This window comes from Solea senegalensis, linkage group LG14 (genome assembly GCF_019176455.1).
Source record: "Solea senegalensis isolate Sse05_10M linkage group LG14, IFAPA_SoseM_1, whole genome shotgun sequence".
Lineage (NCBI taxonomy): Eukaryota > Metazoa > Chordata > Actinopteri > Pleuronectiformes > Soleidae > Solea > Solea senegalensis.
This window is the reverse complement of record NC_058034.1, coordinates 18,836,355-18,908,443: the sequence shown is the minus strand read 5'-3', so window position 1 is coordinate 18,908,443 and position 72,089 is coordinate 18,836,355. Positions and strand designations below refer to the sequence as shown.

At 40.6% G+C, this 72,089-nt stretch overlaps 4 protein-coding genes across 5 annotated transcripts; all 4 read left to right on the top strand.

Annotated features, from left to right (window-relative positions):
- Nucleotides 1–13,780: 13,780 nt before the first annotated feature.
- LOC122780361 (regulator of G-protein signaling 8-like) lies at nt 13,781–35,157 on the top strand. The gene is made up of 5 exons (XM_044043243.1): nt 13,781–13,985; nt 26,764–26,874; nt 27,867–27,928; nt 32,698–32,864; nt 33,200–35,157. The coding sequence occupies exons 2-5, from the start codon at nt 26,774–26,776 to the stop codon at nt 33,392–33,394; spliced, it is 525 nt and encodes a 174-aa protein (XP_043899178.1). The 5' UTR covers nt 13,781–13,985; nt 26,764–26,773; the 3' UTR covers nt 33,395–35,157.
- A 9,101-nt stretch (nt 35,158–44,258) lies between these two features.
- Nucleotides 44,259–47,156, top strand: si:ch211-117l17.6 (regulator of G-protein signaling 21). The gene is made up of 5 exons (XM_044043496.1): nt 44,259–44,440; nt 44,517–44,612; nt 44,694–44,749; nt 45,542–45,708; nt 46,638–47,156. The coding sequence occupies exons 1-5, from the start codon at nt 44,364–44,366 to the stop codon at nt 46,821–46,823; spliced, it is 582 nt and encodes a 193-aa protein (XP_043899431.1). The 5' UTR covers nt 44,259–44,363; the 3' UTR covers nt 46,824–47,156.
- Nucleotides 47,157–50,801: 3,645 nt separating this feature from the next.
- On the top strand, nt 50,802–53,963 carry LOC122780396 (regulator of G-protein signaling 13-like). Of its 2 annotated transcripts, none has more exons than XM_044043304.1 (5): nt 50,802–51,378; nt 51,725–51,784; nt 52,104–52,165; nt 52,281–52,447; nt 52,632–53,963. In XM_044043304.1, the coding sequence occupies exons 1-5, from the start codon at nt 51,299–51,301 to the stop codon at nt 52,818–52,820; spliced, it is 558 nt and encodes a 185-aa protein (XP_043899239.1). In that variant the 5' UTR covers nt 50,802–51,298; the 3' UTR covers nt 52,821–53,963. The 2 variants fall into 2 exon arrangements, with proteins under 2 accessions (XP_043899239.1, XP_043899238.1); XM_044043303.1 differs by having other exon boundaries at nt 50,805–51,378; nt 52,101–52,165.
- Nucleotides 53,964–66,060: 12,097 nt separating this feature from the next.
- On the top strand, nt 66,061–68,202 carry rgs2 (regulator of G protein signaling 2). Its single transcript, XM_044044185.1, has 5 exons — nt 66,061–66,207; nt 66,331–66,420; nt 66,746–66,807; nt 66,965–67,131; nt 67,245–68,202. Exons 1-5 carry the CDS (start codon nt 66,113–66,115, stop codon nt 67,437–67,439), a joined length of 609 nt encoding a protein of 202 aa, XP_043900120.1. The 5' UTR covers nt 66,061–66,112; the 3' UTR covers nt 67,440–68,202.
- The last annotated feature ends 3,887 nt before the right edge of the window (nt 68,203–72,089 follow it).

The window sequence follows — 72,089 nt, the reverse complement described above, 5'->3', positions numbered from 1 at the left end:
GGGACTGATTGAGCACATCTTAAATACACACTGAGGGGCTTGTGTGTATGAACGATGGACTGTTTGTGCTGATTGACCACAAATGGACGGGGGGAAAAAAGTACACACGTACTACTCAGTATATTTTTATGCAGTGGATTAAGAGGTTTGGATGAACTGATCCATGTCCTCAGGGCATTAAGCGTTTTCCTTATTTACACTCACTTATCTGTGTGATTCTGGTTCAGGTTTTGTTTAACCTTTAGCTGCATGCCAGCTGCCATAAAACAGCAACAACAAAAAACTATTTTTCCAACTTTAATCTCTCATTAGCACCATCATTAGGTGAAAAAATTTACTTGTTTTTTGTCATGTCTGCACTTGAACCGACTTGTGCTAATTAGCAAATGTTAGCACCCTAAAATAAGGAAGGTTTGCTTCAACCTTTAGCAGCTATAGGAGGTTTGACAATGCAGTAGTTGAATATGCAGCAAGGTTGTTTAAGAGACCTTAGATAGTCGGGGGATTGAGACAAAGTCACAAGATGGAAAGAGGATGAGATGAGAGGGACGAGTGTCCCAAATAATCAATGCACCAAAGATTCTCTGTCTGCAGTCCACAGTTTTATCTTCCACCCGTAGGGACAAAGATCTCATATCTGCCACTGAAAGTGATGAAGAAGCTTTACACTGTGCCATCTTGTGGCTGGAATGAAAACATCCCTTCCAAATGATGTGAACCTTAAACTGTAGTGGAAGATGTATTGTTGTCCGAATACATATTTTTGCCATGGTTTCATGTATAAATATAAAATGGTGCTAAATATAATGATTCATTTGTATTGCATTGATCAACTGGTTCAAAACATTTGAGGAAGTCACCATGTTGAGGTCTAACACATGTTTTTCACCATTTTCTTAAAAGTAATATGATAATAAAAATCACTAATGAAAATAAACTTTGAATATGTCATTTGTCACGTGTTGATGTTTGAGTTTATGTATTATTTCTTTCCATTTTCCACTCTTTTCCATAACAAATAATAGAAGGCGCAGGATGGGATAGTTTATTAATAAACCTGACCCACAATCGATTCTCGATTAATTGAGTACTCATTTATCATAAAATGACAGAAACTGTTGAAAAAGCTTTGTTTTCATGATTGAAAAAACACTCTGATTACCAAAATAGGTGACGATTAATTTAGTAATCAGTTATTAATGAAATGATCATTGCAACCCTAATTTCTTTATCATGTTTTTCCCTTCCACGTGTCTGTGGACTTTTCTGTGTGGGAGGAACTGAACCTGGGGGTTTTCACACTCCTAATTGCCTGATGGATCTGACTGACAACATCTGGATCAGCTACACACGCTACATCCTCCTCAAAACTCTTCACATGCAGCTCGCCACCATCCGCACGTAAGAGTACAGTGTGTACACGACATGAGCTGCACATTACATAATGTCACCATCACCACAAGGTGTTTCAAAACTCATTGGTTAATGGAAAGTATTTTAAAAGTTAAAAAAAATCCCAACCACAATTAAAGTTGCTGTCACACAGTTATGAAGATAAATTGCTTTAGTGACCTTTTAACCACGTGAGTCTGACATTTCACTGGGACTTTTACAGGGTGAAATCTGGAGATAAGGAATTAATTACATTCGTTGCAAACACCAAGATTTAACACACGAGGAAACTTAGTGCAGATGTGTCATCCTCATGATGAATTGTCATAATATCTCCCCCTCACAGGTACAGTAGGTGGGATAATAACCTTTCAGCATAACGTAATTCAGGCGATCCGAGAGAGAGAGAGAGAACAAAATGAGCAAATGCACTTCCTCTGGGTTCTGTTTTAAATCTGTAGCTTGATGAGTAGTTGAGAGAGCAAACATTCTCCTTTTGGTGGATGTTCCAGAACATTTACTCTGCACACAAGGTCCTTCCTGCTGCTGCAGCGCAGATGAAACCAAAATGGAAACAGGAACTAAAAGAAAAGAAAAAGAAAATAGTCTTGAACAGTTTCCCGCATGTCGTTATCAGCAAAGGATGTTTCGAGGATGGCGACGTCTTCGTCTGATGAAAGGAGCAATGAACAGAGAAGCGACTATTTTGTTATTCAGAGGCAGAAGAAGAGGCAAACAAAAGAAGAAGAAGGCAGTGATTTAACTTCAGATGCCAGCTGCCGTAAAACAGCAAGAACAAAAAACTATTTTCCCAGCTTTAATCTGTCATTAGCACCATCATTAGGTCAAAATATTGACTTGTCATGTGTTTCTTGTCAAACTACTGCATTTGAACCGACTCGTGCTAATTAGCAAATGTTAAAACCGTAAAATAAGGAAGTAAACAGCTTGGATGGAAGTCACAGGAATATGACTCGTCTTTTATTCCTATATCGTCGTCCCTTGTAAGTCAATAACGCGTACTTATTTTCAGCTTACGCAGAAGCATCTCGTGTATCTGTATGTCAGGTTTCAGATCGCCAAGGCCCTGAACAGGAAGTGCTACGTATTGGTATTTGGCATCAACAGTTTTGTGGGCACAATTCTCCAGAGCGTCCTCACTGCCGTCGGCGTCAGCACCGCATTTCTCCAGCCCACCGTCATCAAACTCTTTACATTTATTTACCACACTTCCAACCAATTTATATATTCCACCATGCAAATCTAATTTAATTCCACTAATTTAATTCACTAACAGGAAAAATCACCAGATATTTTCATCAAATATTCCATGTGGCTCACGGTGACTGTGGTTAAATTCGATTAAATGCAATGTCCTGTCTGTATTCAGCTTGATTTGTTAATGAATTTTAATTTACAGTAACACACACAGAAGCTGTGCAGTCCCTACATGTGGTCACCAGAGGGCAGTACATGTACAACATAAAAGATCAGCAAAGACAATGCAGCATCTCTGAGGTGCTTTAATCCCATCACAGTGATGGTACACGTCTAAATGTGTTACATGGGATAAAAAACATTTTTAAACATAATAATGTATGCAAATACTCCATTACTGATTCGGTTTCCATGGAAACGTTGTTCACTTATTCATGTAAAACTACTGGGAGTATAGCTTTTTAATTGTTTGTTTGTCGATTGATAAAAAACGCATTATCAAAGTGCAGTCGTTTCCTTTTAAACTGTAACTCATTAACATAAAGAACGACTTATTTTCTCCGTTACTGACATTAAAGAACCTGCTTACTATCATTTCAAGTTTTAAAAAAGAACACTTTCTGTTTTTTGGTAGGAGCCGGAAAGTCTGTACGTGCAGTGTATGTATTTCTCACGTTGCATGGGAACACATGCATTTGTTTTTAGTGCAGTCTGTTTCTGCAGCTGCCGATGTCTTGTGTTTATGTTGATACGACCATTTTCTGTATGCGTGCGCGCACACATTCATTTACTCTACATTTCGAGGAGGCAAAAAGTAGGTCATCGTAATCATCGCCCTACTTAGTAAACCAACCTCCTTAAAAATCAATGTAGTACTGTGAATTTCAGCAGGTGGTGTAAAAAAACCTGATGCCCTAACTCTGCATATTTATGATATAGACCAATTAGCGATTCCTGTCCTCATTCATAACACTATGCACAAGAGGACAGTGGGGGAGGGAAAAAAAAATGGAACTGGCCCTACAGTGGTGGTCAGATGATGCATACGTAGTCATGTCTGACCTATAATTTACAGTTATAATGGCACGGTAATTAGGACGCCCCCATGGATAACAAGGCGGCCATTAGCAGGAATTTGCACGTTGCACATAATTAATCATATGCAGACGAAGACACGTCCCTTGGTTATTGTGGTGTCGTAAAATAAAAATTAAATGTATAATGAGGTGGATGATTCTCTGCCACTCATAGGGATTGACAATTAAACGTGTTTAATTGTAATTTCTGGCTGGGCCCTGTGACGTGATTGCAGGGGAAAGTCAGTGCAGCATTATTGTTTATATTACCTTCAGTCGAAGATGTAAACATTCATTCATTCCTTCCGATAATCCCATAGGAAAGACTGGTTTGGCCTGTTGAAGAAGTTCAACATGCATTTTATGGAGTTCATTTGTATGGGTGCATTGTCCTGTGTATGTGCAGACGGACAATAAAGTCTTATCTTATCTTTATTTAATCCAGGAGAAACCAATTTAGAATAAGGTTCCCATTCACAGTGGTGCCCCACAAATACAATCTCCCCGTCTCTGCACTGCAAAATATGAGATTTTTTTACACAAAACACAAAACAAATACAATATAGGCACAGGACCAGACTGAACAGAGGGAGAGCAGGACATCACAAGAACACCCAGCGCTTATTATACAAAATGCAGTGTAAAAATTGGATAAAACTGCATCTAACGTAGTCGTCTCCTGCATTTTATTCCACTTCATAAAAGGGAGCACAGTGAATGAACACACTTTCCCCCAGTTCTGTATGAGCAACTGGGATGTTAGACGCAATGTGTTCTCGAGAGCGAGTCCAGTACATTTTGTGTCCATGATTTGTGAGCGATGACAGATACAAGTAAACTGGCCATTTATTTCAGGAGAGCTTTGTAAATAAATAGAAGATTTTGTTCTTTTCGGGGTTGGAAGTGAAGGCCTTGTAGTGCAGTATGATTACAGAGCATCGAGGGGCAGCATTGTTTGTGTAGAGATACAGATGTGATTTACATCTGCATCATTTAAGCAATGATTGCATTTAAAAAAAAACAAAAAACAAAAAACATTGCTTGTACAATCTGCGAGAAAATAAACTGGAGTTTTCACATTTCTATTTTTATTCAGCTTCCCGGGTTTTTGAATGATGTCATTTTCATTATTTGAGTCCCAATTACTGATGTACTGACACTGCTTAAAAACAAACTTATGCCCGAGACAAATAATCCGAATTTATATTAGACAAGGCTTTATCAATAGATGGGACTGATGAATTATTAAACTGTGTCATCAGCATATTGATAGATGGAGCCGTTTTGGATAAAATTAAGTCATTAAAGTAAACAAGCTTGAACCCAGGACTGAACCTGGTGGTACCCCCTTTTTACATTTTTGTACATTTTTATTTGTTTGTTTTGTCTGCAGTTATTGCCTAAAACTGCCAGTAAGACCATGAATGAGTTGCTTTGTCAATTCTGTCATTTGCCTCCTGGTAAAATCCACTGCACGTCACAGATTAGAATTATGAAGAACAGTCTTTACTCTTTCGAAGAAACAGTCGATGCCTCCTCGAGTTAATGTGAATTCCAACACTGTGCAGGTTTTGTCAGTCATAGAACGAGGATATGGGTTCATCATAATATTCACTGAATACACTGAATATTGCATTATTAGCACAGTGCAGCAACCATTATTGCATTTGGCTGAGGTCATTCAGTCATCATTCAGTCTGTGAGGAAAGCACCATCAGCACTTGACGTCACTGAAAGGCTAAATATATTATCTCCTCATCAGATCGTCAGCTAATGCTTATGTATCGTAATGTTTTGGGCAACACAGTTGTTATAGCAACCGTACACAAAAGCTGGAATAAATATACTGTATAAACATCTTTTTTGAATCATTTCTGAGTCCTGTATTGTCATTTTATCAACAATCATACCTTTAAAATGTCAGCATGATTTAATTATGTCTCTTTAAATTGATTTTAATTTTCCACTAGTGCAGTTTTATCAGGTTTTATAAATCAGGTTTTATCGACTTACAGATCACTTCCTTTTCTCTATGTGCACTTGTATGGTCAGTAATGTCAACGAGGGCATTTCCCTTAATAGAGCTATTAGTCAACCTTAACTCCACAGACGCAGCCTCTGCCATTTATGATTTTATTGTTGTAGCTTCCTGTGTGTGTCACTCCCTCCGACTGCTGAGAAGAGAATATTTTAAACCAGGGAACTGACTTCCTTCCGTTTCCTCTGACATATCCATGTCCGATCCACCAGTTGATTTATTTTCCATCTTAAATGAATAAAAATAAAGAAATTACAAAATTGCAATCTATTTTTAATTGCTACAAACCTACAGACCAAATCTGTAGTATACATGAGAATATGAAACCCCATTTGGTCAGAATCAAAATTTACAGTTCAAGGAACAAAAGCAAAACAAAAATGAGGACAATTAATGTTTACTGTACATATAAACGCAGAAAAAGTGGATAAATATTCCAATAAAAGGCAGGTGCAAACAGAAAAGCCCCGATTCAAAAAGAACACCCTACCTATTTATTCATACAAGTAACATTAGTGAGTTTTTTGTTTTTTTCTCATTGTGAAGGGGCAACATTAGCATCACACAGCTGCAGAATAAAAATGTCCAGAGGAGTGTCCGGGAGTGCTTTTTCCATAGAACTAATGAGCTCACTGTTAATTGCTCCAATTGGAAATCTCGAGACAAAGAGTGGAGAGGAGGGAGGTTTTGGAAACAATCATCGCCGCCCAATTTTCTGCTACACAGGTCGGTTTTAGTTTCTCTCATCAGATAGGAGGCACAAAAGATACATGTTTTATTTTGTTCCAAGTCCAATTAATGGACTTAATCAATCAGCTGAATCCTCCGTTACACTTTAAGCAGCACCTTATCATTTTGCTTTTTAACCACTGCTGCAAATCAAACCCCCCCTTAAGGGACAATAAACGGTCTGAACTGAACTGAACTGTACTGAACACAAAGTCAGGCTACAAACTCTTACTGTCATGTTGTAATATTTCTCCTAATGTGCCAAGAATACGCACCACGTAACTAGCAAAATTGAAGTTGGACCATCGTACCACCAGCCCGAGCATGTCAGCTATTTTGACAGTGACTGCTGATGCATGAAATGAATGCCTGCGTGTTTAAGGCTATTCATCAGAGAAATTGTTCAACACAGTAAGAAATATTGCATTTAGAATTGAATGTAGGTGTGCCCAAGCGACAGTGATGTGGAAAAATGTGTAAAGATGAACGCCAGATTACACACTGAGAGCCCTTCTGGTTTTGTGGGCGAAGTTCTCACTCCTTCATCAAGCAGTGATCAAAGACTGTGTCGACACTCTTTACTTGCATTGCTTCTCCATTAACTTGGCCCCTCCCGCCTCTCACGACATCATGTTGACACATGACATGACACTACTCAACTCAACTCAACTCAAAAAAACTTATTTCGAGAGCACATTTAAAACCTGAAGTCCACTTAAACTTGGTTAAAAGCCAGGGAGAAAAGTTGTGTCTTTAATGAGGATTTAAAAACCATAAAGCAGGAAAAGAATCGGCCCAAGGATGGAGCCTTGGGGGACCCCAGAGGAGAGAGGGGCTGAGGATGAGCTGCACCAACTGAAACGTACATATAGGTCGTTTTCTGAAAACGTGACTGTGGGTCGTTTTTTTCAAACCCCTGAATGCGACGTACAAGTATGTTTTTACGAGTGTTTTCCAACTCGAATATCCACAGATGTTACTGAGGGTAGGGTTAGGGCAAAAAAGACAGGGGAGGACAGAAAAGGGCGCTGGCTTTGAAAACGTAAACATAGGTCGTAATTCCTGCATATGACCTGTATGTACGTTTCATTGGAGGACAGTCTGGCTGCACGGAAAAATTCCAATCAGTCAGGTAGGACTGGAACCATGAGAGAGCAGAGCCTGTAATACCCACCCACTGCTCCAGTCGTGCCAAGAGGATCCCATGATCCACAGTATCAATAGCAGCAGTCAAATCAAGGAGCACTAGCATGGCTGGGCTTCCTGAGTCAATAGTTACCATCAGGTCATTGAAACCTCTCAGCAATGCTGTCTCAGTGCTGTGATGGTTTAAAGCCAGACTGAAACTGTTCATAGATATCATTGGCCCCCAGGAATGATCTGATCTGAATAAAAAGCACTTTTTCTAAGACTTTGGACAGAAATGGCAGTTTTGAGGTTGGCCTGAATTTCGAGAGCACAGAGGGATCCAGATTTTTCTTTTTGATAAGTGGCTGCACAACGGTGTGTTTGAGAGCGGCTGGGACACATCCAGTGCTATGGCAGAAATAAATGAATAAAAGAATAAAAGAGCCCACTGTACTGAATACCTCTTTAAAAAGACAAGAGGGGATACTGTCTGAGGGACAGTTCGTAGGTCGCAGATGTTTAACTACATTGGCTGATTCAAACTGATTAAAAACAGCATATAAAGGGGGACCGGTGGGATCGAAGCTAGGGCAAGCAGGAGATAAGGCACATGGCCTACGCCCCTACAGTGCCAGAGAATCACTAGAACGTGGAATTACACACGTGAGAACTGAGAAGGGAGCTGGGACTCTGCTGTTTCTGCTTCACATGTAATCCATCTGTGCCATCCCTCCACACAAAGCCTCACAGAGCTGCTGGTTGTTTTTTTTGTTTTTTTCCTTCTTTCACCTTCTGCCCTCTTTCCTGTGCCCCATCTGTTTGGATATGTGCTGCATGTAGCCCACATCTCCAAGTCACATGTCAGTGTTGCTTTGCATAGCATGTGACATTTCCAGAATTGACATCCTCAAATGCCACCGGCACTGCACCGTCAAAGGTTTCAGGCACTGTACAGGTGTTTATTAAAATAAAACATACAGACAGACAGAAATGTCTGTCTGAAGTGACACAGGGATTAAATACACAAGGGAGGCGGTGCTAATCAAACACAGGTATAACTAAGACACAGGTGAATGACGTTAGGGTGGAGCAGGACACTAAACACAACTAAACAAGTTACACACACTAGCAAGACAGAAAAAAAAACTGAATTAGGGACAACTAAAGAAAAAAGCATTGCAAAAAGCAAAGCAAAATGCAATGATGAATTAACCAAGCTTTAGTAGTTAGCTTGTGCCGTATATTATTGTGAACTATATATCGTTTCATATAATGCAGACACTTTTATTTTTGAAGTTCTGCGAACTATCTCTCATCACCAACACTTTAACTGAGATATCATGATGGAATTGGATATAAGTTTCAGCTCATGTTGCCCACCCTGACTAAACAAGTCATTTTTTTCCAGAAATGGCACAAATGTTCAAGTCATATGTGTAGATGTGTAGTTCGGAGAGAAATATGTTTAAACCTCAAGATGCTTTTGAACAGGAGTAGGCCTGAATTGAGCATTAAATGCTCAATTTATGTCAATTCTACTTTGTGTGATTTTTACTATTCAACATCAATTGTTCACAAACTTCACCACAAGGATAAAATACTGTTATTAATATCAGTTTAATTTTGCGATGGATATGTTCATTTTAATCAATTTCATTTGGAGGTTGCTGTAGATTTTTGAAAATGTAAATTCTGATCTGGGACATGAAGAAAAATGTGTAAAGATGAACGCCAGATTACACACTGAGAGCCCTTCTGGTTTTGTGGGCGAAGTTCTCACTCCTTCTTCAAGCAGTGATTAAAGACTGTGTGGGCACTCTTTACCATTAGCTCGGCTCCTCCCGCCTCTCACGATATATGATGCAGTGCAACAGCTTTGCACTGCATTATATTCATAGTGTTGCCCAACACACCATTAATCGATTCGCATATTGTGTTTCATGTTGGAAAAAAGAAAAAAAAAACACCGCACTGAGGCTAGAGTTGGTCGACATGACACATGTCAGTGTGACCGCCTTAATATGCAGCATGACACGAGGGCAGAAACACTGTTTCACGGTCAACAACTGTTTAACCGTATTCCAAGTGTCATATACCGTCGCTCCGCCACGTCACAGGCGGATAGGGTAACGAAAGAGACGCAGTGGGCACTGAACATATATCAATGATTTATTATTGGTCATGGAAATGCTGATGAAATTAGTCAAATAGGATGCATTCCTGCCAAAGAAGGCTCACAGCTGAAAGGTCCGTCGGGCAGGGGAGTCGGTCGGTTCGAGGGTCGCCAGGTAGAGACTATCTTCAGTGACCACTTCTTCTCCACTTTTTTTTCTGCTTGGTTAGCAGGACTTCATACTCCACCTACCGATGGGGCAGAGTTTCAGTTTGTCCACGCGCACCCAACGCGCTTTTTGCTTTGCTGTGCGCGGAAGTAGACCAGAGCCTTTAGCCTCAAATCTGGATATTTAGCCGAACCCTAACCCTCAGTCCTGTCCTTCCCGTCCCCAATGACAGGTCGGAACAGCGAGGACTCAGACGCAGAGGTCTTTTAATAGTCTTTATTGACACTCTTAACAATTCTCAAGGCAGGTCCTCTTTGCTGAGGAAAAAACAACAGCGTGGCTATGAAAACCTAAAGCAATTTGCGAGCGCAACGCTCTACAAGAGAGACGTTGCGGAACTATAAACGTGGAACCAAAAATCACTCCGAAGAGGAAACAAACTTAGACTATGGTTATCCTAAATAACTTAAACAGAAAACTCTCCAAACGGAGGAAAAACAAGGCTCTAAGCACTTCAAAAAGAAAACAATCTCTAAGCACAATCCTAATGATTGGCGATCCTTAACTAACTAAGAATGAAATCAAAACGCAATCTAAATGATTGGATCTAAAAAGTTAAAGGTAAGTCACAATCCTAATGATTGGAATTCCTAAAGAGGCTGTGAAAATTAACCAACAAAAAATCTCTCCCAAGGAGGAAAAATAAAAGGGCTATAAATCTGAACTAAGGAGTCAGCTATCAGGCTATGATAAGAAAAACTTACAAATAAAACGTCGTTCACAAAGAGGGTCAGAAACTTGAGAATTCTGTGGCTGTGACAAGGAGCTCTGGTGATCAGGCATTGGCGATGACACACTGGCACTGAAACAAAGAAGCAGAGAGTTTTTAAGGTGCACATGGCTTGATTGTCTGCAGGTGTGTGTAATCAGGCCGGCAGGCCGGCAGAGGAGGGGGCGGGGCAAGCTGCCGGAGTGACACCCAACACTAACCTCATGCGTTGTTGTAATCCTTAATCATTTCCACTTTGATCAGGGGAAAAAGTAGTTCACACTACATATTTATAAGTGTGTCACACAGGGTTCCCACACTTTAGTTGACATCAAATTCAAGGATTTGTCAATGACTTACAAGGATCAATTTCCTCATATTCAAGGACTGAATGTGCTGACACAGCTTGAGATGGGAGGGCAACTTGTAAGAGCCACCTCGCCCATGACATCCACTCTTATTGATTTGCAGCACGCTCTGCATCTGGACAAATGATTGTCCTTAGGATCTTGGAGAAGCTGGTCCTGACATTTTGATTTCAACATAACTTCTTTCTTCTTAATGCAAGCACATTCAATGACCCTTATCTATTTACGTAGCATTTTCCAAAAGCTTTCAAGGGCTTTGAATTGTTTTCAAGGATTTCATGGACCCGTAGGAACCAGCATGCAGTCAAGCTTTGTCTTCTGTTGAGGACTTAACAGCAGTAGTGTTTCTTGTATAACATGGCACCATGGGATTAGGGATTACAAGATGTGGCACTGTTGCATAATATGAAGGTTGCGTCATTTAATGACTGCTGTACCAGATTCATAGATAGATAGATAGGCAGATAGCTATATAGATAGATAGATAGATAGATAGATAGATAATATGGTACAATCATTTAAAGTTACTTTGAATAATGTTACTGTAAAGTTGTGGGTTAGGGTTAAGTAAGTGCTGCATTATGAACTTTTCGTGAAGTATACAGATGTCGGAGAGTTGAAAGTGACTAACTCGGAAACATATGTGATACAGGCAGCTCTTAAGCGGCAGCGTCATGAAGGTCGCACACCAGCTACGTGGGCGATCATTCATCACATTCCCTTTGTGACCTACTTTGTCGTCGGTATGACATTAAAAGGAAAGAAAAGGGAGAAAAAAAATTGAGTGATAAAGCTGCACTTCTGAGCAAACTTTCCTTTTTTACACAAATGCGAAGGCTGACGATCGTAGGCATTTGCATAATACACGCCGCTTGGTTCTGCATCATACGTGGGTGTTTAAGTTCTGTACAATTGTCATCACTGACAAATGGTATGCAAAAAAACTTTTTCACTGCAGCGACCGCACCGAACCCCATGTCAGTGTGACCCTCTTTTCCATGATACAGTTCAGTGTCAACAGACTGGTGGCCACCGATTGGTCAGGGAGTATCGTCGTTTCATCCCCAAAACATGCGTTAATCTCCAACACCAAAATCTCAATAGTTCACTATAGAGTCTGGTGTATTTAGTGACAGCACTGCCGAAAGCCGGTGATCATGAGCCGAATCACAACCCGTTCAGATATAGTTCAGTTCAGTTGACACCCTGGCCCACGTTGAGGAGGTACACAATGCCTGTGAATCTTCCTTTACTTCCTAAACACTGCCTGTGGAACGGTGCATTTGATTTATTATGCTGGGACTCTCTTCTTTTTCCCACAACCAGACCGTTAATACATTTAAACAAAATGACAGGTATTACCTTCGTATTACTTCTTTCATTACACTGAAATGTGAAACACAAGAATTTAAATCTACTTAAATTGTACAACTTGCTGCTCAGATATAAACCGCTACTGTGGGAATACACACGTACTGGTCGATCCCATCCCACGGATTGAGCGTGTGCTTCATATTATGAACATCCATATGCATGAGAGTGCAGATTCTGTGGGAGGTGGGTGCAATGTAAATGTCAATTCTTTAGCAAAAAAAAAAAGTTTTGCTCTCAACATTTAATCAGTGTGTATGTAGAGAAAGAGACAAATGGGAGGATAGAGACAGTTTCATGGAACTGGTTAATTTTAGGGCTAAGATTTGAATTTGCGGTTAGGTTATGGTTATGTTTAAAGTTAGTGATGATGCTTTGTTTTTGATGTCCAAATGAATGGAAGCTAACGAAGTGACATCAAAAGAATATCAACACAAACGTGTGTGTGTGTGTGTGTGTGTGTTATAACACTTGGATGTCTTTTTAGTGGGAAGTATAATCTGTCCTCAGCCAGGCTGCCTCCTCCTCCACACTCTCCATGCATATATCCTCCTCTTCAGATTGTAATGAGATACAGAATACACTAAGGCTAGGCTAAGTGTTCTTCACTCTATTCCCTTTATATGACGATAAATCAAAAACAATAATAAAAAAACAACCACAGTGGCAAATTCACATATGTGTATGCAATTGACTTTATATACTTATTTAAGTCTGACACTAAGATGAATTAGACATGTTGTGAGAAAATCTAGGTCACAGTATATATAAAATAACATTTATTTTATGTCTCCATCATGTGTCCATACAGTTTCAATTTATCTTGTGTTTTTTACATTATGGATTTTTCATTTTCTGAAACCAGAAAATCAGCTTCCACCATGCATACATGCGTAATAACTCATGTGCTTTCTTCTGACACTTGTCTTGTTGCAAGTCACGTATATTTATCAACAATTTCGGATGAGATGATGCAGGCTCTTGCATATGGTGTATTTATACCGATAATACTACAGCTTGTTACCTTGGAATTACACAAGTGGATCACAAACCTACAGTCATTTTTATTCCTGCCGGCAAAATGATGCAATCCCTGCCGTTTTCTGTTGAAGGTGTAAAGTGGAATCTTTCTCCAGGAGCTTCAGTCAACTAATTCAGACCTGTGCACACACACACACACACACACACACCCCCCAACGACTCTGCTCATTACCGCCTCCATATCTTCAACCGCAACATCGCTGAGCAGCACTTCTCCACTTCACAGATGTGCTGGGGTTGTCCTTGGAGATTTCCCTGCACAAACAAAAGAATGCTTCCCCCCCCCTCCCACATATCCTTGAATCCACCCCTCCCTCTCTGCCTTTCCCCTCTCTATCCATCTCAGCTGCTCTCTCCCCCACGTTTTCACACCAATGGGCATGCCGCGTGTAGCTCCCACTCACTGGCATCAGAAACACGAGACATCTCCAGTCCCGCACAGGTTCACACATATACACACCAGCGTTGCGTAGACCGAGGCTGCATTTCTGCCAAATACACGCTGGAGATAGCAAATCATTAAAACAGGAGGGGACAAAGAGTCCTGCAGCTGTCAAACACACCGGACTCAAGGTAAAGGATCCATATTTATTTATCGGGCGACAGGTTGTTATGTAATGTTGTTGTAGAGCAGCGGCGTTGTGTGGATCTCTGTGCTTCAATGGACTGATCACTCACTCAGCTTTGAGTGAAGGCGTAGTATTCCATTTGTGGAAGCGATTGTGATGTCAGTGAGGTGAATATTGAATGCATATAGTGACACAAATGCAAGCTGCATGAAATAAATCTACTATTTTCCAGCTAGTTTTGTGGAAAAAAATGCGTTTGTGCACAGGCTGTGTATCTGGGCTGCACGCTACAAGGGAATGCCTATTCATGCATGCGTTCAGTAACAGGGTCCACACACTCCCACTTCCCCGCGACGCTTGCAGCTCTCAGGGCTGGAAAGTCGAGTAAATGTCAACCCCGCAGAACTGTCAAAGATGGATCTCTTTGAAGGCCACGCAGTATAGTCATGTCGGGGTGAGGTCAGCGTATCCAGACCTTTCCTTCACTCTTATTTCACTTTTAAACTCTGGCCCTCACTAACCACGTCCAAAATGAGCCTCAGTTTGCCCAAATGTCAAAAAAAGGTATTTGTCTTCCTTTTGTGACAATCTTGACGATGTAGTGATGTCACCACACACCACAACTAAAACAAAATAAAGGTATTCAGTCAATGCTTCGTTGGGTTAAATTGGAACATTTATATACCGATTTCATTCAGTTCAGAGGCGTCAAAACGCTAGTGGTTTAAAGCCCACATAGACCGGAGGCTCCAATTAACGCTGCGTTTGTGTGTGTATCTGCGTCATTACCTCGTTTATGAAACCCTAACGTTTCAGAACAAACAGTTCAGCCACTGCTGAGAAAATAGTGTTGTATTGTTTTCCTGGGCTCTAGATGCAGAGCATCCACCGTGCCAGAGGGGGAGCTGTGTATCTGAGAGCTGGCCTATCTATTACGTCACTTCCAGGTACCTGGCCAATCACAGGACAGTGGGAAAGCTCTCGTTGGCTGGCCAATCACAACACAGTCCACATTCTGGGGGTGTGGTTTTGGTCTGAAACAGCGCGGCTGACGAGAGTGTCAGTGTGGAGATATTTTGATCGGCTCGTTTGCAGTGATTAGGAGGTTTTTAACCATGAAAACAAGTTCATATATGTAAATAGACCTTCATAACTAACATATATGTGTGATACAAGCATTCTATGTCACCTTTAAGGTGCGTGTATGCATTTCATATATGCATGTCATATACATATCCTATAATCACTATTTTCACGTGTCAATGCACCTAGAAACCTCTAATCCTCTAAAGCCTGTCCCACACGAGAGGACTTTCAAACATGACTTGATTTTTAAAAACATGGGACACCACAGACACAACAAGCTTTGTAACTGACTTTCACACAGGACCACACACTTGTGTGGTATATGGGAGCTGTGTTGTATGTCAATCATTTTATGGGATTGTGTTAATCTGCATGCTGACAGTTGTGTTTTCACTAGGATTTGGTTTGGCTGTTACACTGTCTTTAAATGCACTTTCTACAGTATAGTAATATAAACTGTATTATACCATACTAACGCCACGACTAACCCAGTCACCAGTAATATTGGCACCACACATTACTGCAAATCAAATTGGGGAACTAGCGTAAACGTTACGTCCATGTCTACAGTTGTGTGTTTGGACATGATCGTGTTTCAACTGCTTGTGGTTCAGGTTCAAGTTTCACTTTATTTATTTATTAAAAGGTAATTTAGTGTGTGTCTAAGACCACCGGATGCCAACAACATTGTTGACACAATAGAGACACTCCTTCCCCCCCAAACCAATGACAGAATCCAATTGGACAGTACACGGGTAAATCTGTCATAATGAACATGTACAGGAATAGATAAATAATAACATACTGTATAAAAGACTCAACAGATGTTAGTCAATTGAAGTCAGGTTCCTAATAGCCACAGGAATTATGCTTTTGCTTAAAATGAGGTTCTGGTAATAAATGTGGTGAATGCTACTTCTACACTTCTACATCTTTAGTTTAAAATAACCTAAATTCTGCTGCAGATAGGCTTTGCATCCACATAACCTCAGGGATTTATAGGCCAAAAGTTAAAGGTGACATAGAATGCTTGTATCACACATATATGTCAGTTATGGAGGTCTACTTACATATATTAACTTGTTTTCATGATTAAAAACCTCCTAGTCGCTGCAAACGAGTCGATCAAAATATCTCCTCACTGACACTCTAGTCAGCCACGCTGTTTCAGACCAAAATCACACCCCCAGAATGTGGACTGTGTTGTGATTGGCCAGCCAACAAGAGCTTTCCCACTGTCCTGTGATTGGCCAGGTACCTGGAAGTGACGTAATAGATAGGCCAGCTCTCAGATACACAGCTCCCCCTCTGGCACGGTGGATGCTCTGCATCTCAGCAGCTACAACGAGAGTAGTTCTTCTTCTTCTGCGGTTGAATGTACGCAACCGGATGTGCCCGGACTAGTGCCCACACCAGGAGGCGCTACGGTGATGAGAGGAGTGGTGAGGTTTACTGATGACATCATCAAATTAAGGAAGTGCCGATCCGCTTCGCAGAGCCCAGGAAAACAATACAACACTATTGTCTCAGCAGTGGCTGAACTGTTTGTTCTGAAACGTTAGGGTTTCATAAACGAGGTAATGACGCAGATACACACACAAACGCAGCGTTAATTGGAGCTTCCGGTCTATGTCGCCTTGAAAGAAACACTCGACAACATCCAATTTTACTATGGCAAAAAAAAAAGTACATAATATACCAGGCTCTCTTGGTTGCAGATTAATGTAGTTCTGGCAGGTGATTCGAAGTGATAAAACAGACACGAGTAAGTTTTATTAAAAGAGGCACACCAACAAATAAAGGTTGTGTGGTCCATCAGTCTGCAGACAGATGCGCTGCTATGTTATTACTGCTGATTTACTCGAAAAATACACCATCAATTGACTTTCCCAACTGAAAAACATCCAAATCAGTACGAGTGACACCGCAATCCTTAACAATACCATCATGAAGCTACAACTGAACACCATAAATCAACTGATAAGTAAAACTGCTGAACTATTAAGACCAATTAGCCTCACTGCTGGACCCACGCACGTGTGTATGTGTGTGTCTTTACAGGGACATGTGCACCGGTGAGGAGATGAAACCGCATGAGCCTCTTGATGACTGGTTCGTTAAAGGATTCCATGGGTCCTAGTGCCCCAGTGTTATGAAACATCTGCAGTGTGACTTAACATTGCGGATGTGACAGATGTAAAGATTTAACAGCAGCAGCAGTGGTGATTCCAAGACTGTAGGCTCAACAGCAAATCGGTGTGTGTGTGTGAGAGACAATTCCCTGGCAAATTCGACTGGTGAAAAGTGCTTTTAGTAGACAGAGTGACAGGCTTTGGGAGTGGAGCCATATTCTGCAATGCAAAATAAATCCCTGGAACAAAGTGATTGCGTATATGGCTTAAGGCAGAAAAAGCATGAGCAGCTCAAGCTAAAAGGGAACAAAGTGCAAACACACCCATGTATAAAACACACCAGCATGTGTTAGGGCTGAAATAATAATTGGTTTAAGTGTTTTTTTTAACAAGCCTTCTGATTTCTCAGCTTCGGAAATGTGAATATTTTCAGGTTTATTTTCTCCATATAACAAAGTGATCACACATTGTCATACAATCAGTCTTCGTTCAGGTAAATATAAAGCCTAACGGTCCTATTTTTATCACCAAGCACAATGTTCCCTGATGTACAAGCCAGTGGTTTGACCTTATCATCCTGAATAACCCTGGCATGTCTGTGCTTTTAATAGTTCAGCTCAGCCAGTGACAGGCAGATTTCTCTCGAGTGTAATCTGACGTGCGGTCGCTGTGAGTCAAAAAAACATCGGCGAGTGAGAGTGACGGACGCTCCGAGCGCGGTCGGCTTTGACGGTTCGTCTGAAGCGATAACATATGGGGTTAACATGGTTTGAAAAGCCAATTATTTGGTGAATGACTGTAGTGTATCCTTACTGCGACTTTGCATGTGCACGTAATAACAAACAAACAAACAGCCGGATTTAAATAAAAGAAAATAGCATTTATGATGAGCAATCTCACGGTTTCCTATCTTTTATACAACGTCCAAGTTACATTACTTCCCCAACCTCCTTTTCCTTTCATGTTATAGGTAAGCATTATTATAGTTATACATAGTTTACCTGCAGCGAGGAGAGAAACCTTAATCCAGAATGTACACGTGCAACCTCTGTGAAAAGAGGACATCGTTCATCAGCATGCAGGTTTGCCAAACAAGCTGCGATGGCAAATAATGCAAAATAATAATATCGGGCATTGCCCTGTGTGTTCCTATTCTTCTGAGGATTAAATTATAAGCTGGAGCTTAGATACAGATTAAGTTCAGGCAAAATAAATACAAAGAGGGAAGCCTGTGAAACAGGGGGTTAAAGGTACAATGTACATGATTGTACCTTTCTGAGGAGAAAGTAGATGAAAATAAGATCAGGGTGTAATTTGCTGGAAAGAACCCCTGGCAGCTTTATACCAGAATGACCTGTCGGATTGTTACAGGGACCAATCAGCTCAGGTGTCATCGAAGGATACAACAAAGTGGAGTGAGGAACAGTTATGTACCGTCTGTCTGTGGATGCAGAGAACGTCTCTCTGTCTCTGTCAATCTCATAACAGTGCAATGGGTCACTCGGCTGCAAACCTGTGTGCCACCGGTGTGTTCAGTGCCAACTTTGAGAGGCTTATTATTTACTGAGGGTTTGTCCCCATTGTGGACCTTGTTTTTTATGCATAATTCATTTTAAAGCTGCCTATAAAAGCAATAATAAAAGCTTTTAGTAACAAGGGTGAGGGTATCAGGTTGGGTATGAATGCAGAATTGGGTTGGGGCCCACCACTTTATAGTTTTTTATTAATATAAAGGTAAAAAGTAAAAAATATAAATCTCAATTATTGTGGAAGTAGGTAGCAGACTTTGTCCCTTATCCACATGTCAGTATAATCCATGGTCGACTTGTAGTCAAAGAAAATGAGAGCGGCGACGTACAGTCTCATAAAGTGTGTGTGTCACATCCACAATGTTCCCCCCTCTGTGTCAGAATAGCTGTGCATGTGACTACATGTGACAGCTGCTGCTAAATATAGCACCTGTATTATGAATATGTACCTGTCAGCCCAGATTCGGCAGGTGATGTCTCCGATGTCAGCGCTGAATTGTTAAACGCTACACGTGAAACATGTGATCAGTTGAGTGTACACGTTGCTTGACGATGCAATGAGAGGTGACTCAATTCAATACAGTAAGGTTACAATTAAATGTAAATAGACTGTTGTCGTTTTATTTACTTTAATCCACATATTATTTTTTTTAGATATATTTTTTTAGAACGATCACTCCATTATTAATTGATTACAAATGAACCGTCAACTATTTGATAATCGATTCATCGGTTTGAGTGTTTTCTTGCGTTATTAAAAACTATTTTCTGTCACTTTTCAGCTTTTGAATGTGAATATTTTCTGGTTTCTTTGCTCCATATGACAAATCGTCCCAAGCTATTACAAGCTATATTTTGTGACCCAGTGCCGGCTCAGTCATTGTTGACACACCAATGTGACTCAGTCACCACTTGTTTACAAATCGTTTACATCTGGCTCAATGTCTTTCTTCTTTTTTTGTTTTTCTATTTTTAGCCCTTTTTCAATCATTTCCTCTAAATTGTGCATTTTCTAAAGCTCTATCTGAGCTGCATTTGAAACAATAGTGCTCTGTTTACTGACAACAATTGTGACCAGTGTCTTCAGGGAGAGCAGCCAACACATCATATGATCATTTAACAACTTTAAACCTATGCCATTGAAGATCTGTTCATTTATTATTTGTAGTATTAATTTTATTTTGGCAAGACAGCATCTCAAAATGCACAAAGAGCCGAGTCGGAGAAGATCAACAGTGTTCGCAACTGAAGCCACGGTCACTGTCCTGAGAACCTGCCTGAGCCTGGACAGACATAAATCATGAGACATGACGCAGCTCTGATGCCACAGATGACCACACTTCAGATGGTCAGACCCACATTCTTCGCCGAGCAGTCTGGCCTCTAGTGCAAGACAACATGTGTGACCATGTGAGTCAAGGCCCAAATCAGAAGCTCCTAAAGGGGAATCAACATGCTTGGACTATAAATACAGAACAAATTCCCCAGGATATCTCAGCATCTGAGTCACAGAGCATCATAATGAAATGATAATTGAAAAAAAAATAATTTAAAACAGCTGCAACAGTGGAATTCAAGTGATCATATTGAAAAAGAAAATCTAATTTCTTCGGGACTGAAGCGTCCCCATCTGTCGCTTGTTTAGCGTTTCCCTGATCTAAACCTCGAGGTCCACGTCTTCGTCACACATTATGTCACTTTTACCAAATGTTGTTCCCATTTTGTGTAAAACAGATGGCGAAGCACTGCAGATGTGAGTGGACAGTGTGTGATTGACATCTGGGAACAAATCATGAATCTCAAGGTTTCAAAATGGGAGCTCACATTCTTATGGTCCTCATGTGACAGTTGTGGCCCGAGGCATTGTTTTCCGGTGTCCTGCATGTTTGTTTATATCTTCAGAGTGCCTTGAGGGGATCCTTTCAAATTCGACAATGGACTCAAAGATGAGCTGATTATATTTTATATTTTTTGTGAATGATGTGCCTCAAGAGAATCCTTTCAAGTTTGGCACGAATCTTCACTTGGATGTGCATATTGAATGCTTTGCGATTGGAAGCTAAAGGTCAAGGGTCATGTTCACAGTGGCCTCACAAACTTGAACGTCCTATTCCTTTTTCAAGTTGGCGAGCACGTGATATGAGTCTGAAAAACACTGTACAGACTGAGTGTTGGTCAATGCTTCGTGGTAAGTTGCACTTTGCTTCTTGGGTGGACTGAACTGGTTTGTTAATGCGATTTCAAAGTACTGGTGGGTGCTTGTTTTCTATGTTTGGAGGAGATAGCACAGATTTAACTGGGTTAACCGTCTCCTGCTTCGAAGTTGATCCTTTATTGGTTGTTTTGTGTCTGCAAGAAGGTATATTCGCATTGTTTTAATCACCTCTCAAAGCCATAAGTAGGTTGTCCTCTAGCAAGTGCTCGAAGTAGCTGTTGTGTTGATATGTGGATGTGTATGAATTATCTTCAGCCAAGTTCGGTAACTTTCAGCACCAGTTCTGGTGCCGTTTCAGTACAATGCAGTGCTATTTAAAAATAGCTCTGTGTAACTTTAAGGCTTGCCCTAGATACAAAACCATCCATCCATCCATTATCTCCAGCACTTAGAGGGGGAGTAGTTGACATAGCTGACATCCAGTGTGCGTGTGCTTTGTCGACAGTTCACAAGCCTATATAAAAAAAACATGATGCATATAGTTGGGGACAACACAGAATGTCCACAAATGCAACTTGAAAAGTTGCTATTTTTACTTGCACACAGCAGGGAGTCGAGAAGAGAGGTGAACTGTGACTGACACACACACACACAGTTTCTGCTGTTAACGTCTGCAAAAGAGCTGTGCACATTTTTGCAGAGAATGGAGGTGTCTTGCTGTGTATCGGCAGTATTTGCTGTGCAAATGGAAGTTTCGTTCCATGCACATCAACCTCTAAAGTCTCTGCTGTTGTACAATGTGGTAGTTTGCAGCAAACTGAACTGCAGGGTGTCTCGTGTCAGCATCCAGAAATGAGGACATGGGGGGGGGGAAATGTGAAACACTGCATTGCACCAAGTTAGGTAACATCAAAGAAGAAGAAGAAGAAGACACACACACACACAACTTCCATGATCTACATTTTTACTTCCTAATCCACTGACCCTCCTGGGCATCTCCGAAACTGACAGTCTCGCGCAAGTTTCCTGTACTTCATTCATGAGAGTGCTGTTGCTGTTTTTAGCCTCTCTCCTCCAGGAGCCAGCCTTGCTGCATGGCTGAATAGAACACGCTCCACTTCCTCCTGACTACATGGATTTGTCAGGGAGTTTTATAAATAGCTCAGTGGCAGCACGTGTTTGCACCACACAGACAGACGACGCGGCTCGCAGCAGTCGGGGGAGATAGAGATTTGTCAAAAGTGAGGACGGATGAGGAGCAAAGGCAGACAGGAGGAGAGTCCCTCATGGTGCAATTAATACACACTAAGGAGACTTATCAATATGTGCAGGTCGTTGCCAATTAACTTCACAAGATGAAGTTTGCTCGCTGAAAAAAAGATACTTTGCCGACACGTGATATTCAACTGTTCAGACAGACACAGATATGCTTCAATCGAGATTCTGATTATGCAATTCCTGTGGAATAAGTTCACTTATTGTCACTCCATGTATAATTCTGTTGTCCACAGACGTGGTTGCGAGAGTAATGGCAGCGATGAGCTTAAAAAGGCATCACAGTGATGTGATGACTTTTTGCTGTGATGCAAAGATATAATGCAAATTTCATTTATTATTACTTTTTTTAAAGGTGGGAAAAAAAGTAAATATCATTTCAAAGTTGAATGCACCATGACTTTTTATTTTTAACTCAAAAAAAGAGAAATGGTTTGAAGTCTCTCAGTTGGTATTCATGAACAGAGCATTCACAAATACTCATGTCAGTGAAATGGCTGTTCATTGACTTACACTGGCACGGGCACCAGCTAATCACATCATGTTTTAAAGAAATACTGAAGTGCCTGCATGTGCTTCCCAATCAAATTGTTCATATGATTCAGATTTCCATATGAAATGCATTATAGTCCCCCTTCGGAGAATTCCTCTTAGGCTCAGTGGTGCTGCAAATTACAATAGAATAAATTACATTTGCAATTTGCAAGTACAACACACGACCTGACATCAAATGTCATAATGAACCTGACGGTGTAATTGTTTATCTGTTTTTTTTCCATTCGCCTCCCTTTTCATAGACAATGAGAATAAAACATCAGGTTGTTTTTTATGACGATCGCACCAGCACAAACCATTGTCATGTGTGAAAGCATTGCTTGTTTGCGTGTACTCGGCAGCATCCGAAACATGATGTTTTTAAACGCACAATACGTCCTATTTTGATATAGTACCGACATCACTGATGTTGTTGTGTAAAATCATCAGCTTAATGCTTCTGACTTGACCTTCTCTGGTTTAACGACAGGAAATTCATTTTCTATACACAGCCCCAGACAGAAATATCTCTTATTACGTTTGCAATCTTCCCTGAAAATAACAATTCATTATTTACCAAAGTACAACTCGGATTGTGTGAATCTATGATTCACATAAAAATTGCATCCGCTTGAGCCACATCTGCTACATAACATGGCGGTTTGTGGGGCAGAGTGTGTGTCACGTGTGCATCCGATGCAATCTGCAAATACTTCAGGCTTCAGTACTCAGTCATCTGGGGTTTACTCTTGACAGGGTAGAAAATAATCTGAAAGAACAAAGACCATTCCCGCTCTATCGAAACCCTAACTAATGTTCAGTTTACATAACATTAGTTAGGTTTATTAGTCTAAAACAAATACAAACACAAGAGATCCATCTCCCTGTCAGAGTTAGATTAACACTGCAAAGTGGAACTGCAATAAGCCTTGGAGTTTATGTTGTGGATTGGGCACATCAACTCCAGCAGTTAGCTGCATTTCAGCTGCCCAATCAATCCTATGCATTTCAAGCAATGTTCCTAAAGGCTGAAAAAAAAGAAAAAAAACAAACAATCAATTGCTCTAATTCTTGTGCTGCACGGGAGCAGACATCTCGGTTGGTTTAAAGTGCATAAGACCATTAAACTTCTTGTATAAAATAACCACTAGACAACATTATAGAGAGCAGAGAAACACAACAATTCTCAAAATGAGCAAGCACTAGGCATCAGGAAGAAATCTATGACAGAACCAGAATCAAAGATGTGCAGCCATCTGCCTAGACAGGTTGGGGTGAAAGACAATAGGAGGATAGAAAGGGGGGAGAGTAAGGCCAGGAGGGAGGTGAGGTAGCGATAGAAGAGACCAGGAGCAGATATACAACAATTGTATCAAGTTATAAGTTTATAAGATAGTTCTGAATCATGCATGACATGTTTATAGAACTACAAAATCATGTGTTGATAAAGAATTATACTGTTATCAACTTCCCACACTACGCTCTTCACTTAGTTATAGTATAATAATTTGAATGACAACAATGATAATAATAGCCTCGAAAACGAGATCTGGATCCTGCAGCATGCAAGATGAGGACGCAGAGAGAGAGAGAGAGAGGACAGGAAGGAAAGACACAAACCAGTGAGAGAAAGAACAAGCTTGTTTTAACAGGATTTATCAAAAAGGAAGGTTTTAAGTCTAACTTAATAAAAACCTAATACTATACAGAAAGAGTTTCCGCCTCCCGAACTGTCACTGGGAGCTGGTTCCACAGGAGAGTTAAATGAGAAGATTCATACTCATACTGCTACTACCGCTATCACAAGAAAAAAGAAACACATTTGAACATTCAGGTTTTCACACAACAAAAAATTGATGTAAAAACGTTTTTTAACATATAATATACCAAAGTGCAATATTCCATTCACTCAAAGCTCCACCCACACAACAAGCCACCGACATGAGGACAACGAGGAATTTTGGCTGCACTTTCTCTGCCATTTCTCCACGACTCATGACTCGCTCAAAAACCTCTGGCTGTTGTGAACGAGGTCTCAAACCATTTATTGAAGGCTAGTTGGACTTGAGGTGGACTTCAACGGATATGACAGAAAGAGTGTCAGGAACAAATCAAGGACCCTGTTGTAAACAAGAAGCCTATGTCACACAATGTTGGTTGTCGCTTTGGAGTCCTATCAAAATGTACCAACTAACGTACGATAATTAAAAGGGTATGAATTTGTTTTGTTTTTAAAGAGATAAAAATTAACAATTACTGACCATTTACTTGCAGGACTAAAAAGCTCATTCATGTCGTGAAATTGCAAACATACACATAACATGTAGTGTATAGGAATATGTGCATATTAACCCTTATATACATTTTGGTATGAGTATAAATGTGCTCTTTCCTTTTGATATAATCCACCATCTCCAACTAAATATTTTACTACTGAGGAAAATTTGTCGAAATGTGTAGCTATACAGGTATTTTTATGAGCAATTTGATTAATAATGCATTTATTTATGCTTCATCCCTATGTGCAAGCAAGAGTTTTCACAGAGGGAATGACTAAATATAATCCCATGTCTCTTTTGGGTTTGGCATTTATCAACTCCTGCATTTGTGATCCTTCGTTTAATCTGTCCTGACCCATATAAATGTGAATGTATTAGAATGTTATTTTTGGCCAATCGAGTGGTTTACAGTAAAATGTGTGTCTCGTGAACCAGACCTATTTCACCGAATGTCTGGGCTTTGATGGATCATCTTAACAACTATGCCCCATCTGGAGTGACTCATCCCAGAGGCAGAACACTGACAAACAGAACACGATGGCAGCAGTGGACAAATTAGACGGGACAGGCTGTGATGAAAGATGGGGATACAGAGAGTTTATTCTCTACTTGAGACAGGAAGGTGTTATGTTTGTTCCTTCCCCCTCACCTTTCATCACATTCACATTTTAGCACCATGAAATGAAAAAAATATCCATTTACGTTAAAAACAGTCAGCCCACTTTGTATATATACATACAAATATATATCACATGCTTCAGTATGTTCTTCATCTGTGTGATTTCTTTCTTGTTATCTCAATGGGTCCTGAGTCTGGTGACAAACAAACATATAAACTTCGGAAAAATAATCTTAAAGAGCCCCAAAAATATTCTATTGCGCATTGAATTGCTTTGTTTAACTATTATCCATGTAGTTTTTCCCCAGATAATGTAATTACCTTCTAATTTACTTCCCAGTAATTTACAAAATGACTTTCTTCTTAATCTGGGAGTAAAATCAGAGCTGCCATCCCAGCGTAGACGGTTTTGTCATGATGTTTGATTGTATTAGAGTTTTATCTGTGGTAATGCAGTTATTCAGATAGACTCCCTCCATTTACTGTTTGCTTCTTTACTTTTATGGTATGCATTCGATAAATACTGTAATAAAACAGTTTGAAATAGATGCAATTTGAATAATAGTCGGTGTAATTCAGCCTTCCCAGAACTCAGTTGAAGTCATGTGAAATTTGCATACAGGAGCTTCTCTACACTCAAACAAAGAAATCTTACCAGGATGTAGACAGAGGTATTGAGGATGTTAGAAGCTTCCTTCTGAATGAGGCACCACAGAAGGTGAATCAGCATCTGCATATGGAGTTGCACCTGTTGTCTACAGCCAGTCCATTCCTGACCAGTCTGTTGGCCTTATCTCCCTGTAGATTTGTTTTCTTTTTTCACAATCAGTTTATTCATGTGGCCGTCCAACAACATTTAAGAAGTTATCCATAGTCTGAACATGTCGAGGGGCGCAGCCTGGCAATCTGAAGCCAAAACATACGATTAGCCACCGTAGCAACAGCTAAACCATGACGTAATGTTCTTGGCAGTGCTGAGCTTCTACAGTTATAAATCATTTTCACGTTGTGCAAGATTTGTGAACAATTGCACTGACTAAAAAAAAACCTAAAAAAAACCCCTGCACGACTTGACTTGAGTCATCAGCATATACATGCACCTGTACATGTCTCCTTGTGAGCAGGGTATTGTAGTTCAAGTAAATTAAAAAGAGATGTGCGCTTTTCCAACAGGTTCTGCACCATGAAGACCAGACTAGGCTGCCTGTCCAACAAGTCCGACTCCTACAATGACTTCTCTGAGTTCCTTCCACCTGCCCATGAAACCACAGCCAGGTGTTTGAAGTGAGTCCAACCCAAACACAAATTTACAGATAATAGCGTGATAATGTGCAGGATACATTTCCACTAAATTGTGCATGGCTGATTTTCTGTTTAATATAGATCTTCATTTGAAAGCTCCAATATTGATGAATACAGTCTCCTTAATAGAAGCCATTTCTTGTTTCCTCTTCACAGATTTCACAAAACATGTCTCACATGGCTGCTAACCTAACAGCTGAGACCGCAGATTTGTTCCTTTCTTTGCCATCTGTGCTGTCGAACCAGAAATACTTCCACTCGCTGTGTTTCAGATGTAGTTCACATGACTGTTCAGTTGAGCTTGGGACAACTTGGTAATCACTTCAAACAGCCCAGGCTGTATATTCTGAACTCAACTTAATGCAAGTAATTTAGGGTTGTTTTTCAAAAATGCACCAGGTTAGAGAGATCCAAACTGCAGCATTTGTTCAAAAATGAGTGTGAGAACTGGAATATCTCAAATATCAGATCTTATCAAACAAAATTTAATCAGGACTTTGTGAATCACGGTAAAATCAGTTCAGGAAATATAAACAGAACAATAGTAGTGATCATAAAACATGTTTGTTGGGGTTTTTTTTCTATTGTATAAAACTGTGTCAAATGACTTTGGGCTTTTATCATCATATCAGTGGGATTGAAGAAAAATATGTATAATCCAACACAGGCACACAATGATGTTAATGTGTACTCTTAATATTCAACATGGTGTGTTATCCCTCCATCTTTTCACCTTCGCATATGAAAAGCTATTGCTCCTCTATTTCCTCTCCTTCCTCTTGTCTTCACCGTGTAAACGTAACCACATTTCACAATTGAAAGCCTGGAGCAAAAACGCAGCTGGAAGCGGAAAATAAATCATACATTAAACTCACTTCCCCTTCAGTATCATCGTGTGTTAAAAATGTATGAAGCCACAGCGGTTGATCTGTGTCCAAGTCAGCAACTTCCCTTTGCCTTTTTCTCTCCGTTAGACTATCGACGGACGAGGTCGTTCGATGGTCAGAATCCTTCGATCACCTTCTTTCCCACAAATGTAAGTTGAAAATGTCTATTTTTCCTTGGGAACGGTCACTACTGCGCAGGGCAGACACAGCAGCCGCCGGGAAGAAATGTATTTTAATGTAAACTAGGCACTTTGTCTCCTCCAAATCCGTCTCCGACCTTCCTCTTAGACCAGGGGTGTCAAACTCATTTTTGTTCAGGGGCCACATACAGCACAATTTGATCTACAGTGGGCCGGATCAGTAAAATAATAGCATAATAACCTATGACCAACAAGAACTTCATTTTTACAAAACATGGCATTTCTTTAGAAACATAAGTGCAATTTCAACAATATCATGCCTAAATTTACTATTTACACATCACACTGGATCTATACAGGCACAAACATTTAGTCACAGGTATCTGGAAGTGAAAAATATTGCATTTGACATTACGTTTAGATTGTAATCATAGTGTGAAATTTTAACAAATTCATCCTGTGGGCCGGATTGGACCCTCTGGCGGGCCGGTTCTGGCCCCCGGGCTGTATGTTTGACACCCTTGTCTTAGACCAAAGATGCGCGGGAACACACTCGCCAACACACATCCATCTGCACATACTGGTCATGCATTCATACTCAGAGTGCTCAGCACATGTGTTCTGTGACGAAGCATCAGTCACATCAAAACTCACTGAACTGGAAGATGTAAGAAAACACAATGTTAAAGTGACTTTTAAATGTATTAAAGCCACTCTGTGCCTTGCAATTTGCATTTTACTGAGTCACACAGGCTCACAGTTAAAGTTTTTTGTTATTTTACCAAACTATTAGGACTCGACTGACTGCCAAATGCAGGATATGTGTTTATTGAAATTACAGTAGATCAATAAATGGGGCGGGGGGTGGTCGAGTTCCAGGAAGTGAGCGAGCACTAAGTGGAAGTGAGAGGGGAAGCCATGGAGCAGCGGGAGACTTGATGAAAAGCACTGAGGTAGTGACAGCTTCAGTATTGACACTAGACTAAGTACAAGGGCAGGACATAATGCACACCAGAAAACTACAGGTGCAGAGAGGATCTGAGTGCAGGTAAAACAGAGGTAAACACACTGCAGGGGCTGATGAGCTAATGGTATGCAGGTGTGTAGACATGGAGAGGCGATGAATTGATTCACGGCAGGTGTGTTAACAGGGGAGGGGGCACTTACTCCGACTCATAGAGATAAAGAGAAAGGAAAGAATAAATAATGAAAGGGGAGATGGAGTACAGAGGTCAGCAACAGAATTCACAATCATTAAAACTGTTTTTTTAAGCAGAGCTGGAATTAGTGGTTAATTTTTTTAAATCACAGAAACTGTAGGAGAGTGGGAGCATAAAAAAAGAATGTTCACATTCTCTCTGGTATGTTAAGGCCGCTGTGTTTCCTTGACATGCCGAGCAGATCAGGGTCCTTAGTTTGTTGCAATCTGCAGTCTCACCATTAGATGTCACTAATTCTTACACACGGGACCAATCAATTCATTCAAGCTTTAAGTCAACAACAATGTAAAACTGACCAATGACAAAGACAGAATAAGGATACCGGAGAGAGTGATGGATATTTCTTATTCCCTGTAAAAGATTATACACGGAAACATTTGTGATTAGAGTTGTACCTATCCAATACCACGTAATTTATTCGAGCTCCGTTAGCTCTGACACAGTTCTTCTTCGCCACTCTTGAAACTGTTGCGCTGTGCTGTTTTAGAGGTGTGAAGAAGAACTGATCACCTGACACCTGTAGACAAGGCGCTAACGTTAGCTCATCATGTCAGCGGTTTGGCGGTATTTACCAGTTAGCTCCGTTAGCGCGCCCACAGACAAATTGTTTATTAAACGAAAAGAGCAGCGCTACAACTAACCAGCGTACCTGTGTCCTGCGTATGTATGCCTCTGTTTTTAAAGTTTAGCTTTAAGTTAAGTTACTTCAGAGACTCATTTTAACAATCTGGAGTCACGTAAAAAATGATGTCACGCACGTCCTTTGCCGGTGTGTAGTATGATATATATATTTTTTATAACACACTGGTATCGGTACTCTGTATCGGCTGATACCCACAGCACAAGTATCGGAATCGGTATCGGGAGGGAAAAAAGGTATTGGAACATCTCTATTTGTGATCCCTGCGTTGGTGCTGACTTACTCATTAAATCCAACTCTGTGCAAGCGTAAGGTTTTACAACACCTTCATAACCAGTTTGTGACTTTTATGAAGAGTTTATCTTCTGCTCAGTTGAAATGTTATGATGTAACAGACTCATTTAACACAATGAGGAAGACAGTTGATGTCACCAATGAGACAGCGTCAAGAATAGGGCCATTCCCAGGCAGAGGCAGCCTGATACACCCATGTATCCTGTTTCAATTGACCAAGCATTAGAGAGGTGACTTACAACATACAATATGAGCACGCACACACACACACACACACACACATTACATAAGTAATGTCAAAGCAACAGAGCACAGCACTGAATGTTCCCTCGATAGAGGATGTAACAGGTATTACTTTCACCTCTTTAATTTGATTTCAAACAGGAGGGAGCTTGTAAAAACACTTTGACCCGACTGTATTCTGGTGTCATTCCTCAGTGTCTTAACCTGATTGTGCGGTTGCTGGGGGCTGGACCTGTGCTCGCTGTCAACTGCGATATGTGCCGTAGCCGTGGTACAAGAACATTGCGTGAGCTTGCACTGTGCCCATGTGTTTTACAAGCATATTGTACCGAGAGAAGCAATTTGTATTGTATTTAAAGCTGCAGTAGGCAGGATTATCATTTGGGGCAAAAAAGGCCGGTTGCCGCCCCGTGATCTGTCTGCTTAATACGTCCTGTAACACCACAGATTTAGTTGTTAAGTGCTAAACAGGCCAAGATTCTGTAAACCACAAATACATGTTTGAATCTAGAATGCTTATTTATGTGAACAGATAGACATACATGTGTTTGAGGGAGGTGATCACCATTATCTGGTCATGAATGTGACAAGGAGCACAGTGAGTAACCCAAAAACACACTGTCCTTTTCACAATGTAACGTCAATCTATGAATTGCAGGAACATCTGTCTGTCTGTGTGTGTGTCTGTCTGTCTGTTATGTGCTTATTACATTACATTACATGTCATTTAGCAGACGCTTTTATCCAAAGCGACTTACAATAAGTGCATTTCAACATTTGGGTACAAAGCTAGTCATAAGTGCGAAGTAAGTGCTTTTTTTTTTTCGTTGTCGTTGTCTTAGTCGAGGTACGGCCGAAAGAGTCAGCAGCGGAAGATGTGGAGTCATATCTCTCGAATCGATGGTCTGATTGATTTCAAACTTGACTGGTGCCTTGCTATGGGGCACGAGTAAGTGCAGTGCCACTTTGACATTGTTTGGATAAGTAATGCAAAAGATGTCGTTAAATATGTCGATAAAAGAAGCACACATTGGCTTTTTGCCGCTCTACTGTAGCCACTCCCCCTCTCACTCACACAGCACTGTGGGCTATCTGAATGCGGTGTGCTTATATTAAAAGGGATCAGCGGATTTTGCAACGAGTGGCTATTCAAAACTATGTAAAGCATGATGTGCAGTAAACGGACACTTCAAATAGCCCAGCCTACTTTGGACAGTCTTTAGACTTTGAATAAGCAAACGACACTTCCGACTGCAAGGTCCCAAATTTAAACAAGTTTATGGACGTTTCAGGATTCCGCACATGCAAAGCACAACCGACTACAGACAACAAGTGACAGACAGAAGAGCATCTTACTCTAAAAAGTAACAATGAGCACCCAAACACACACAAAAAGCAGATCTTTGGATCTTAATATCTTTTCGCTAAAATCGTGGCCAGTGTGATTTGAGTAACTGCAGCTCCCGGGTTTCCAGAGCTTGTTGACGACTCAAGCTGCTCCTAATGCATCTGCCTCATTAAGTTCTGCGACAACACTCAAGCCGAGATTCTAACCTACCTGTGACTAAAAATAGCTTCTTCACCCTGAAGGCGCGTCACCTTCAGCCTGCCTGCTTTATTTAGGCCCTGCTCCGGCTTCCTTCAGCTTCCTCCTCCTATAGCAACCAAGGTGCTTTCAAACTAGAAAAATAATATCTCAGTGGTTGCTACTTTTTGCCGTGTAAAAACTTGATGTTTTCTGGTGGGACGCCTATAAACAGGAGCCTGGGATGCATGTGTATAACCTTGTGCATGTTGTGCAACCTGCATGTTGTTGCTTGTGCACTCCTGAGAGGGAGTGAATGTGTGTGTGTGTGTGTGTGTGTGTGTTTGTCTGTGAATAATGATGCTGCATATGTACAGACGGACCATCCCCTCTGCTCTGAACAGATTTATTAGGTAAACAGCAGAAATGGGAACGCTGGAAATAACATGTCAACGTGACACGGGGCCCGTAGAAAAACATGCCCTTTCCTTTGTGTTATCATAAGTGGGGAGGAAGCTAATTGATCACATCTTAACTGATAAAAAACAGCATCTTTGAGGGAGTATTTTGTTCCGATCTGTTCGTCGTCTAATCGTACAAGCCCTTTTCTCCACTTCTGGGAACGAGACTGTGTACTGACGGGAAAAATATCAACATAGGATGGAGGGTATTATTATCATGTATCACATGAGTGAGCTGTGCTGTGAAGTAGTAGAAGAAAGAGCTCTCAGCTGCTGCCTAGAAATACTGTAGGTGTTACCCCTGGAATCAATCATATGTCAATTATATGTTTTTGTTGTGCGGTTTGTTTTTTTCCCCCCGTCTTTCACAACATGATTTATATTATTCTTTCCAGATGGCCTTGCCGCCTTCCGGACATTTCTCAGGACAGAGTTCAGCGAAGAGAACATCGAGTTCTGGATGGCCTGCGAGGAGTACAAGAAAATCAAGAGCTCCACCAAACTGGTGTCAAAAGCGAACAAGATCTTCAAGGAGTTCATTGATGTTCAAGCCCCGAGAGAGGTGTGTGTGTGGGAACTAAGTTTTTAAACACTGTCAACCTATTAGAGCTAATTAGACACAATTCAGTAAAACAATAAAGGAGGAAATTTAATATTATTAATAATACTAATTTAGAATTTCGTTGCTCCTTTCAAGGCTTTCAAGGCTGCGTTACAAATGACTCACAACAGTGTCATTTTCCATGAATTCATGACATGACCATGTCAAAAATACATGAATCAGCTAATTACCAGAAAATTTACTTGTATAAGATCATAGAAATGATAAATCTAAGGGTAAAAATAAATAGAATATTTCTTCATTAGATATTACAGCGGCTCTTTATTTCCCGGCAGGTAAACATTGATTTTCGTACCAGGGAAAAGACCAAGCAGAGCCTGGAGGATCCATCGCCGACCACCCTCAACGAGGTCCAGGCTCAAGTCCACAGCCTCATGGAGAAAGACTCCTACCCGCGATTCCTCAGGTCTAAAATGTACCAAGAAATGGTCAACAGGGCACACGCACAGGGCCAGCGGAGGTCTGTGTGACTGACGGAGATGGCGACAGTGGACGTTAAACTTGGACCTACACTGTAAATCATTCATTAGAACCTAAACGTCTTCTCTGAATACTGTGAATCTGCGAGGATGGGGGGTAACATGCTTGACCGTTTCCTCCGTCTACACCAGCTCCGTGCATGAAATCCCTCTTAAGATGTGTTTCAGTGTAATGACTGGTTCAAGGAAGTGGGTTGGACGAGGATAAGCTCAGTGTTTTACCTCTGCTGGGTAATATGTCTGAAAATGTCATTACAATAACAATGACGTCATACCATGTGATAATGATATCTGTTGCCATAAATGCTTATAATAATCAAAGCCTTTTTATGTTTTCCATGACTTTAACCTTCATACCTTTCAAGAAATATATCACATTTCAGTTTCTACAAGCAGCTTGATACCCATGTTTGCGTCAGGGCAGATGGAGGCAGCAGCAACGTTGGGCTAGTAAAGCGAGCTGACTGCAAACCCAGTTTTGCTTGTCAGAGCCCATTTCCAGATGCGGCGCTCAAATAGTTTCTGCTTGCGAGGACCAAACAGAGGTAGAATAATACAATAAAACAAAAAAAGAAGAAACTAAAATTATACGTGAGAATTGCATGTTTGTACGTGTTGTATACTGGAAAGGACGTTGTTCTCCTTTGTTTGCTTGGTAAGTTTTTGCCTCAAAATACTGAACGCACGCTCTGTTTGACTTACTGCGGAATCATTGTGGTAAAAGATGGCGGCCGACAGACAGCAAGGCCCAAGTAACAACTAAGGCTTTATTTATATTTATAGGAGATGATGCACTTCCACAAACTTACTCATGGGAAGAATATTCCATTTCTGCCAATAAACATTCCTGACTTTGAAACACTAGACTATTAAAGAACAACAGGAAGTGCTTTACAATATAAATTTCTCACCTGTATATCTCTAACATGCCCTCAGAAATGTCCCATACTTGTTTCTGTTTTTTTGATATTCAACTGTTGTTGACTGGATGATCATTTATTGTGATAATTATCATTGTTGCTTTATTGCCCAGCACTACCTCTACTACCATGTTTACGCTGAACCTCAACGTGAGTGAACGCTGAATACCCAAATAACTGTGCCAAATTAGATTACAGATATGAATACTATACAGTATCTAAGCTACATAATCCTGTGTAATGTAAACTCTTGCAGGTATTGTACGTGATATTAAATGTAGCATATGGGGCCAGGGTTGGGCAGATTTGATGCTTTCACTTCACCCAGTTAATGAAATCGAATTGTTTTATCATTACTCTTGAACTTGTTGATCATTCATGATCAGGTTTGTGCTGTTTTATGTACATTTCCTTCAGGACACAGTATATTTAAATGGCACTGCTTCATTTAAATAGATATTTAACGTTCATACGATCCCGAAGTGAAAGCACAGACGACCCAACCCCCATAGAATGTGTTGCGTGACCTTGAATTCTTTTGCAGCATGACACAATACACGGAATAAACTATTTAGATATCCTTTGCCTTGTACAATGTGAAAATGAACATCTTTAATACGTCCGTGACATAGCCAGCGTGCTCCCTTTGCACTCCTCTGTAACACAATAAGCTAATTGAAAAGATTTCCCCGGGGAGGCAAACGTTTTCTTAGTACTGCATGTGTGCCGTTTTGAAATGAGACAAAACACATCACCCTATATACGGTATGTAACTGTGTTCCACATGAATGTAACCGCCACCCCCCCCGATATTAAAATAAACTTCTGTCTACATTTTGTGCCCTGTCGAATTTCATTTCCATAATACGCCCAAAGCATTTTACTAAAGTGCATTTATCCACCGATCAGAGGCGAGGATTAGCCCTGATTCCACCTCACTTTCATAACAGCCTAACACTCAAAAACCTTGATTGAATGACACTGGCGATTTACATTCAACCGGTAGATGAAATGGGAAAACTGAAATGAATAAATGAAAGGAAAGATATCCACTCTCAGTCAGACTTTTTTTACTGGCTGAAGGTGCAGTTTGTAATCTTTAAAACGAGTTCACATAATGCCAATAAAGCCTATACGCTTCTCCTGCGGTTGAAGAACGTGGCATGATGGTGAGACTGAAGACACTGAGAAGGTTTTGGAACTGGATTCTACAACTTCAGTAGAACTTCACTATCTTATCTTTGTGACATAAGTGAGTGTTTGATACTGAAAAAGTTGTACTTTGCCGAGATCTCTTGCCGAGACAGCGGCCTGTATCTGCAACTCACATCTCCAGGTTTCTTGGATGCAGTCTGGACTAGTAACGCTGCTGTAAAAGACGGATAAACAACACATAACTACTTAATTGTAGAACTAAAAGTCTTACATCTCGCAAGGCAGACAGCATTGACAGTTCATCACATTCTTTTGGTCATTACTCAGACGTCCACAGGGGGCGATAGAGGTTGTGCACTGGAGCTTTAAAAAAACTTTAAAGAAATAAACCAGAAAAAAATGTAAATTGAGAACAATGGAAAGAGTTTATTGGCTTCTGGATGCTAAACTTTGCATCCAGTCACATCCTCGGTCGGATCATTTGAACTTGTTTACGACTCATTGTGCAGTCGAGCCCAATATTACTTCTTTGCTTGCTTTTAAAGAGAGATGGAAAAAAGAAAATAACCAGAAGGACATTCGATGAGGCAACATCCCTCACTAGAAAACCTTCTTGGTCGTATCGGGGGCAGTGGTACAATGCACTTATCACTTCTGCCGTATTACACCATCCGCTGACTTTGGTGCTGATGTCAATATGTCAGTCACAATGGGAGTGAATGTGGGACAGCGTCCTGTTTGGCAGACAAAACACGAGCGTATCTGGGCCAGTAGACGAAAAGCAGCCAAAACACACTCAGCGTGTAATCATTGTTATGAAAGTATAAATTACGGTAACGTAATAGTAGATCGGAGTGAGTAAACCGTGTGTAGGTGTGGTTTCCTTTGTTGATAAGATCAGTTGTGCATGTTGACGCTGTGTTCGTGCCTCTCACATGAAAAAAAAAACATACACTGCTTCAAAAAACAAGGAAATATACACATTTCTAATGTGATATCTAAAAAAAAACATTTCCAATCAAATACAGATCCCTTGTTGACCTTCTATTTGTTTAAAATGCACTAAATTACAAACTAATGAATTCAGATTTTGTTTGTGTTAAACAAATATTCACCTCTTTGTTTTTCCTCACTCTTCTCTCGCTCTACAGTAGCTCACGGTCACACTCTGTATCTCTGCTCTCTTAATCAATAGTAAACACAATACCCATGGTGCCGCACTCCCATCACTATGGATCGTGGGGCTGGTGGGAGGTGGAAACAAGGTAAATTTAATTTAAAAAATAAATAAATAAGAGGCTAATCAATAATAAACAAAATTAGTTGTATAAAATGTTTCAGATAAATTGTGCTTTTTCGCAATAGACTTCAATGATTTCTCACTGCTGTAATCTCTCAGAAAGTAACTTTTGTGCATAATAGGAAATTAAGTAAATTAAAAAAAAAAAAGCAGAATTCTGGATTTGTTTTTTAGTTTGTTTATTGCACACAGAACTTGAAACATAAATCTGGATTCCAGCCACAGTTTTTCCTTTCCGTTCAACTTTACCACTCTTTCTGCCAGTGTGTGCTTATCACCACCAGATGGAGACAAATACAAATGTACAGGAGAAGTTGTGCACACACACACAAACACACACACACACAGTATGGTTGGTAGGTAGCAGAGGTGGAAAGAGTACTGAAATATTCTACTCAAGTAAAAGTACCACTATTTTTTATAATATTTTACTAGTATAGTAAAAGTACTAAAAAAGTAGCTTGTTTAAAATGTAAAAAGTTACTTCCTTGTGTCGTACAAAAATGACAAGGGGAAACAAAATCTCACATTAATTGTTTACAATTTAAGGCAAACCTTTTACAAATTAAAGTGTTGACAAAATAAAATACGTAAACACATAATGTATCATTCGAGGTGGGTCAAAGGTCACAAATGCTTTAACTTTCTCACTCACACAGGGACCTTAATTAGCCCCAATACAATTATTATTATTATTTTTTAATTAGCAGATGTGATTTAAGACGTAGTAAAATACAGCACACAAAAAAATCTACTTAATTATAGTAATGCGAGTAAATGACTTGATCGACATGATTCATTAGTCATAAGTCGGTGGGCAGACAGATTAGGAAATAAGGTAAAACACACATGAAGCAGACTTCTGTCTGGAATAATAGGAGTCAGTCTGTCTCTCTCCTGAATCTGCTTCACGCGTCATGAACATCAGCAGCGGAGAGCTGTTTCACTTCCACACCGCCTTCTGGTGAAACCCTTGCAACATTGAGTCCCCCGCCCGCCTGGCCTGGGTTTGGCGAAGCGCAAACCACAGCAAAGTGGTGACAGATCCGGAGGACAGCACGCCTCGAAAATCTATATATTTAAGGGAAGTGAAAACATGTTCAAACACCTGGGTGATTACATCTCTCATTGCGTGGCGATATTATTAAACTGTGGTTCGTCCGACATGAGGCAGCTGACAATGGCTCCACGTGACTTCACGGGTCACGTAGCAGTTGCAAATAAAAAATGAGGCCACTGTTTAGCTCCGGTAAACATTAAACGTTTAAGACTATTATGAAATACAGTGCAATATTTATTTACAAGCATTCTATTCCATTTCAGAAGTAATCTGTTTTTATAATAATGTATGTGACCATTCAGGTGTACACGCATGCTGATGTAAACAGGAAGTGGATTCCCTTCTCGCCACTTGTTTTTGTTTAGTTTCAAAAAGTTTTATTAGGCTCGCGTGTTAACGGACCTTTTCGCTCACGGCCGATCGTAACTGCTGATAATCACCAATGAGGAAGTGAATAAATGCGTCATTGTTTCTGCAGCGACTCAAAATTGTTTCCCAAGAATTTTCCAACGATAAACCAGCAGCAGCAGCAGTGTTGTTTTCCGGAGAAGAATCTATATGTCAACAAAGCTCCGCCCTCAAAAAATGGACGTGGTTCCTTTGGAAGTGGGAATTTTCTCTGCTTTCTCTGTCACGTACTGTGAGAGCGTGTTACAGGTATGACTCAGTCTGAATAAAGCGATAAATCATGTTTATAACAGAAAATGGCAAGGAAAGGCGACGAGGGCCTTTGTTCAGAGGACGATTTTGGCATAAATAAGATAAAGAAGTGTTTCAGAAACACATTTTCCAACCTCGGCTTTAACAACAAAAAAAAAATTCTCATAACAAGCACAAACCATTATAACATGTCACCCAAGAGGACACGTTATTATGGGGTCGAAATGTGAAAGTTAGTTCCTCAATGGAGATAAACTGGACTTGATGTCCTCACTCCTCCTCCTCCTCGGCTGGTAAGTCATCAAGATTTGACCGGCCTGATAGAAAAACTGATTTCAGACATCAGGAGGAGTCAGGCATGACCACACAGGGTCACACAGACATTCGAGTGACTGTAGCTGTGATCGTCTGCGAAAAACACAGTGATAAAAATCTGCTCTGTAGTTTCTCCACCTGCCTCTGCAACACTCTTCATCCATGACTTTGATGTCAATTGCTCCATTGATTTAAAGGTCCAGTCTTAGAAGGCTTTATTGACAGAAATGTAATATACTACTATTTATTTTTTTATTTTTTCCCCCTCAGGCTCAAGCAGACGAGGAACAGCTCTGCCCACGTAAACCAATCCAATTGCGATCCCAGTGCAAATGCAAACAATCACATTGAGAGAAAGTCAAGGAAGAAGACATTAGCTTAGGGTGGAGTGAGAGATAAGGTGACTCTAAGTACTATTATTTAATTATTATTACTCAGATCACATACCCTGGTACAGTAGAACAGTTTCCCTGCTTTTTCCGCCAAGTACCACCAGAGGACGCGTACAACAGCTTGAGAACAACAGCTCTAGACGCTCGAAGGTCATGAACGGCAATACTCCGAGTGTCATTACATACATACTTCAAAAAACACCTCCTCCTGTTGAGCCTGTGTGTGTTTGGTGACTCAGACGACAGAAGGTCCCGCATAGATTCACATAACTCACACACACAAACCACACTGTGCCAGTGTTGACTGTGGTCTGTGCTGCAATTGATAAAGGACGAGTGAGTCACATCGGCTCACATCAACTTCACTGCATACACACACGACACACGTAGAACATACTTTTCTGTCACATCTGTTTTTTATACTCGTCGTCACAACACGATGTCGTCCTCCTACACCGGAGCCTAAGTCTGTGTTCGTATCAGTCAGACAACATCGCGTCGAGCACACTTCCTGTCAGTCTGACGAAATAGTTCACGATTTCCCATTATTATGTCAGACTCATGTCACAATAGTCCCCCCTGAAAAATGGGATATTGCTGACAATCGGGGGGGAAATTCTGGTGTTGTGAGCGTGTGATTTCTATCAAACTGGGTTAAATTGAAGAACTGTCTAAAATAATAACTTGAAGGCATTATTATACAGTAAAATCCCCCCCAAAGCACACATTATAAACTAGTCTAAAATGTAATAATTTAAGAATATGACACATATGAAACCGACAATCAGCTCAAAATGCCTGTTTATTCTACTGGCATTGAGCACTGGAGATCTTAAAGTGTGCAAAAAAGTGTACAGTATAGGTAAGTAAAGGTAGATATTCACTCACTCATCTTCTACCACTTTATCACCCACATGTAGGTCCTCCACGTGGGCAGGTGCCAATCCTCGGTGACATACAGCGTGAAAGGGCATGTTCTCCCTGTGTGTGTGCAGGTTTTCTCCGGGTTCTCCGGCAATATGGGGGATTAGGTTAAATTGGTTGCCAGTCCAAACAACCGTTCACTCACACACTCACATCTAAAGTGAATTTAGAGTGTCACATTTTGCCTAACCCCCAAAAACTGCATGTATTTTGGACTGAGGGAGGAAACCGGGGAACCTGGAGAACCTGGAGAACCCCCCCCCACACACACACACACACACACGCACAAGGCCTTGAGATAATGGCAGACATTTTACTTGAAATAAAATGCAAAGTGAAACAGTGTAATTCTGATGGAACAAGGAAGAAGATTAAGAGACACATGATTACAAAAACGAAACCTGGAGTGAACAGAAGAAGTGAATTTGAACTGTGAAACCATGAAGCATCTTGATAGTTTGCTATGTTTGCTCTACATTATTAAAAAGTAGATCATCTGTTGTTTTCTTCTGTGCTCAGAATAATTGAAAGTAATGAGGATCAATAGAGTTTTTAAAGACAAGTGAACAAAAGATGAACAGTCAAAGTTCCCATTATGCAGTAAAGTCTATTATTATGCTTGGTGTCTGTGTGAGAGATCATTGCATTACTAGGATTTGCTCATAAAAGTCCATTTTCATATATAGTTTAATATTTTCTGAATTGCTCTACTCTACAATTACATTAAATAACATGTTTATGAAAAGCAGAGATTATGAAAGTGCTCAGAATAATGGGGATTTTACAGACAACTGAATACATCATCGTCCTCATTTCATGTGAAACAACATTAAAAGTGAAATAAAGTTGAATTCTGATGAACGAGGAAGAAAAAAAAACTAATTAAAAAAAAAAAAGCTGACAGGCTAAAAATACAGTAGGACTTCATGTCAAAGGAATGACCGTTGAACAGGTTTGCCTGATATCTTTTCATCGACGTGTGCGTTTCACAAGATAAGTGGTTTATTTTTAAGCACACAGTGGTAGATTTCTATCTGATGCGTGGCTGCCGAGGTGACGCATGTCGTGTTCAGTCGCCTCGTTGTCGTCACAGTGCAGGCAGGAGTCTGGTATTCACGCAGCGGACTCAAATAAAGTCTCAAATAAAGTGGGTGGATGGTCATTTTGAATAATGCAAGCGTATTTTTGGACACAGACGCATTATGTGTCCATTATCAATCTAAAAAAAAAACAAAAAAACACTTTTTAAATCATAAAAATTGGGTCAAACTTGGGTCTTTTGGCGTTTTTTATTCTGCGGTTACGCGTTAATTGACCGTGTTATTAAAGCTGCAGTGTTGACTTAATTTCAATCTTTCAATGACAGTGTTTTCAGTTACAGTCAGTCATTAAATATACATATAATTATAAGTTCTATCATAAGTACGTAGTCAAATCAGGCCCAATATGTACTGTTTTCCCTCATCTGTTATGATTTTAGTCTCACCCATCATCAGACATAATGGCTTTTAATGGATGTTGACAGAATTTTCCAGGTCTGTCACATTAACACTGTCTACTCTCTACTGTATTCTCTCTCTTTCTCAACTATACCACAGAAGGGGAAATGAACTCGGTGTGTATAATCATGACTCAACCATTCGTCTGTGATTCAAGTGCCAGGCTATTCTCATATCTCATGTAACAAAAGGCAAAACTGTGTGGACGTGTTAATTTGATGTGTCACTATAGCGACCGTAAAAGTGAAAATGTCCCGCCCCGTTATTTGATTTTTGCTTTGTTGCAACCATGACTTACCTCAGATTGAGGTTCCACCTCTTATAAAAAACAAACAAAGCAAAAAAACAGTCAACAATAGACTTCAGCAAAAATACTTATAGGCTTAGAAACCTTAAAAAAAGTCCAGTCCAATAAATGAAACAAAAAATGTTAAATTTAAATAAGAACACAAAAAAAGAAACGCATTTTGTAAAGCCTGAATATGCGGTCACCGCATGACCACATAGAGTTACTCCTAAATGATGAATATAGAGAGGTTTACATATTTCTCTTTATAAGGCCAGTAAATCACCAAAAGATACTAAACTTGTGGTTTAAACACTGGCGTCAAGACTCCACTGAGATAAATGTTACATGTCATGAGTAAGATCGTCCTTTGGTCACTTTAAATACATGTATTCATTATTTTTGATGACTTATACTCCCCCCTGCATATACTGTATTAGTTGTGTGTGTGTTTGCTTGTATCTGCATGAATGTGTGATGTGAGATACAAACTAAAACTGAACAACCGGAACAGATATTGATTACTGAAACTATCGGGTCCTTTTTGTGCCTCTGTCGCACACATAAGAAAACAACTCAACCGTGGTGAATCACTTTTAAATATAAACAAATGTATGTTGCAAGCCCCCGTTATATGATCTCACGCAGTGCTGAATAATATATTCAAAAAAGAAGTCACGCGCTTGGAGTCGCTGTCCCTCTGGAAAAGTGTTGCCTTTCGCCGCTTTCGGGCATGTGCTGTCGTCAAATACGCCACCTTTTGTAGCTAAATGTTGGAGATTAACGCACGTTTTCAAGTTTTTTAAGGCTCTTTAACTGATCTGATTGTTCGGTTTGACTCTTGTGTCGGACGTCGACACCCCATTGACCAATCATTGGAGCTCAGCTAGCTTGGAACCTCACAAGAGCAGGTACTAAAAAAAAGTACCAGGTACTATAAGTAATGGACTGTGTAGTGGAAAACCACCAATAGTGGTAATAAAACTCACAGCAACTGGAAACACCAAACTTGAAAGGATCCACGTCATTACTCAGGATTAGAGTAAACATATGGATTAGAAACACAACAGAGTTGTGACCAAAACAGAGACCAATCAGCACAAGAGAGACAGGGAGCACATCAGGTACCTAGGTGTGGTAACACACCTGCATGGGGATCACAATAACAATACATCATCAATTATGTGCATTAAATTGTACTGTATATATATATATATATATACATATATATATATATTTACATATATGTATATATTTTTATATACATATACATATACACGTACACATGACAAAAGTCACTTGGACTAAGGAGTCCTGCGACAAGCCAGATGTGCTGAGTTAACACACATGTGGTAACAGATCTTAAAAACGAACATATGACATAAAGCTTAATAGAAAAAAAAAAGCATAAATACAAACTGCCTCATCAACACCATCTGCCGTTTCACAGGCTGATCATGTAGCCGTGTCACTTTCTTTTTCTCTCCTTTTTTTGCATACTCTGATCTTTCTCACGTTCCCCGACGAACTCACGCTTCAATCAAGCGTATAATATCAAGGGTGTTGGCCACTTAACAGTCAACTGTCCCAGCCCCTATCACGTTTGTGTGCAGCTTTTGTTGGTCTACAGTGGAAAGTATGAGAAGAACCTACTGTAGACTTCAGCACACCCACAGTCTCCACAATAGAGCGCTCCCTGAGGGACCACGCACACCCACATAAACACCCACACCCACTCAAACCAGTATGATGTGTATGGTGTCGAGTTTTTGTCAATCCTATTCATTTTTTTGCAATCCTCTACTGTTGTGGGAATGAGACCTGTGTCTGTCTGGTGATCAAATAACACATTTATCGCTGGAAATTAGTAAAAAAAAAACAAAAAAACCAGCAAACATTCTATAAGTCATTAAACTGCATATTAATTTTCACAGGTTTTGCTAATACAACAACCTCATATAATCCACAAAAAAAGGTCACAACCCCTGCAGAACACGCCCAGAGATCTATTCTGTGGTGTGGTGGTGTGTATCATCAAATATCCAGTTATGGCCACACAGTGTCCTCCTGATGACTTTCATGTTCAAATATTTGTCACATAAAAATGCCCATATGCCCATATGTACACATACATACATGAGTAACGCAGAGCCAACAACAAATGACCATTTTCTTCCAGGAATCAGAGTCAAAATAAATGCCCTTTCATCTGGAATTTTACAGCGGTGAGTCAGTGACAACAGTGAGTGTGAGCAGTAGCTGTATGTGTATCCCAAAGGCATTTAGGTACCTGTACCAGCAGGCCCTCGCCGTCATCGCGATGACACCTTTGCCCGGCCTTGTTAAAAGTGAACACAGGAGGCAACGGCGCCTGTTCACCGACACGTCCAGCAACTGTGACTCCTCACAGGATTTCGTTTTAAACAAACGCTTAACAAACGATGTTAAAATGCCGAAACTTTTGTTTTCAAAGATTCGGTTTTATGAGATCAGGGATCTGATGCAAAATGTGAAGCGGCCCAGAAGGTAAGCGCGTGACAGTCTGATGAGGAGGGCGTTTGGGGGAAACTTTGTATTGAATTTGATGTCGTGTGTTTTGCAGGATTGATATTGTTCTTAATTATAAGAGGCGTAAGACAGACATCCAGGGCCTAAAGGTGCAAAAAATAAACGATGGGCTATATCCTTCAGAACCCGGGTAATTTACGTTGTACTATTATAATTACTTGAATGTATATATACTGTATGATAATTCTTATTATCTATCCTTATATTGCAGTTGGCAGACCGACCATGAACTCGACCCAACTCTGGAAAAACTGTTACAGGATAAAAGTATGTTTTTGAAAACATATTTAAAGATGCAGTGTGTAACTTTTGTTGTGTGTTTGTGTGCTTTTGGTCATTGTTGATGTTGTAATGTTGGTTGTGAACAGAAACAATGGAGTGATTATTTGTTTGCTACGTACCTCATGTGAAAACAGGCTCTGTCAAGCAATACTATCAGACCATGCTGAGGGAGTGTTTGAGTGTCTACACTGGTAGCACAGGGGTGGGTGGGGACAAGAGGTGTTTATCCCATCAAACCGTGATCTGGCTGATTTGAACAGATTATCTGGCCAAATTTTCCTGTATTGTGAGGGATTAGCAGACACAATACTAACGTCAGTCTTCCTGATTTCAAATTGTAAATATTAAATAGCGAGTTGACCTGGTTTGTACTGGCGTACTTTAGTTTGGAACCGTAACTTGTACAAGATAAGTTGATACTGGCTTCATCCACAAGCTCTTTTGTGTTTTTCAGCACGAAACATCGCAGCACGCGATGCTGACAATCCACCTCCATGTCTGTTTATATTCTGAAGTCACGTTAAATCACGCGTGTTTCTATGCGACGCTTAACTCGTGCAATGTTGCCGTTACCGCTGTCTCTCATGACATAAAATAAATCACTTCCTGTGTGCAGCGTGACAATGTCACTGTCACGGTTATTGAGAAACCCAGAGAGTCATGTGAAGCTCACAGGCTCAATCAAAATAGCATGATGTCATTCGACAGCTCTTTCTGGAATTGTAACCGATGAGGGAAAACACACTTTTAACATACTTCTCAAATCTTTTCCCTCAGAGTATTTAGCAGCATTCCACACGTTTCTGCAGTCCGAGTTCAGCGAGGAAAACATTGAGTTCTGGCTCGCGTGTGAAGACTTCAGATCGACCGACTCGCCGGACAAACTTCACTGGAAAGCAGAGGAGATCTACACCGAGTTCATCCGTCCCATGGCGTGCAGAGAGGTCAGTCGCTCAGGGTTCGGTGGTTCATCACATTGAAGTGATCTGCCTGAACAACAACTTCACACAAAACTCTACACAAAAATCTTCGCCCCCTGAACCTCTTCTGTTGCTCCAAATATGAACCACATGTTTCAAACTAATATTACAAAATAGGGGAGAGTAACATTGCAACACACGAGCGTTGACCCCTCACATTATCAATAAATATGATGCAATATGGATGTGTGTGGTAGTAGATGTTGTGTGTTTTTTCACTGTTATTCCACTGAGATGAAGAGGCATCTCTTGTGTGTGCGATTGTCCAGCAACACAGTGGAAGAAGTGCAGCGTCTTATTTTCTGTATTCCGGAAAATCTGGCAACCCGCTGCACTTGAATGGAATGGAATGCAGCAAACACTTGAAACGCCAAACATTGCTGTTTGAAATACTTGCTACTTGTCAAAATGGCAAACCGAATGTTTTGTGCATTAGTTACGACGTTGGAATTCTTGAATTTCTGCTCTTCAGTCGGCTGAACGGCTCATCCATTGACTCAAAAACAAATCTGAAGCGGTTCTGATTCCGCCCCGACTCTTTCACATTGTTTGGTTTTGTGCCACTGGTGATGGCAAGGTTGCAATTTCCTGATTGTTTGAATTGCAAGGAGACATAACATGTCCAGCGGCGAGGGTGTCTGAAAGAGTGGTTTGATAATATCGCACAATGTTCTTTTAAGGAGGGACTGAATGCTATTTTAATACTTCCCTACTGGCCTGTGCTGTGTTTTCACAAGACTAACAAAAATAAGGAAGGTGGAAGTTTTCTCATCTAGGTACTCAAAGACGATGTCTGAAAAGTAGGATAGCTTCATAAAAGGATTGTTTTTAAGCATCTTCTTGCTCTTCACATATACAGCGTATTGACATTTCTTCATTGTTCTGTCTTCCAGATCAATGTCGACCACCACATTAGGGAGAACATCAAGAAATCTTTGCGGAAACCGAGCCACTCTTGCTTCGACGAGGCCCAGAAACATGTTTACCTGCTGATGGAAAGAGACTCTCGCCCCAGATTCCTGCTCTCAGACGCGTACCGTAGTCTGAAGCTCAAATCCGGGTCTATGTGGTACATTTAGCCGCTGTTCCATCAAAGTCGCCGAGTCCATGTTGCATTTCAATTTGCACAGAGTAGTGTCCTTTAAGTTTGGAAGCAAACTGGAGCCATGTTTCAAAATGATGAAGAAAAGTAAATGTAAGTGGGAAAACGTGCTTGTATGTAGGGGAGAAATAACGATTGCATGCACAGTATGTGAGTGTTTTGGACGACTCTGCGGAGTTCATTGTTGTTTAAAATGCGTTAAGTGAAAGTGTCAGCTTGTGAGAACAGTGTGATAAATGATACGGGACCGATACGTGCTTTCTGATGTGCAGAATAAAACCTCAGAGCTCCATAAATGGGCATTAATGGACAGTCTTGTATCTTCCTTCTCCTCATAGTCAGAAGTCTGAGTTTATATTTATCTGATTGACTAACTGGACGTGTGTGTGCATGGGCATGACTATAAAGAAGAGTTTCCATAGCTCACCCGGCAAGGAGTGTCTCTTTTTGGTCACATGTGTGATATAACCTCTCATTAGGTGCACAGATGATTCCACGCAGCAGCACTAAGGGTTAACCAAAGTGGAAAAAAGTAACCCTGCACTAACCCTTGATCCTACTCTGTTCTGTAAATGGCCTTATTCCTAAAAAGTGTGCCTTAAAAAGGGAGTACTGAGGCAGCTAATAATAACCCCGGGGCTTAAACGACAACACCGGAGTCATCAGACAACCTGGTGTGTAACGGACCGGTCCGAATGTGCTGCCTTGTTAGGAGAATAATCTCATCACACACAGACAGCGATGCACAGCTGCTTTACTTCACAGAAACAACCTGAAAAACTGTGCGTGAATTAATGATGATCGTCCTTTTTTTTTCCTGTTAATAAAAGGTTAAACTTATTTTGAAGTCACAGTAAATGATTACACCAAAGGTTTGGATGGGCCTTATCTTCCTTTAACATTAACTTAACCAAAACCCTGAAAAAACTGGGATTAAATTGTTTTTTTGGGTTGGGGATTATACAGTAAATGGAGGGGTTTTGACATCACAGACAGGGGAATGCATCAAAACACATGCATTTCAGTCAAATGTGAGTTAACTAAAGGTAAACGCTTTCATCTTAAGTTTAATAATGCTTCAATATGGAATAAACACACACTTTGTTTCCAGTGTTGTGTTTAAAATAAAATTGCATATAAATGTCATAAATTTGAAGCACATTCTCAGGTGTCACGAGAAAAAGCGCGCTCTGATCTCGACTGTGCCGAGCGCCCACAGTCTCCGTGTCAAACGTCAGTAACTCTCAGTCCACTGGGGTGTGAGGGGCTGTTCCTGATATACGCGACAAAGGTCCCACGTCTCCCGCATCACACGGCGCACTGTGGCTTCACACACAATCTGTCACTGTTTTCACAAAGCCCCGGCACGGTCACCATGGCAATGAAAAGGAAGTGAGCGCTATCTGTGGCACGGTGGTGTTTCGTCAAGACTGTTTACACGCAGGGAACTTTACTGCCAGATCTGAAGGCTAAAGGCTAATGATAATGTGTCGCATGTCGTAGTGTGTATGCACACCGCGCTGTTACGCCAGAGTGTAACTGTAGACATAGAGTGGGAAAAACAAAGGTCGTGTCAAAACACACTGACATGGGGGACAGCTTTCCGTTCATTGTTTTGGTGTTTGGTTCAGTGCTTCTCACCGTGTTTGGGCAAAAACAGGGAGAGTGGCAACAGTGAAGCCAAAGCCAAAGGGCAGCTGGTAACAGGGCAGCCCTTCTGGCATCAGGTGGTGAACAGGAGAGACTTGGATAAGTTTGTGTGACTACTCCACTCCTGTGGTAAATCTTCTTCCACTTCCTTAAAGCGTAAAGCATTCAACAGTGAGGGTAACTGAATGTAAAACTAAAGAAAGTCTGTCATGTGTTTTTGATTTATCGGTAATTACATTTTTTGCTGGAATTTCTAAGAGGATATTGTCTCCTTGTAAAACTGATACTAAATAGTAAATATCCCTCGATTACCTTCACAGAAATTGAATGAAATTCATCCATGACTCATCCATCAAAGAACATTGTGTCTAAAATATCACACGTCACTTGCCTGTGCTTCTGGTATAAAGCTATTATATTACCCGAGGAAGAACAGTAGACTGTGTTGTTCTGTATGCAACAGCATCTCACCTCAGAGTCAAATGCGCAGGACCACATCTGACCGGGATGGAGAGAAGGGACTGTGGGGTGGCCACATTTGCATGGAGTGGGTCCTCCACGGCCTTTCTTGCAAATGTGCCACCGCAGCTTTGTTACACGTGACTTCTGTTGGAGAAGTGCATTGTGATACACCTGTACAGAAGGAGACAAGTTAAAGCTGAATAGTCTCCGTTTTAACACAAAACCAATCAAGACTGTGAGACAATCACTGACTGTTGGGATTCTTTGGCAGAAGCCATGTTGGCTCAGAGGGTATTAGACTACTTGTTATCTCGCGGATTCATCCTCCTACCGCTGTTACATCAGAATTAGTGGGTGAATGCAAGCCTTTCACAACAGGAGAAAACCTGCACCTTCACAAAAACCTGCACACCTTCTTAGGAGAAAAAACATCGACCATTGATCAAGATAGTCTCCTTTAAAGCCTCCATCTTGTCCTCTTCCGTTACACCAACTGTCCTCATGTCCTCCTTTACAACATCCATAAACCTACACTGTGGTCTTCCTCTTTTCCTTCCTCCACCCCAGCTCCATTTTCAAAATGCTTTGTCCAATATAATCATGATCCCCTCCTCTGCACGTGACCAAGCCATCTCAACCTTGACTCTCTTCCTTAATCTCCAAATCGCTCTACCTCAGCCACAAGTATACTCATTCTAACCAGCTCTCTCAGCTGATTTTGATCCAGTGATTGAAATTATCTGGAGGTTTTTCTATGTCAACAACTAAATGCATGAATGTCCTCCTGAAAAGAGACGACTACAACTTCATATCATAGATCAAACAGTCGATCTGCCAATTTGTATAAACCAGTTTTTTGATTGACAAAAAAGGTCAGACCGCACTAGTCAGGGGCTGAAATGGAACCTATTGTTGGATATATTGGATTAACATGAATAAAAACTCTGGAAACTTATGGATGTATGGACGTCAGCTGGGGCGAAAATGTCATATTGGCCGAACCCATGTGTTTCCCGAGGGCTCTATAGCGCCCCCCTAATATGAAAAATGAGCCAATTTTAAGTTGCACTGAATTTTTACGAAATTTGGTGGGAACATGTTATAGACCAAGAGGAACAAAAACACAGATCGGGACTATGGCCTCACCTCAACAGGAAGTCGGCCACTTTGAATTTTGGCGATTTGCACACTTTGCACTCTTTTCAGTTCTAGCCATTAGCAGAATCCTCTGCTGCCACTACAGACGGCACATGAAGAATATCAGAAAGTGAAGCCAATGTAGAAGTGCCTGAAACAAACATTCTCTTGAATGGCCACCAGGGGGGAAAAGCGAAAAAAACAAGGCATGCACTGTATGTATTTAAGTCTATGAGAAGTTTACAGACTGAACTACAGACTACAAGTGTACGGACATACGGACAAAAGCTACCAAAAACGAATTTGACGTCGCGTTGTCTTCTCATTCCGAGGTGAATTAGCCTTATTCATTACACAACTCGTACTTGAAAATTTTCTAACTCTCATGAAAAGATTCAGGTCGTGACTCTGACCGTGTTTAAAGTTTTTCAGCAGTGAAGTAATAGTTTCGAAGCTGAAACAAGAGAGTAGCCATGACGTCATAACTTCCCGTTGCCTCGCTGAGACTCTGTTGCAATCAATTCTTTTGTTTCCTCTTTTTTTTTTCTTTTTTTTTTTTCACATATGGCTGGATTTGCATGAGTTCCTGCCAAATTGTGGCATCAATATATATTAAAGTTGACATTTTTCTTGCTTGCAGAGAGGCGGGAAGAGGATCCTTCCATTTGTTTTCAACAGGTTTGCCTTTTTTTTTTCCCGGCCCATCTCAGATAAGATCCAGAGACACACACACACAGTGGGAGAAGGTCACAATTTGCCTATCACAGTCACTGTCATTTGCATCATTTAAAAATAATGTGAACACAGCCTGCTTTCAGCCAGAGACTGCCTGTTTGGCTCGTCCAGTGTGGAGGAGGGAAGACTTCACAGCAGCAGATGGAAAGGAGAGGAAAGGAAACAGAGAGACATAAGAGGGAGTAAGGCAACAAGAGGAGGCAGGCATAGATTCACTTCAGTGTGAGTATGTGTTGTTTCTGACAGTGAGGCAGGAGGAGAAGAAGGAGGAACAGGGAGAGGAGGGGGAGGAAGGGGGTGCTTCCTCTTGAGTCTGGGCTGAGCTGCTGATGTATCCCAGCAGCCCCAGTCCATAGCAACAGGAAACCTTGGTATATAAAGCCCCATCGCAGGGGGAACCCTCCTAAGTATCTCGCAGCCGCAGCATGACCAGCACCGAGAACCTGAGAGTGTGGACTTAATCAAACAATGAACAGCCTAATCACCGAATCACTCAACACCCAGCACTTCATCATGGACAAAGATGACAGGAGGAGAAACAAGAACATGTGAGTGGAACTTTGACTTTAAGCAGCCGGGCTTTCCAGTAAATGTGCCAACTCGGTGCTCCATGAAAACGTATTTCTTTAGCGTCATTGTAAATGTTTAACAGGGATTGCTTCTTCAGGTTCTCTTATCAAACCCTGAAGGAGTAAAACCACACACACACACACACACACAGGAAAATACTGTACTATAAAGATCATTGGTGAGGTTTCCGGGAAATAACCTAAAGTTGACAATGCTTTCTAACCTAACGTCACTCCACCACATGCTCTCCCCTCTGGTCACTAACGGAGACTCACCACATTCCGACAAGGGATAAATTATAACATATTTCTTATTTTCACACAGAGGAAAGGACTTCATGTGTCGACTCCAGTGCATGTTCTCACACTCATCAAGCTCAGAGAGGTAAGGAGACTTATGGAGTGTTTTGCATACATTTCAGTTTTTAAAATAGCCAGCCTGCTCCTATCATCTCCATCTATGGCATCATGAAAGGATTCAAATGGACGAGAGACAGCGTGTTTGCTTTGGCACAGCATGCACGCACACACCATCATATCCCATGACTTGACATTTTTGTACAAATTTGATAAGCCCCGTAATGCTGTGCTCTCTTGACTGGACTGCTTCTGTTCCCTTTGCAGCCTCTGCAGTGCTCCCTTGCTTTGTTTTCCCCCAAATTTGATTCTGCTTGAGTAATCCAACTTGCATTCTCTCCCAGCAGGCTAAGTTTAGAAGATGTCCAACAATGGTCACAGTCACTGGAAAGGCTTCTCGAGTCTAAATGTAGGTTGCATTCTCCCCCAAGTATGAAAATACTACAGAAAATTATATTTGTGAGAATAGGGATTTAAGGGGAATTACATCTGTGCATCTGTATATTTCCTGTCCTTTTCTTCAGACGGATTGGCTACCTTCAGCTGCTTTCTCAAATCCGAGTACAGTGACGAGAATATTGAGTTCTGGCTCACCTGTGAGGACTACAAGAAGATCAGGCCTTCATTCAGAATGTCCTCGCGAGCCAAGAAGATTTACGAGCAGTTCATCAAAACAGAATCTCCTAAAGAGGTAATACGACTCACAGAGGGCTTTTTCCGTTCATACACATTCAAACATGAACTTGAATCTTTGTGTACGCTAAGCTCAGACTGAATAATGGAGATTGGAGCTTACTGAGTATCGCACAGAAGTGCCTGCTCAAACCTCGCTCTTGGCTCAGATGCCCTCATTCCTATCTCATGTCTCATTGCAGATCAACATCGACTATCACACCCGAGAGCAGATCAAAAGGAATGTCAAGACTCCCACCATGCACTGCTTTGACGACGCTCAGAAGATAGTGTTCGGGCTAATGGAGAGAGACTCATACCCGCGGTTCCTCCGCTCTGACGTTTACAGAACTCTCCTGGAGAACTTTGCCACCGACGCGACAAAGGGATGAAAGCAAAGTCGGCGGGTTAAGAGGGAGAGAAAGGACGTTGAGAAAAGAAATCCATAACTGGAATGTCTGAGCTCCTTCCAGGGGAAGTACTGACAACAAAGAAGGCAGGAGAGTCACACAGTGGCCTCACACCTCGCCTTGCCAACGTCGCGTCCGGAAGCAAAAGCCTCAGTCACGTCACGGGAGGGTCACGGCAATGAGGGAGAGCAGCGAAACATGACTTATGACCCTGCAGCGTGCACGTGCATTGGATGATAAGGCACAGAATCCGCGGGGTCACCGATGCCTGGAGCTGCGTGAGCGAACCATGCAACGGACCTCCTTTGGCCTTCTTTGCAGAGGTGTTTCCTGTGCAGATTACGATAGAGGATGTATAAGATGCATCTGTTGATTAACGGTTGTGTTTGAGAGGGAGTGTGCGCAGTATTTACTGGTGGCATTTAACTGCCACTGACATACGGTAAGCTGTCAGGAAGAAAAGAAAAGAGCTGTTCAAGACAGATCAGAGGAAATCAACAGGACTTAGTAAAAGAGAAAGGAAGCAGAAGACGGCTACTTGGTTGTGCAAGAGGCATTCTGGGATTCTTTTAAAGAGAGAATTCCTACTTTTCCTCTGTCGTTTTTCTGGATTGGACTGATTTGAGAGTCAAAAATTCTATTTTCTAGATTTAGTCTGCCTGTGGGTGATATTTTGTGCAAATATTTATTATCTTTAAGGTGAACATGCAACAAGCAAAGTAAAAGGGATTTTTCTCATGGAAAATACTAGGGATGAGTACTTTTTTTTTTTTCTTAAATGATAACAGACATAATAGTGCACATATTTGTGTGAAACAGTTGTGATTTTGTCTAATAAACTGAGTGGAAATGGAATAGAATTAGTATGTTTTCACATTGCATGCGCACACACATAGCAGGGCATGCTCACTGCATGCTCTAAAAATAGGCCCGAGTGTTTGCTTTCCGAAACACGTTGTTTGAATGTATCCTTAGGGTCGTGAAGAGTGGATTAACTTAAAAGCTAAACATTGTTTTATTTATTGTATAATTTGAGTAGAACCTGTGTTGCAGTGTCACTGTGCTTGTTTGAATGTTAGTGATTTATTTCAATTGCATTAAATTATTTAAACTGCTTATATGGAAGGAGGTGTTTTTCTTTTTGTTTTTGCTCACAAATGTACACAGACAAGAAAAAAACATACGCACCACTACACTTTGTGTCATTCGTGCCTTTTCATGCCACACACTCAGTGCTGTGGTTTGTTTAAAGATGACGTTGAATTAGATCTCGCACACGGCATTAGAAAATGGATGGGGCGTTTGCGTAATGACTTGTCTGTTACATGTTTCGAGCAAAGCCTCCACCGCATTAGGATGGAAACACGGAGCCCGGTGCCAAGTCCTAGTTGGCGGAAGAGTGATGTTCGCCAAAGCAAGTGCATTTACAGTGCCAAGACTTTACACCCCATTCCAGTCGTGTGAAAAAAAACAGAGAAACAGAAAAGAAAATGTCCTCATAATAATGAAAAAAACTGAGGGACAATTACCATTACGGGTTTTGTTCTTTTCAAATTCAAACCATACAGGGCTCTCGTAGTTTCACATTATCTTTTTCTTTTAAATCACAAACACAATATGTGTTGCCTGTGTGATATGCAACCGTTTTTTAAAAAAACAGGAAGGCGCAGACATCCGGCTTCTTGTGAAATCAGCCGTCGTTGTGAGAAATTAGATTTTCTCCCTCCGCGCAATGAAACACTGTCACTGATAAGCTCCGCTGATGCAAGTGAAGACGCTGTCATCGATTGCATTAAATCAAAGTGCCCTTTGAGAAAAAAGAAGTAGATGGACGGAATTGCAGCTTGTGATTAGTCAACACGCGCATGACTCAGCGTCGGAGGATATAAGCTCACAGTCAGCGTCTTACTCCACTTTTCCATTTCCCCTGTGGTTTTTGAGAACAACACACAATGGAGTTTGGTCACAAGACCAAAAAATGGACAGAATTCTTTTACTGAAGCGCTCCTGTAACACAATAATGAAATTAGGTTGTTAAATACTGTTTGTGCTTTATCTTTTAGGAAAATCGACATTGTCATTTAATAGAGAAAGTTTAATAGCACTTGTTAGGCAACTGAGACAGCACATAACATTCATTCATTCATTCCCCTTTGACCGCTTAATCTTCCACATGAGTGTTATGGGAGTGCTAGTGCCAATCCCAGCTGTCAAAGGGCAAAACACAGAGACAAACAATCATCCTCTTTCACACTCACCCCTATGGTAACATGGAGAACCCGCAGAAAACCCAGCACATGTCACATGAAATTAATGAATTCTAGTGTTAATTATCCACATGCACACTGAAGTTTTTAAATTTGCATTTCATACCTTTACAGCAGGGGTCTGAAACTCAAATGACCTGGGGCCCTCTGAACTTCTAGTCTGGTCAGGTCAAGTGAAAAAAAAAAAACTTTTTTGTAAAAGTGACTGTTCAGTAAGGGGTAATGACGATAGACCATAGAATTTCAAAATAAAAGTGTTTAAGTCATAATAAAAGTGTATTATTTATTTATTATTTTTGCTCTGAACACTGGCTGATAACACTGACCTGGAGAACTGACCCGGCTCCTGATATAAATATGAAAGCTTCATGCTGAGGTAATGACACACTTGAAGTCATTGCCATCAATTAATTAAAAAAGAAAAAAATGATGTGATTATTTTTTTCTTCAATTTCGGTCAAAGTTTCAACACCAGCTGCTGCACAGGAGGACAACAGCAGAGCATCTTCAAACAGAACACACCTGAGGCTGCTTGTTTAGATGACTGGTACACTTTTGCACTTGCAAAACAAACTGAAGTCACATTGTGCAAATAGCTCCTGAAATATTACTGCTATTATTTGTGTTGTTCTACTCAAACAGCATTGCAAACAATGATGGCACGGTCGCTAAACTGCATCTTATTGTCAGAGCAGTGCAAAAATAGTGAAAAGATGATTAAAAAAATACAATATGCAACGTGCAAGTAAGAGTAAGAGTAATAAAAAAAACATTAATACAAAGCCAAACAGGTTTCATGCTGCCAAAGTAATTTAACTCTCAGCAGTGTCACACAATGGGTTAAATATGTGTGCGTTCAACAAATTAACCAATTAAAGTTTGTTATATTCTCATATTAATGTGTGTAAGAGTCTCCCTTGCCTACTAAAACACATCATTTAGAAAGGAATAATATAAGCATGCAGGGAATAGACACTGCTGCAGCAGCAATGACTCCTCCCTTTTTGAGAGTCATGGTTAATTGCTGTAGAATATTTGTGAATGTTGTCTCTAGGGTGTTTTTTTTTTATGCTACCATGCTGGACATAACCTCGTACTTTGGAAAATCATTGTCACATAACACGGTCTGATGCTTTATCACGGAATCCAACCTGAAATTGCATTTTGCAAAGAGTGTTTTTGCACATGTGTTTTTTTCTGGGCCTGTGAATTCCATTTGAATTATGTTTTTGTTTGTTATGGGGAGAAGAAAAAAACAACATTACCATCACATGCAAAAACCAGCATGATGGTATGGGGGCGCATCAGTGCTTATGGTATGGATGATCTATCTATCTATCTATATATACAGTGTGTGAAGATGCCACTGATGCAGAAGCTTTTATAACGGCACTTTGGAGAGACATAGTGTACGCTCCTGTCTTTTACCAGAAACTCTGTGACAATACCAGGCCTCATTCTACACGTTACAACAGTGTGGCTTCGTCGACAAAAGCACGATTCGGACAGGATTCATTTTACATGGGTAGGTGGAGTAATGTCATTTTTAGGGATGGCACGATACCGCAATCACAAATTCAAGTATCTACCAATCAGTCCGACACACTCCTTTAAGAATGAAGCTGTTAACAACATGACTCAGCTGAAATCTTGTTGCGGATTTTACATTTTTATCTCCCCGATATCCGATTCCACTGATTTTGACCAGTATCGGACCAATACTGAGTATCGTATCAGCTCATCAGGCCAAGTAAAACTACCACAAGTGGAAGGGGTAATTTACGCACCACGTCGCCTCCTGTCGTCATGCGAATATGCCGTTGTTTGGTCATGCTCCGTCACATCCATAACGTCGGAATTACCCATACAACAGTTAGGAGTTCAGTCAAATTAATATTAACTGAAGAAGTCCTGTGCCTTAGACCTTCTTTTGATCCAGAACGGTGTTCGTCATGTGGACGCAAAACACCCGAGGTTTGCCGCAGACTTGTCCGACCGCCTAGCGCAAAACTGGATGCTTCTTCAAACGCCTCCGTGCTTGAAAACCCGCTGAAAACTACTAGTAAACAGGATGTGAGGGAATATTTACACACGTATTTACTGCTGGTCTATGTGCACAGGGCTAGCATTACCTGGGGTAATCGCTCCAGACCTTTTTACTGAAGGCTAAAATTACAAATTTTAGTGTCCCAACTTATCAGGAGATTAGGTTCGTAGTTGCTTCCTCATGAACAGGAAATTTTGGACTACACCTAACTTAAGAAAGAAACAGTTTTGTCCTGTTAGTTTGAACTGCCAGTTCTGTGCCTGTGAATGTACTGGCGGGGTGTGGCCTGCGTGTTTACAGATAAACCAGTAATATGTTTTAGCCTGACTATTAGTCAGTCAGGCATGGGCTGTGGTTATTTTTTAATTATCAGCTTCTTTTGAAAAGGGAGGTAACTTTAAATGACTCTCTGTGCAAACTGTACTTGCACATACTGTACGGTAGGTAAACACCCACAGGTTCTGGATTTAGATGTGTGTGCAGTGTCGGTTCGACCACACACGGGTAAACACATCAGCACATGCTTAAAAAATAAATAAAAAAAGGCTGTGAAAATCAAGAAGACAATAGAAGTTACTGTTTACGTTACTTATTATGGGCTGATGAATCACTGAGTAAATGAGTCTACCACTTTTGCCTGTCAACAGTCTCTTATATAAATTGTCTAACATATTTAATCTCAATTTCACTCTCCTATAAATAGCTGCAAATATTAAGCTACTGAACAACACAATCAAAGAAGCCGCATTTACAAACAAGGCTAGTTTGTGATAGTTTACACAGCAAATTGTGTCTCCTGTCTCCACTTCTATCACATTTTGTGACTCACTGGAAAACGTGAAAGGTTATCTTCTCAAATTCAGCGATTGTAGCTTCAATTGTGGCTGAAAGCATACGTCATTTCTGGTACTGACAAAAATAACCTGAAAGGTCGACATACTGTAAAGCTCAAATAAATGGAGGGTAAAGCCAGGAATAATTAACTTCTTATGTCTTACTGTCATATACAAACCTGGCATAAAACTGCATTTCTGGGTTTGCAGTCTCAAAAGCTTGACTGATTGTGACCTGGAGGTAGAGGGGAACCACGCTAAACACCTGTGTAGTAAATGCAAATGAATCATCTTTAAACATACAACAGAAAAAACATGTGAGTGGCAACGTGACAGCGGCAAGTCCAATCAAAAAGCAAGCAAACGAGGCAGTGGCACATGACTGCCATTTTGTTTTTGTTGTTGTTACCAGATTCCAAAATGACATTTGGTGGAAAGTAATTAATTAAATTTACTCGTGGTACTGTAATTGAGTAGGATTTTTGTATTTGTACTTTTTAAAGTATTTTTTTCAATTTATAATTTTACTTTTAAGTGTGATTTTTGAAAGAAGTGTACTTTGCTACTTCATGAGTAAAAAAATGTTGGCCTGAATTAAAATGTTTTAAATTAAATAAAAATGTTTCAAATTAAATAAAAATGTTTTAAATGAAATTAAAATGTTTTAAACTAAATGAAAATGTTTTAAATGAAATGAAATGAAAAAAATAAATAATGCAACAAAAACTGGTGACAGGTGAATGACGAGGACAGATGAACGATGAGGACAGGTGAATGACGAGGACAGGTGAATGATGAGGACAGGTGAACGTCGAGAACAGGTGAATGACAAGAACAAGTGAATTGGTGTGAAAGTTAAAGCATTTGTTACCTTTCACCCATTTTGACTGACACATGATGTGCTTATATATATTATTTAGTCAGCACTTTAAATTGTAAAGGTTTGCCTTTAATTTAAAAATAAAAACAATTAATGTGAGATTTGTGTTCCCTTGTCCTTCTTGTATGACACAAGAAAGAAACTTGTTAAACGTAACTTTTACAGTACATTTTAAACACGTTACTTTATTTTGACTTTAACTTGAGTACATTTTTAGACCAGTACTTTTACTAGTACTTAAGTAAAATGTTGTGAAAACAGTGGTGCTTTTACTTGAGTAGAATATTTCAGTACTCTTTCTACCTCTGCATTTAGATATCAGTTGGAAATGAGAGAGAAAGACACACACAGAGAGCAGGTCCTTTTAAAAGAGAATAATAACAATGAGAGCAGCGAGAATAATGAGCAGGTAGCAGTAAATTGCCACACCACTCATAATAAAAGCTGAAAAGCTGATTGACGCATGGGTGGCTGAACCACAAGAAGAGCAGGTTAACCGATTTTTAAAAATGGTCATGTACTGTAAGCTTCTGAGGACTGGCATTAAGATTATACTACACTGTTTACTGTAAATATGAGGCTGAAGGCAGGAGACAGGAGGATAAGCTAAAGCATAAATACACTGTTCAGCCATGTTATTACCGGCTTATGTTTTAACGCTCATGCTCTACACAATGTGCTGCACATACAGTTGTAGCAAAGGTTGTTGCATGTGCGACGGGTAACTCTTCCGTTGACCTTTGCATGTGCGACTTGTCCTCATTTCAAACATTGCGCTCTTTTTTTTCCCACATCCATTACTTTAACCACCTCGTTCTGCATCCATGGTGTCTGCAATAACAACGGCAGTGTGAAATTATAAATTAAAAAAAAATTAACTTTTTTCAAACAAGTAATAGTACTGGGTCACGGGAAAGGTTGTCAGGTCGTGCTATTTAATGGTTATCCTATTTGGGCGATATGGAAAGGGCTCGGTGTGCTTGAAAAACAAAAGGAAAGCAGCAACGCATCAAAACAAGTGTTGGTCACCATGGAGACACAGTCACCATTCCAGGACATTGCATTACTAAGAGCGGGAGGATGGTGTCTACAGTAGAGTTGCTGTCCTGACCTGCCTGTTCAACACCGTACCATACAGGAAAGACAGGTACAACACAAGCCCTTACACAACCACTGCTGTCCATGTTATGTACACAGGAGGAGGCCAATAACGTATAGAAGTTAGGTCTTAAAGTTCACACGGCCACTGCAAAGACAGAAAGCAGCTGACACGCTCCAGTAATCATGCTAATGAGGACGCAGGTGGTGGCGGAATTCTCTGCAGGTCTGGAGGACACTTCCTCCGGGCTGAAACATTGGCTGTGTCCAAAATTGCACCACAACACCCATTATTAATGTAATTCGCTGTTGTGTCGAAACGGGGAAATTATACAACACGTGTGCCAATAGATGATTTGGGAATAAATAAATAAAAAGAAACAATCTTCAAACACTTGACTTCAAAGACTATAGCCTTGCTGTCAAGGCTATTTTTTGACTGTAAATTCCCTTGTGCATCACAGTATGCACAATAAAATGCACGCGTTGAATCTTTATTTACGTTTGCATTATGGAACTGGGACACTGCCGGTGAGATACATAATTTCTTTTCTACAACACTGTAACCAATGTTGTCATGTAAATGGGGTTGCACATACTGTATATGCTGCAACAATGAGCTCAGACATTTCTCCCAGCTATCGTTGTACATGCACGTCTTTTTTCTTGCATTTGGTTCGCTTGAAGCGAACCAAGACCTCTGCTTTAGGCGGACCAGAGTTCGCTTCTTTGGTGCGGATCAGAGTTCGGTTGCACATTCACACCAACCCCAACGAACTGGACTTTCCGAGCAAACAAACTAGGATTTGAATCAGAAGGGCTGGTGTGAATGCGACTTTAATCTAAATGGGATTTTCCTGGTTAAATAAAGGAGAAATAAAAAAAAAAAAAATGTAGCACAACATCTGAAGTCCTGTAATACTGAATTACTAACATTTTAAAAATGACTACACTGTATTGACTAACTGCAACTTATTCAAATTAATATCAGTTGTATCGATGAACATTCAGTTAGGGTTTGTTTTTGTTGTTTGTCAGTTACTACATACAGTAGGTCAAGGCCATCTAGCTTTGACCTGTAGTCAAGGCGATACGACTATATGATGATGTTTATATAAACCAGGCTGAAGTGATTAATCATTATTTTTCGAGTCGATGTGATTCAGATCTAATTATTTTTAGTGTGTGTGGGCTGTTTGGACACAGAAATCGGATTATTTATATATGTTATATCATAACCCAGGGGTGTCAAACATACGGCCCGGGGGCCAGAACCGGCCCGCCAGAGGGTCCAATCGGCCCACAGGATGAATTTGTTAAAATTTCACACACAAATGTTTGTGCCTTTATAGATCCAGTGCGCTGTGTAAATAGTAAATTTAGGCATGATATTGTTGAAATTGCACTAATATTTCTCAAGAAATTTCATGTTTTGTAAAATTATCTTTCAGTAAATGTAAAACAAAGGAGAAAAAACAAAGGGGTTCTTGTTGTTCATAGGTTATTATGCTATTATTTTACTATTTTTACTGGTCCGGCCCTCTTGAGATCAAATTGTGCTGTATGTGGCCCCTGAACAAAAATGAGTTTGACACCCCTGTCATAACCTATGGCTTTTTGCCCATAATATCATCGACCTGCACTGTGTGGCAAAATCAAACAGAGGAGAAGAGTACCATTCTCAGCTTCCGTTTCTAAATTCCCCCCTATGGGTGATCAATATAGGTACATCTTATCTTCAACTTCAGACGTCACTAGCAAGAATCATAATATGATGTTTTTTTCACTGTTTTTTTTACTGATCTTGTTGATGACACATGCAAGACTCTTGAAACTACGTGGCTGGTAACCGCAGACAGAGATGAGAGAAGTGATCGACTGCAGTCATCATGTTCTCCCACATCTCGCCATGTCATGGACATACAGACTGTGCTATCTCAGTGTTGTTGTTACACTGACCCAGAAACAAAGCCTGAAGGTCAGAGGTCGCAGTGTGACAGTGGGAATGACGCCAAACAAAAGAACTTCTGTGCATCCAATAGCTTGTGATTAGCAAGAAAACCTGTGATCTGGATTATGGATCTCTGTAACACTGTGTACACTGTGTTTTTCTTTAATTTACTGTCACCTAATTGTTGTCAAAAGGCCCAAAGAAACCGACATTGATTAATGAAGCACATTTTCTGCACTTAAAGCAATGATTACCTGAGTTTTTTGTTTTAGTAACAGTAGCCTTTCTTGTAAACGTACAGCTACAGCGTGATGGTTCAACATTATTAAATACAAGTGTCCTGCGTTCGAGTTGTGCACGTGGACATGACTGTCCTCCTAAAAAAAGGCATACGGCATACTCACGTTCTCCTTCATCGCTGTTTGGCCTTGCCACGCTGCCAGTGCAGGTCAGTGATGACGACGCTGAGAGTGACACACAAAACCCTCAAAACAAGCACTTCTGAGTCTCATCAACGGAAAAAAAAACGAGTCACCTCAGCGTCGTGGCGGTGTGAACGTAGATGGAGCTTTAAAACATTAATAAATAAATAATGAACCTTCCCCTGTCGGCAAAAAGTATAATTGAACAAATTGAACAACAAAAATTGCACTAACTGAGCTGGATGAATCTCACTTCAGCCTTTAAGAGTTGGGAATTGGTTCAGGATAAAGTCCGATAAGTTAAAATGTTTTTGGCCCATGAGTAATGAGCATGAGAGTAAAAGTGGCTCATGTGGGTATTTTCTACACTGTCATAAACAGTATTCACTACAGATGTGTATTTCTCCAGTTCTTGCACGAACAACATTTCTAAAGTCATGCTTGTGGTCTTTTTTCACGTCTATGAGTCTTACGTTTCTACTTAATACAGGTACTTTGCATTATGTGCTGATAATGAGGGACTAAAGCAAAGAGTAGAAAATCCCACAGAGTGTGGCCGTGGCTTTACAGATATCGCCACTTCCAAAACACACAGAGGACAAACTCTGCAAGCCAGTGCTGGGAATCACCATCTGCGTAAGGACAGACCTCAAGCCTTAGTGGAAACTTGGCTCTGCTCTTCATCCACTTCTAAACAGACAGCTGCTTACACACAGTCTGCACACCATAATAAACACACAGGGCGAACGCCGTGTTTTCACCCAACACAGGGAAGGAGGTCGGCGATAGTCACAACACGGCAGGTGACGCAGGAGTATTTTAGCGGCGATAATCTGGGACAAAATGTGATTATCTTCTTCACATACGCGGCCTCTCTCTGTTCCTCGGACACTTATGCCCTTTCAGTGTTTCTGGGATGTGACGATGTCGACCCCTGTGGTTACTGGAATAAGTCCTTCACTTTACTGTACTTTAACGCCTGTACTTTCTCGAGCTGTGGTTTTAGAGTGATCCAGTTTTTTTTTTTAGATTACACTCTGTGCATGTTTAACTGACCAGATAAGGCAAGTGTTGCATGTCTTACATTTACTGGAGGGACGCACCAATACCAGTAAGGGGGACCAATGCTGCCCTTGTGTCCTCGTATTTGTATTTATGAAAACACCTCCGAAACTGCTGCACCTGATACCTGATTTTACATATCTTTCAAATGAGCCGAGCAGGTGTGGGGCGCCATGCGGATGTGTCCCAATGTCCGCAAATTTGGGAAAAATTAAGATAAGCAATGACGACAAACGCAGAGCAAACCGAAACCTGTGCTCTGCTGCAGACTGTAATGTAACAGCAGCAATGGTGTCTCATGTTGTATTTTGTTCACAGTCAGCGTGACGCAAATGAAATTGAAAAAGTATGTTTAGTTAAATTTAATTAATCTTACTTGTACTCAGTCTGAAATAAAGTGCATCGATGCATCCCTAATTTCAAAGCTTTCCTGAATTAAACATCATATTCTATGTTGTTGATATTCTATCAAACCAGAAAGAACTATTTCAGACTTTTCCAATGGCATGTCACGTACACAGACTGCACCTCGAAAAAAATGAGAAACATCTTCCCGAGCACAGCCTCGCTGCCAGCGACGACAAGTGGAAACACGGCGTGGTCGTTGCTATGCGAAGGTGGTGCGGTTCACTAATCCGCTGCGGTAGATTAATCCGGACCTGCAGGTTTAGCGGAACAATTAACATATTTGTATCACTGTTCTTTTTCGCTATGTCTGGGAATAAAGGAACGGATACAAGGATAACTAGTTGTGCACGTCAGCAGACGCATCATAACTGTCTGTATTTTAATCCCCGTGGATTAGCCTGTGGTGCATTCAAGAGCATTTCTAACATTTCTGTTGGACAGTACATTATTACAGTTAGGCACATGACTTGTTTGCGCCCGGCATGATGGAGTTTTCAAAGAGTTGATATATACAGTGTATATATATATATATATATATATATATATATATATATATATATATATATATATATATATATATACAGTGTATGTACATACATATATATCCATCCCGCCATTGTCTTCCGCTTAATCCTCCACATGAGGGTCGTGGGTCACTGCTAACCCAATACTTCACCAATTTACATTTATCTTTGTATTACTAGAATAGGGGTAGTATTTTGAAAAAAAAGTTTCCCCTGAGTCAAGAAATGTCGTAATATTTTTTTTTTGGTTACGTGCCCACCAGTGACACTTGGTCCGAGCCTTTGGTCCAAGGATTGAAACTGCAATGCTAATTCCGCACTTTTTAGACCCACTCGTAGTAGGACGGGACCTTATTCCCAGAATGTAAACAGTGTCCGCCATCTTTGCTAACAGCTACGCTAACAAGACCAAGTGTCACTGGTGGGCACGTAACAAAAGAAAAGAATGAAGATATTTCTCAACTCAGGGGAAACTGAGGTTGGGAAGCACAATTTAAGCACAACTTAATTTTCCAGATGGAAAAGGCTGTCAACAAGTAGCAGCAAGATTTAGTGACACAATGCAGTCAGTGCTGATGATGATACAACCAGAAAAAGCACACGAACCAACCCTTGTTTTCTGACCGGGTCGTGAACCTGGGCATTTGTTTTTGTTACAAATAGATCAAATGTGAAGGTCTTGGGGTGAAAAGTAGGGTTTCAAAGAAACCAACATTTTTTTACAGCTCTGTAAAAAAAAACAACCCTCATTACCTCTTGTTTGTTTTGTCTTTTTTGCCCTTCACCTTTCCACCAACTCCATCCCCAGCAGCAAAACACCTGTGACCCAGAACCAAACAGCTAGAAGCCAAAAAAAAGTGTAAATATCTTTCAGGGGATGGATGAGATCAAGAGCAGAGGTAAAAGGCAAAATACAGGTAACACAACATGTATTTGTTGGGAAAAGATGATGGAGTGAGGACATGTATGCACTAAATTCTTCTATTCACTTAAGCAGCAGTAAGTCCTTACTAGAAAAAAGTCCTTTCATTCTAAAAAAACAAAACAAAAAAACAGCTGGGGGTAACAAGCAATGGAACAGGTTGCATTTCTTACAAAGTAAATATGAGAAGAATTAGGAACTGTGCTTTTTTTTTTTCTTTTCCTTTCTTAAACAGCCACTTGAGGTTAGAGGATATTGCGCCATCACCATTCTTGTCGGATCTTGAAATGCCAATTCACGCCCTGTGTGAGTAAGCCACTAAACATGGGCAGCGCAGGTAGTGTTGCAAAGTCTCAATGAATCAACTGTGCATCAGACGTGCTCATGAAGAAGGAGGGGGAGGGCTCTGAACGCGCTGTACACGGGTGGAGGAGTCTGTGTGTCTCTGTGTCGGTGAACGTGTCTATACACAAGAACACAAGAGAAGTAAATATGCTTTCACAGCGAGGAAAAGGGTGAAAAACACAGAAGAAAAGGAAATAAACGTTCTATTATTCCCCGACAGAGCTTTATTTTGGGAACTGTAGCACTGAGTCTGCCAACTACGTCACATCTTGACCTTGTGCTTAAAATTGGAAGCATACAGGAGAGTCAGGGAGGGAATGTTTATGCAGAAGTCGTCTATCATTGGCTCCGGTCCTGACAGTCATACCAGGGCAAGTCACTGTTTACACGGCGTGAGCCAATCAAATTGAAGACCTGTCATTCCAGCCCCCCACCTCCCGCCTGTGGCACTCCACACCAGAGAAACTATAAAGCTGCCTGACAAGTCAAGAGGGAGAAAGAGAGGAGGTTGAACCATGAGAGAGAACCTTATTACTGTGGCATCCCAAAACATGGCGAACACTGACAGTTTGACACCTACTGACCTGTACGCAGAGGGGAAGGGGTTAAAGTAAGTTTGCTCGGTGTTTGACAGTAATGTCCCTGCTTGTGGTGACCATAAAAGGCATGACTGAGTGTTGCATCAACATAAAGCACGGACAAGACTGACTGTGTTTTTGTTCTTTGCCTGCAGGAGGAAAAACTGGAGAAACAGAATACGATTTCTGCTGAAGACAAACTCTTCCCATTCAGTGTCACATCTGATGAAGAACAGGTCCTACAGGTAAGAAACTGCCTCTGCTGTATTTCAAAGATTAATATTATGTCAAGGTTATTGCATCAGATCTCAGTTTGTGTGCACACATGCTATAATTTGTGTTCTTGACTTTGGGTTAATTTGCTAGATATTTTTTTTTAAGTAAATCAATGTTTTATTAATTACAGATTCTGTTCAAACAAATTTTCTTTTTTTGCATTTATGCATTACGATATTGATACTGCTAAAAATCCAAACTTCAATACATTTACAACTCACAAAAGTCAAACGGACTGTGACACATGGTTTCTTCCAGCGCGTCTCTTATAAAACCTCTGTTCTTTTCCCTCAGGCCAAGTGTCGATGACGTGAACCAATGGGCGCAGTCGCTCGACAAACTGCTCGGTCATAAATGTAAGCATCAGTCGCTGCACGATTACGTAAAAGCATCTCACACGGTCACGCGGTCAGCTGTGTGCCAAATGAAGGCGTTTATTGGCGGCAATAAAACAAGCTGCGATGGCCTTGCACTCCTCTAACCTCCCCTCTCTCCTTCTCTTTCTCCCTAAAGATGGGAAAGCCGCCTTCTTTATCTTCCTGAAGTCTGAGTTCTGCGAGGAGAACATTGAGTTTTGGACAGCCTGTGAGGATTTCAGGACACTCACGTCGCACAAAGACATTGTGTCCAAGGCCAACAGCATTTATGAGGAGTTTGTTAAAAATGAAGCTCCCAAGGAGGTAACAGCTAACAGATATGATTTGCTGTTCTTTTTCAAAATGTATCAAGTACATGCATTAGTTCTTCTTATAAATGTGTCGTAGACTCATTCTGGATGTTTCTCTCTATTCAGATAAACCTGGATTACCACACTAAAAATGCAATCACCCAGAGTCTACATGAGCCCACAATGACAAGCTTCCTGGCGGCTCAGAGGAAAGTCTACAGTCTTATGGAGAACAACTCCTACCCCAGGTTTATCCACTCCGACCTCTACAAGGAACTGTGTGTGGCTGCCAAGGGAGACCGCAAGCTCATTAAGTCTTAGTCAAACGATGCAGCCACTCCTGAAGTCCACTTGTTTACCACTGTGACTGTGTGACACTGATGAGGTTTACTCTGAACACTGCCTTGGGATAATCGACCCAAATGCAAATCCTGACAATAAACATTACCAGCGAGTGTGGAAAACGCAAAACCAGAGCGTTTTCCGGCGCATCCTGCTGGGAGCTCTTATTGATGGAAGATTAGGCTGGATGCTATATGCTGCTGCAGGCACTCAATACGGCATTTCAACCAAAAGGAATTGAGACTACTTTTTCTCCACTAAGCCATTACTTGCACTTTCTTTGCTCGGTACCTTTCTTAGCAATGAAGCAATTGAAGAAAGAGCTGTTGTCGAGCCACTGCATTCGCAGAATGAATGGAATTTGCCACACACTTTATTTTTACACACAGCTATTTATTTTTCCGATGCTGGTGTTGGAAAATAGTCTCCTGTTCAGATGTACAGTCAGCGATTTACTTCTTGTAAATGTGTGACCCTGCTCTTTATTGCCACATTGCGCGCATGGATTTGCATCCGTTTACACAAAAGTGTGCACTTTTGTTACACAGCATTTGTAACTTCCGCCGAGGACTGCGGTCGATGTGCAGTGACTGACAAAAGCAAGTGTTTGAGTGACATTTCTGACAATGTTATTTATTGTAAACATAGTGATTTCACATTTGAGATGCACATGGCTTGTTGAATGTGAATTTAAGTGTCGAGCAGCTGGACTGCTTGAGAAAATAAACAATGTTTTTCAGTGCTGAAGTATTCCTGATTGGTTTATTCCCAAACTGAATGCAAATAAGTCAAGAGCGTGGACGTTTACTGTGAACCTTAGAAAGCCTTTTAAGATAGTTTAAGTAAAGCTTTTACACTCATCTTGCTGGTTACATTTTTTATTTAACTGGTCCAAAGACAAAAGAAACAAAGATGGCGTTACATCTTTAAATTTTAAATACTTAGTTTAATATATAAAGCTCTTTGCTCTAAGGCACAGAGCCGGCCCAAGACATAACATGACTAAGTGGTTACTTTTTTAACATATCAAAGAATTCTAGACATTTTTTAGATATATTCAGATATTTAATAGTGTTGAGCTTAAATTATTTGGTTTTATTTTTTAGTTGAAGATTGCTCATTTAGTACAGATCTGTCCCAACTCTTTAAATCCAAAGTGCTTAAACTGGTTTACTAGTTTAATTCAAGTTCAGTATCATCACACTTAGTGCCTCACTTTGAATATAAAAGTGCAAATTAATTCTAGGCCACTTTTGGGATTTTACTACCCTATACGATTAAAAACAAACAAGAGGGACACTGGGTTGGTGGAAATAAAACAACTATAATTAATGCAATTTATAGTGTTACATAAATTGAGAACCAGCTACTCCGAGGTGGTAGGAGGGGGGGCTACCAAATTCAGCTTAGATTCCCCATAAAGGCTTGGGCCGGCCCTGCTGATTTACAGTGAAACAAACATGGAAGTGCTGTTAATGTTAATGGTTTACTGCTGAGAGTGTACCAACTACATTTTGTCGTGGAAGCACAATGACAATAAAACTTCCTTATGTCCTTTTGTAAGGCATATGACAAGATGACAATGTTGTGCCACATTTGTTAGGCCTCTCACAGCAGTGACATATAACAAAAATATTTTATCATGAGTTTACTGAACTCTTTTAGTTTCATTTATTGCTCACAGTTCTTAACCACTGTTGTTAGTTAGGTGGTTATGATGAGCATCCTTAAGGGGATTTTTTTGACATTTTGGTTGCCGATTATGATGCTTATCATAGTGGTGAGGGGAAATCAGAACAGGAAAGCTGTGGACTATGCAAGTACAACATAAGCTGAAAGATGCTAAAACACCAAGTACAGCTGAGAAGAACAGCTGAAATATATTTTATCGAAATATTATCGAATACATAAACAAAAATTGAAAAACTTTTAAGGGAAAACAACTAGTGCATTAAAGTTATTTCCCCATAACTTTAATGCACACAAACTATTTCATTTATTGCTAAAGCAAGACTTTTAAAAAGGTGCTTTCTGACAGTTATATCCCAGGAACAACATCTGAACTGTTAATAGTTTCAGACAAATGTCGCACACTTTCTGTGTCTGGTTTAACCAAAAGGTCAGACCTCGCGTACAGCACAACGAATACTGCACAGTGACAAAATATCCGACACTACGTGCCGGCTGGTGATCTGCACAACAACATTCTTCATCTTTTTGGAACATGACGTCACTTTGTGGAGCCGACATCGCGTAATCACAGCTGCATTTTCATTGTGTTAACAACCCCCCGTAGAAGAGGAGCGAACACCTTGACTGGCAGCACAGAGAGTCCTCCTCTGCCTGCTGTGTGTCTGCTCACTGATAGAGAGGCTGTTTCCAGCAGTGAACTCATAGAGGAGGGTTGACAGTGGCCAGACACTCGAACTCTGCTTCTAACAATCTGACAGCTCGCGCTCTCCCCTCTAGCCTGCTGTGCTGATGTAATAACATCATCTGTTTAACCAGCAGCTCTGTAGGTTTACAGACTGGAAGAGTAGATCTGTCATCAACATGGACAGTTCAAAACACACTGGCTGGTAAAACATGTTAATGTAACACCATTATTGCCAACGTTAAAATACAGTGGTGTAAATAGGCCGAGCAAAGTCAGCTAGAAACTTTTCAGAGGAGGCAGGTTTATTCCCAATAAGATCGTTTGCTCTCTCATCATCCTCCTCTTCCTCACATATACTTCAGACACTGGTGTAGTGAAATTAGATTAAGATGAAAAACCGTGATCCACTGACTTCTCTTTTCGCACTACCATGAGGTGAACAGTCAGCCAACAATCATGTCCAGAATTGACTGTTAAAGTGTTGGTCAACCTTTGCCTTCCCAGCTAAACTCACTTTAAACATTACTAGCTGTACTTAGCAGTTACCATTTAGGTCAAAAGCAGGCTGCTAGCACTGTTACGAGCATGTAGAGCAGATAAACTGTGAAAATGTTAGTCAACTATCTACCTCTCATTGAAACACAGTTATCAAGTTATCAGTTATTAAGGTTGTCACCGAGCTGTAGTTTGTGTCTAGTCACACTCCACAAGTGTTAGCATGCTAACTAGCTGGGCATTTAACTCTAAGTACAGTTGTGGTTAAAAGCAGGCTCACACTTGCAGAGGGGTTAGTAGACCTGGAAGTATGTCCTTCCAAGAGTGGACTTTTCATTAAAACAATTTTATATATATTTAGGAAAAATAACAAGATATTGATGTCACCTAGTTGTACTTGGTGTCTGGTCACACTCAGCAAATGTTAGCATGCTAACACGCTAGGTGAAGACTTCATATTGTAAATATGATCGTAAGATTTTTATGCTAATGTTTGCATTTACAGTTTTGCTTAGAGAAGGCTCCCAGAACAACTAGCAGTTAATATGTATGTGTGTTATTGAGACTGTATCATTAAAAAAAGGTTTTATTTTTTTGATTTCACTTTCTTTTCATTTCGACATGACTTTGTAACACCCATTTCACGGTTGAAAGGAGAGGGGGGCTGTCTGTTATTGATGCGTTTATTTTCTGTAAAATGCCAAATATAAAAGCCCAACTATAATCCTCCTTATCGAAAAACATCTGGCTCCAGCAATGATGACGATGGTATCAAAAAGAGAAGTAAAACTAAATGCTTTTCGAAGTGTTCAAAGAAAGAAAAATGAAGCAGAAAGTTGGGTACTTTTCCTGGACTTTTTCTTTCTTTCCTTTTTTTTTTTAACACAAGCTAATCATCAGAAACAGAAGCAGCAATGAAAGCAGTTGTTAGATGCAGCTCTGATATTTTTCAAGAACTGCTCCTTGTCTGGGTTTAGATGGTACCAACATTTCAGACACTATGTGATAATAGACTGCACACATTAACTTACATGACCTTTAAATTTAGGCATACATTGCACAGATTACTTATTACATAAGTTGGTGGCTATTTTAGACAATTCTCATTGTAGTGTCTGCTCTACTATTCAAACTATGCATTCTATAGTATGTTATGTGACCAAATAACAAGGAGACAATGGTGAGGAAAAAGACAAGGTGATGATTTGCATCTTCAATGACGAAGACAGTATAATAATAAACATCTGGACAAACTGGTTCAGTCACTGTGAATACACAGCCTGACATGGGATTGGACAGTATGCAACATGTCATTCTATGATCTAGTAGTAAAACCAGTGAGTTTGTATTTGTTGCCATGAAGGCCCTTGGCAACAGATGACTGGGATCCAATCCAACAAGTACTTAAGGTGTGTATGTAAACACCCGAGGCAAAAATAGAAAAAGGGCCACGCTCTGCTGTGTTTGGGAGACAGTAGATACGTCAGACTACGCAGGCCTTTAGACACATACACAATGGTCCAGCATGGCCTGTGAGGCAGCCAAGTATGGCTGCATTACAAAGTATGTGCCAGAAGTTTAATTAAAATAAATAAATAAATAAATGAGGCCCAGAAGGACTCCCAGGTTCAAAACATCAGCTTACTGCTCCACAAAGATCTCCAAAAAACAAACTAGTCACCAAAATACATTAGTTCTTACTTAATAATGCACTTTTGAAGACCTGGTGGGTTGATCGTGTACTCTCGTACTAGCTT

What these genes read in the sequence shown, in the direction of transcription:
- LOC122780361 (XM_044043243.1), top strand. Translation starts at nt 26,774, where the DNA reads ATGAAGACCAGACTAGGCTGCCTGTCCAACAAGTCCGACTCCTACAAT. An exon ending in TCACCTTCTTTCCCACAAAT is followed by an intron (nt 27,929 to 32,697) that starts GTAAGTTGAAAA and finishes TATTCTTTCCAG; the next exon opens with ATGGCCTTGCCGCCTTCCGG. An exon ending in ATGTTCAAGCCCCGAGAGAG is followed by an intron (nt 32,865 to 33,199) that starts GTGTGTGTGTGG and finishes ATTTCCCGGCAG; the next exon opens with GTAAACATTGATTTTCGTAC.
- LOC122780396 (XM_044043303.1), top strand. Translation starts at nt 51,299, where the DNA reads ATGAACAGCCTAATCACCGAATCACTCAACACCCAGCACTTCATCATG. An exon ending in CACTCATCAAGCTCAGAGAG is followed by an intron (nt 51,785 to 52,100) that starts GTAAGGAGACTT and finishes ATTCTCTCCCAG; the next exon opens with CAGGCTAAGTTTAGAAGATG. An exon ending in AAACAGAATCTCCTAAAGAG is followed by an intron (nt 52,448 to 52,631) that starts GTAATACGACTC and finishes GTCTCATTGCAG; the next exon opens with ATCAACATCGACTATCACAC.
- si:ch211-117l17.6 (XM_044043496.1), top strand. Translation starts at nt 44,364, where the DNA reads ATGCCGAAACTTTTGTTTTCAAAGATTCGGTTTTATGAGATCAGGGAT. An exon ending in AAAACTGTTACAGGATAAAA is followed by an intron (nt 44,750 to 45,541) that starts GTATGTTTTTGA and finishes CTTTTCCCTCAG; the next exon opens with AGTATTTAGCAGCATTCCAC. An exon ending in GTCCCATGGCGTGCAGAGAG is followed by an intron (nt 45,709 to 46,637) that starts GTCAGTCGCTCA and finishes TCTGTCTTCCAG; the next exon opens with ATCAATGTCGACCACCACAT.
- rgs2 (XM_044044185.1), top strand. Translation starts at nt 66,113, where the DNA reads ATGAGAGAGAACCTTATTACTGTGGCATCCCAAAACATGGCGAACACT. An exon ending in GCAGAGGGGAAGGGGTTAAA is followed by an intron (nt 66,208 to 66,330) that starts GTAAGTTTGCTC and finishes CTTTGCCTGCAG; the next exon opens with GAGGAAAAACTGGAGAAACA. An exon ending in AAAATGAAGCTCCCAAGGAG is followed by an intron (nt 67,132 to 67,244) that starts GTAACAGCTAAC and finishes CTCTCTATTCAG; the next exon opens with ATAAACCTGGATTACCACAC.